Source organism: Arachis ipaensis, chromosome B2 (genome assembly GCF_059453495.1).
Source record: "Arachis ipaensis isolate K30076 ecotype BB chromosome B2, ASM5945349v1, whole genome shotgun sequence".
Taxonomy (NCBI): domain Eukaryota; kingdom Viridiplantae; phylum Streptophyta; class Magnoliopsida; order Fabales; family Fabaceae; genus Arachis; species Arachis ipaensis.
The window spans coordinates 13,804,775-13,876,863 of NC_142437.1; the positions used below are offsets into that span (position 1 = coordinate 13,804,775).

A 72,089-nucleotide genomic window follows, 5' to 3' on the forward strand; every position below is an offset into this window, starting at 1 on the left:
CTTTCAACGATGGAATTCTATTTTGTGAAAATCTAGACTAACAATAGTTCTCTTTGTTAGTCTTTTTCCTTCATTGTCACTGTTTTGATACTTTTTCATCTTACCGGTTAGTCTATCATTTTTATCTTGTATTTTTTAGTCCAATGAGCTAATAGTTGTGCTTCTTCCAATCGCATTTTGAGCTTGTTTCTGATGTTTTTATCCATCACAGATCGTATCATCGTCTCCACCGTGTCTTTTAGAGTGGAACGAGCAAAACTCCACCTTTTGTCGACGTCCACCACAACCTTCATCTCCACCCGCAACGTTTTCATCCTTCTTCAATAATCATATTTTCAGTGTCATCTTGTACAACTAACCATACCATGATGTTCGTCACTCTATTGTGAATGCAATGGACTAAACCCCACAACCGTAGGAGCCTCCACGCGTCACCACACGCCTCCCAAAGTGGCAGCCACAATCACTCAAACTCAGATCTCCAAATTCAATCTCCACCATTAGATCTGCTTCCATCTCAATGGTCAAGATCGTGCACCCGTTAGTGTGACATGTGCCTTTACCCGACCGGCCGCGCAACCTGCGCCTTTGCCCGACCTGTTATTGTGTTGATCACACGTTAACTAGGGAATAGTCAACTGTTGACATGGCTCACACATCCTCTCACATGTTGACACGTGATTTCCACACTGTTAACGTGGCAACTGATGTTGTGTCAGCTGATGTGGAACTTCTGTGTGGACCCTTTCTAAGATTGTTTTCGTGTCCTCTTTTTTATTTTGCCCTCTATTTTCACAATTTTTTTCCAATCTTGCTGTTTTTCATCTTTATAGGATATTTACTTATTCACATGGAGTAACCAGACAATTTTGTCACCTTTCGACAATTCGCCATCCTCCAGTAGTTTGCTATCTCTCTGCAGTTTGTCACCTATTTAGTAGTTTGTCATCTTTCTGATAGTTTTCTGTCTTTCTAATAGTTTTTTGACGGTTCGTCATTATTTCGGCTGTTTCGTCTGCGCTTCCTTCACTACAAGAAAATGGAGCATTTGTATCAAAAATTTTATGTCAAATTTGAAATTGTTACAAAAAATAAATTATTTTTTCATAACAAAAATTAGTTATTGTTATAGAATAACAATGTTTTGTAATAACAGGACAATTTGTTACAAAACGTTCTAATATTTTCTAACAACCTGGTTTCTTTTGCTACAAATTATATTGACTTTTGTAACGAACTGGTATTTTGTTGTAAAATGTTATAATATGTTGTAAAAAAAAAGATTAAGTTGTTGTTAAAGTTCAAAATATTTTATACCAAAATATCCATTTGTTTCAAAAACTCCAATTGTTTTATAACAAAAAATTAATTTGTCAAAAAAATTCAAGATTGTTTGTAACAAGTTATTTTTTTGTCACAAAAATCAAGGATTTTTTTGTAACAAAAAAAATTATTTCAAAATGTTAAAATCTTTAAGGGTGAAAAAATTGTTTATATAATTTTTGTAGAGTAATTTTATTTTGTTTCAAAAATTTAATTTTTTAAAATATGGTTGTATTAATTAAGTATTTTTTATAAAATGTTAAAGATTAAATTATTAATTTTAAAAATTATAGATATTATTCTATAATCTTTTAAAAAATTAATATATAAAATTCTTACTAATAATTAATTTTAAATATTGACTAAAAATTAATTTTTTAAATCAAAAAGTTTAATTGTTAAATATAACTAAAAATGGGTGTGAAAACCCTAATTTCTAACCCTCGTCAACTCTTAATTCCACTTTTCACCTCTAGTATCTTTTCTAACAGTGGAGCTCCCGGAAGAAGAAGAGTCAGCGCCGTCACCAATGACGTCCTCGTCGATTCCTTGGTAGGCTCTATTCTGCCTTGTCTCCGCTTCGTCTTCGCACTCGCATCTACCAACGCTGTCCTCTTCTGCGTCACCGTTCATTATCGTTTGCTACCGTTTTCCTCTCCTCTGCGTCGTCGCTAGTTCCTTCTCTGTCATCCACGGTAGAGCTCTTCTGCGTCGTTGTCGTTCATGCTCGTCTGCCACATCGTCTTCCTCTCCTCTTTTGCATCGTCGTTCCTGCTCGTGCTGCTCCTCTGCTTCTGTACTCTGGTCCCTAGTCCTTTGCTTATGCTGCTTTGGTTCATCTCGGTCATTCTCCTTCCTCCACGGTCGTGCTCGACATTGTTGTTCCCTAATTGTTACTCGTCCCTGGGTTGCTGGTTTCTGCTCTGCTGAAGGTAAATGTTATTTGAATATTATTGCCTATAATATTGTTCTTTGATATTTTTGTTGTCTATAAAAATGTTGTTCTATAATTTGTTTGATAATCTATTTTTTGGTTCTTTGAGAAGTTGATTTTGATTCTGTTTTTTGTTTTTTTTGTTCTATGATTTTGATTCTATTTTTTCTTATACTTTTTGTGTTTGTGAATCGACATTCTTTTTTCACTCTTTCTTTACATCCTTCTTGAAGGTTCCAAGTGAGTTGAAAATGGGGTTGAATTAAGAAATCACTTTTAGACTTGAATAAACAAGTTACGTAGAATTTTGGTTTTAGAAGATTATTTGCGATTTTGTCTCCTGATTATGCAGAACAAAAAACAGGGAAGGAGAAGAGTGACGACTCGATATATCTTGGTTCAGCCACGAAGTGCAATGTAACATACTTCCAATCTCCACCACAATAATGGTAGAATTTTTACTATAATCAAGATAGATTACAATCACCAATTCCAAGAGACTCACACTCTTGTAAACCACCTAAGCTATCCCAAGCTTAGTAAATTAACTAGGTGTTAACCCAACCTAGTTTAGAGGAACCAAGTGCACTCTAACCCAGCACACTTTCAAAATTAAAACTCTCAATCAAAGGTTAAATAGCTTTTGTAAAGCACTACTCTCTTTGCCTTTTGTATCTCTCAAAGTAAGTTTGAATCTAAACAAAAGAGAAGTAAGAACACACTCAAATAACAAGGAAAACAAAGACTGTTTAATTTCTATAATCTTCAATATGCATAAAAATAGTTACTTCTCTTTTGAAAGAAATCTTCTTTTATAGAGCTTGATATCTTCTCTTTAATATTGGAATGATTTTTCTTTTTCATCAACTAATCGTTGCACCATTTATGAGATGATTCCATTGACATTGAAGTGAAAATTTTTCCTTTTTGGTACATCTACCGAATGCAGCAGCTCTTTGTAATTGTGATATAATTTTGGAGAGCATTGCTTGCTGTCTTGATTGTGCAAAATCTTTGCAAACATGGATTGATATAATCTTTAATGATATTCTCATTAATATGTTTATATTGCACAATTTCAGCTTCCTTGTTTATTTATCCTTAAGATGAGTTCTATGGTGCCCAAGGTAGTAAACTCGAAGTTTTTATCTCGACTTGTTAACCTAGTTTAGAATGGTAATTCATTGAATCGTAAGACGGAACGTAAACGTGACTCGTAAAATATAAAAATTATAAAAAATTTGATAGCAAAAATAAATTTCACAAATAATAAAATAAATCTCAAATAAACCAAATTACCTAAAATACTATAACTAATATATACCATAACAAGTTAAAAGTCACAACTCATAACATTAATTCACAACTCAACGCACAAATCAAAACACAAATTCACAACTCACGAATTTATACGACACCAAAATATATTCAAATAGCAAATAAACTAACTAAACTAGTAGCAATGAACAACTAATTAACTAAAGTCTAAATAAGTCATTTAATAATCGTTCTATTCTTTATTAAACATAAACTCTTCACGAATTTCACAAGCTTCCACATTAACATATTCATTTTCAGGAGCAGGAAGAGGAGGTCCTTGAAGAAGTTCTTCAAACTCATCATCATCAAGATAAGGAATTGCTAAAGGATCCTTAGAAGCACCAACAACTTTATTACCATTTGCTCCATCATTCAAATCAAGATCTGGAATTAGAGCATCCAAATTTTCTTCTTCTCCATCTTCATCAGCAACAATCCACTCTTCATCAGAGTCTAACTCATCAAGACTATAGTCATAATCAAGACTTTTTCTAATTTATTGTTTCTTTGTCAATCTTGAGTTTGTCATCACAAACACAACATCATTCATGGTTTTAGCCTTCAAACGATTTCTCCTTTTTGTGTGTACCTTTCAAACGTATATAAAAGACATTAGTCAAACAATAAGATAGAAATTAAAGAACTAACAACCAAATTTATAGAAAAAAAATACAAATTATATTTAAATACTAACCATCTCGAAGGCGCTCCAATTGGGTTCACGTCCAGATGAACTACATGTCAAATTCAAGACACGAATTGCAAATTGTTGAAGTTCTGGATGCTGATCCCTATAAGAATCCCACCATAGAGCCTGAGTTTTAGTAGAAATTGTATTCTGAGCTACTTTACTACCAAAAAATTCTTTTCAGATCTTAAAATCTTCAAGTTGAACATTCATCTTAGTAATTAAATCTGGATTTTCTGTCATCCTTTCCATACAAGCATAAAACTGCTTCTTCAACACATAAGCAACTGTAAAACCAGAACTATAATAAATTTGAGGATTCAAATAATAGCCTGCAACATGCAATGGCCTATGAAATTGGTTGCCGCTACAAGGTTTTTGTTTATTTGTGGCAGCTTTTTCTCTTATTTGCGGGGGTTTCCAAAACCCCCAAAATTTGAGGTGCCACGAGATCTTTTGTGGGAGTTTTTAAAAACCTCCACAATATATTTAGTGGAGGTTTTGTGTGTGTTTAATGGGAGTTTTATATTGAATTTTTGTGACAGTTTTAAATTACTTTTGTGGCAGTGTAAAACTCCCACAAATTAATTTTTTAATTTAACAAAAATTAACTATTTTGTGAGATTTTCAAACCTCCACAAACTTATAATTATTTATTTATTTTTAATTTCAAATCATTCATTAATCTCATCTCATTTACATGCTCCTATCTCATTAATTAGCTACTTATCAATCACAGAATTTTCTATCAAAATTCAACACTAATGGTGAGTTTTGCACGTGGGTCAAAATACACATGGAGCTTCCATTCATAATTTTTTACCCCAATACAACCAAGAGGTATATATTATAAGAACAAACATGAATCTAGAATTAAATTGCACTATGTGAGAGTTACAACCTTATCCAGATTGGGAGTGCTCTTAAAAAATTGAGCAACTGAAGCAGGTTTGTTTTCCACTAGCTTATAATAATATCCACAAAAAACAAAGCAGTTTTATACCCAATATGGAAGTTAAATGAAACTACAGAGAATTTTAAAATAACTAAACCTCGAATGAACTACTTGCTTCCCATATAATTGAAGCTGTTTGAGAAACAGCAACAGGATTTGGATCAGTATTTTGAGTACTCTGAGCTATTTTTGATAGAGTTGTAATCTACATATTAAATTGGAAGACGATAGAGATTATTGTATTTACCAACATGCACATAAATACTAATTGTTATATCAAAAAAACAGAACTTAGTTGCATCACACTTTGGAAAATAAATCCAATTTTCAAAATGAAGCAAAAATGTAAATGAAACATAAATGTAGTGTAAATAAATACTAATATGATAAGATTCATACACAAAATACTAACCTTATATAGATTTAATTTGTTAAATTAAGCCAAATGTAAGTGAAAAAAAAATACATATACCTGCTTCCTATAGCTGCATGAAGGTTAATAATGAGCTCTTCTTGGGGAGTGAAATTGTCATGCTTGAGATCCGATCTGAGATAGTTAGTCCGTCTTAGCCGGCAGCTCTTTTCGTATTGGTTCAGTCCTAAAAACACATTCAAACACACAAAAATACAAAAGGGTAATCTCAAACCATTTGAAATTATGCACCATGATTCCAATTTCAACTATCTTCATAAAGAAAGTTATGAACAAATTAGAACCTACTTTCTTGGGAACCAAGGTTCAGTTTCCAATTCTGTGGTTGGAGACATAAGCAAGTATCTTAGCATCTTCCTTAGGAGTCCAAAGACCCCTCTTGAATAAACAAAAATTGAATAAATAGAGGAAAATGTGTAGACTCAATGCATAAATAGACTAAGTATAAATAATACATTTTGTTTAATTCGGGTAAGGTTAACAAGGATGCTTGATACCTTACAAGAGGTTTCTCCATTTTGGCAGTGCCAGCTTGTATAAGGGATACAGTCAACATATGGGCACCATGTGCAATAACTATTGATATTGATCCGGTGAAGAACTGCCACAAGACAACTGGCCAATCTGCAAACACAAGAAACTTCTAGTCTTAATATTTTGACTCATGCCAGAAGCAGTAATAATACTATAACACCCTAATATTCAAATCCTTATGCTCGAGTTATAAGTCCAAGATAATAAGGTGGTATGACTCTCAAGGTGGATTTTTAATACATAATTATAAATATAATTGAAAGGAGTATTAATCGAGAAGCCTGAAAAGAGTAAAAATAAAATCGCGAAGTCGTATCACTCACGCATCGACAACTAAAAGATAAAGCGTGAAGTCGAAAACGATATACAGATAAAGGTATGAAGGAGAGTAAGAGAAGGACATTATGTATATAACATAAGCAAATAGCCACTAGTCGCGACCCGCGAAGTTTAGGCCGGCTAGGGTACAGTATGAAAGTAGTTGACAACAGTATCTCCTAATCTCTCCCAAAAGAAACATAAGAGCCTCTATAGGCAAGTTCAAAAGAGTTCAATACATAATATAAGCTTTTCCAAATAAAGGTGGAGAGATTCTAAGCAAAATAATAAAGTAGAGAATATAAAGATCTTCGCGATTTCACATATGAACCACAGCTCACTTCTGAGCACCTGGACCTGTATCTGAAAAACAAGAGATATATACGGAATGAGAACCCCTGACCCATGGGTTCCCAGTACGGTAAAAGTGCCAAATAAATACAATACATTGTAATAAAAACTCACTAAGCATCCTAAACTTCCTTTCACCAAATATTCATCATATGTTCTCGCTAATCTATGAATAGACAACTGTCATAAGGGAATGCTAAATCTAGTTCCTCTTCCCATGCTTCCAAACTTATAACTCTCCAACAAATCAGAATCAAAATCATAAGCCAAACTATCACCAGTTATTTTATCTCAGCAATTCTATATCAATACTTCATATCCTCACCTGGAGCAAGTGAAATCACTTCACTGTGTCTACCCAGGGAGCTCAAAATATCTCATTCTCTACCTGGAGCAAGTGAAATCACTTCACTGCGTCTACCCAGGGAACTCAAATTATCTCATTTAATAATCATCATTTTAAATTAATCATATCATTATTCCATTTCAACAAGAACAGCCCTCAGCGTCAACCGACACAGCATGAGGGACCTCTCAGTTGTACAAACACAATCAATATAATACAGACAAGTAATACACAATTAAGGTACAAGTAGAACATATAGCATATAGTTAGGTAACATTGCATATATGATATAACAATCCAAACAAATAGGCAAACCCAAACAATTCAAATATATACAAATGATTTATGCATGCCCTATGGCTGATGAGTCTCATCTGTCGGTTATAAAGCCAACCCGACAAGTCCTGGTAGCTAACCATTGGACTATCCCTCTGTTGTGCATCCCCAACTTGAGTTATTCACAATCATAATCATAATCACACAACACCCACACTGGTGTTTATTCCCGGGGGCGAGCTCATCTGGAATTTTCACAGTGTCCGGCCACACTTACGACATAGGGTCAACAGAATCTCGAATCTCAACCTGGAGCAAGTGGAGCCGACCCACTGCATCTACCCAAGGAATTCTGAGACTTAGATAGTTTCAATCTCAAATCATACTCGACTGGGAGCAAGTGGGAGCTAACCACTGCATCTACCCTAGGAGTTTCAAAACCAAAAGCGGAGTAAGTGGAATCACTCTACTGCATCTACCCAGGCAGGTATATCTCACCACATCCCAGAGCAAGTGGATCAATGCCACTGCATCTACCCAAGCAGGTATATCTCACCACATCCTGGAGCAAGTGGGGCGCAACCACAACCCTTGCATCTACCCGGGGAGCCTCTATACTAGCCAACCTAGAGCAAGCGGGGCGCAACCACAACCCTTGCATCTACCCAGGAGGTACGTTCTCATATGCCCAGGAGGAACCAAGGAGGGGATCCTAACCTCCCACCAACTCGTTGGGGGCGATTTTACAACACCAAGAAGAACAGGAAAAGGGGATCCTCACCTTCCTTCATTTCTCTGGGGTCGCACTTTCGAGAAAGAGAGCTCAAGATAAAACAATCATTCAAAATCATATTTTCATTTTCAGCCCTAAATCAATATTCATCATAGCCATCCGGCTCATAATATAACCCATAACCAGCCAATAATCATTATTAAATACAGCCCTTCAGCTCATGGCATACACCGCACTTCCATCATCACCCTCAGTAACTCATACAATCATCATTACTCATCATTCATCATTGATTCTCACTTTACTTCATCAACAAGTTACCACATGTCCTAGCTTCTCTTTATTACTAGGCATACTATAAAGATTTAGGACTTAGAGGATGAAAATGGAGGCTTAGAAGTCTGAAATTCGGCTTAAAAAACTCAAAAATAAACTTTTGCTGAAAACAGGGTCACGCTTGCGCATCGCCCACGCGCACGCGTGGAAAGCAGAGAAAGGAAGTGACGCGTGAGCGTCGCCCATGCGTACGCATGGGAAGCGAAAGGTAGCGCGACGCGTGCGTGTCAGTCACGCGTACACGTGGTTGCGCTTTGTGCTCCTCGCACAAAACCAGCACAGTACCAGCGCAACTCTCTGGATTTTATATTGGGCACTTGCATCAATACAGTGACGCGTACGCGTCGGCCAGGCGCACGCGTGAGAGAGTAAAAATCGTAAGTGACGCGTGCGCGTCGGCCATGCGTGCGCGTCGAAGTACGCTTTCTTAAAAAAATTACTAAGTCTGAAAAAGTTGCAAAAGTTCATTTTCAAACCTCAAACTTCCGCCACACATAACTTCTTCTACAAAATTTCCTTTTCAACCATTTCTAAACCGTTGAAAAGATCGTTGAATAAACTTTCATAAAAATCCGGTTTTGAAGAATTCCTAAGTCCAAGGACCGAGTTACGGACCGCCGAAGTTGGTAAAAAATTAGTTTTTACCCAAAAATGGAAATTACCAATTTTTCCAATGTTCACAAGCCAAATTCATTTTCACTCATCCAAATGGCCACAACCCAACTACATCCACATAGTTACACTCAACCAAAACCAAACCTACCTCATCTACACAATTTCACCCAAAACTATCAAATTCCACACCTCAATTCCTCAAACCATATTATTCAATGACCAAACCAATTATTCACACATTCAATATCTAAAATCTAACCAATCTCTTATATCATCACACAATACACACATCAACTTACCTCCCTTACCTCTTTTCGGCCTCCGGCCCAAGATTCACGGCCTCCGGCCCAAATTCACAATTTAAATACATATTCCACAAACCAATATTCATTATCCAATTCATCAAATCCTCAACACACAAAACATACAAATTCACACAATTCTCAACCCAATCATTAATTTACATTATATATCAACTATGCATATTAGGACCAACTATTTACACAATCCAAACTTAATCCTAGGGGCATCTAGCCTAGGAATTCTCATCACACCACACGGTACTTAAATGAAACTTAAACCATATCTCTTGTAGCCAAAATAATTGAGCTTCTTCTTGAGAGTCTCCACCAACCCTTAGCTCCAAGCCTCACAAAGGCCTACAAGCAATATCAATCTTCCAATTGTGCACCAAAATTACCCAATACTCTAACATAATCAATTTTCACACTTATAATCAACCTAGGGTTCATGAAATTGATAAATCACAAGGGTTAGAGGGTTCCTTACCTTAACCCACGAAATTGGTTGATGGAACTCACCAATTGCTCATACTAGAGCACTCCTAAATAGCCAAAATCACAAAGGAGCTAGCTCATACTTACACCCTTGAGGAGCTAGCTCGGTTATACATAAAGGAGATTGTGAGACTCCATGGTGTACCTGCTACTATAATCTCTGATAGAGATCCTCGTTTCACTTCGAGATTCTGGGGTGCATTTCAGAAAGCTTTTGGAACCCGATTAAGCTTGAGTACAGCTTACCATCCTCAAACAGATGGTCAATCTGAGAGGACGATCCAAACACTAGAGGATATGTTGAGAGCTTGTGTTTTGGACCAACCGACGAGTTGGGATCGGTATATGCCGTTAGTGGAGTTTGCATACAATAATAGTTACCATGCGAGCATCGGAATGGCTCCGTATGAGGCATTGTATGGGAGGAAATGTCAATCTCCACTATGTTGGTATGAAGCTGGAGAGAAAGGCTTGTTGGGGCCAGAAATGATAGCTGAAACCACTGAACAAGTCAAGAAAATCCGAGACAGGATGCTTACGGCGCAGAGTCGCCAAAAGAGTTACGCCGATCAGAGGCGGAAGCCCTTGGAATTTGAGGAAGGAGATCATGTTTTCCTGAAGGTTACTCCGACCACAGGAGTAGGTAGAGCGATTAAAGCAAAGAAGTTGAATCCTCGATACATTGGTCCATTTCAGATCCTGGAGAGGATTGGGCCGGTGGCGTATCGGGTGGCTCTACCACCTCATCCTTCGAACCTGCACGACGTGTTTCACGTGTCGCAGCTTCGGAAGTACACCCCTGATGCTAGCCATGTGTTAGAACCCGAATCGGTTCAGTTAAGGGAAGATTTGATGCTTCCAGTGGCTCCAGTCAGAATTGATGATACTAGTATCAAACGACTGCGTGGAAAAGAGGTTTCATTAGTCAAAGTGGCTTGGAGTCGAGGCGGTGTTGAAGAACACACTTGGGAACTTGAGTCGGAGATACGAACGGATTACCCGCACTTATTCTCAGGTAATTGAATTTGAATTTTGTGGGCAAAATTCCCAATTAGGTGGGTAGAATGTAAGACCCGGTTAATTAATGGCTAATTAACCCATAAATGAGAATTTATTCTAGAAAGCCAAAAATATTATTTTTATGGCTAAATGTGATAGAGGAAATTGAGACGAGAATTTCGGTACCAATTTTATAGAAATCAGACCAAGATTGGACCGAACGGGCCAAACCGGACCAACCGGACCCAAAGTGGGCCCTTGGCCCAACATAACTAAACCAAAACCCTAGTTTTCAGCACTCTCTCTCCTCACACAACACCAAAACACGCTGAAAATTGAGATGGAAGGGGGAAGAACACTCTCTCAACTTCCTTCTCTCACTTGATCTTCAAACCACCATAACTTTTGATCTAGAGCTCCGATTGCCGCTCCGTTTGCGGCCACGCGTTCACCGCGGAGAGCTCTACAAAACCCATACAATCAATCTTGAGGTAAGCCACGTTTTACTGTTCGAAATTCCAGCCCTTGATTTCGAGTTTCATGAGCAAAAATGTTGAGATTTTGGGTTCTTTGATGTTATAGGACCCAACTCTCTTGAAGGAGAAGGTTAATCTTGTCTCCTTGGACCTTGGGTGTGGTAAGATTCTCAACCCTAGTATAATTTGTTGTTCTATGATGTTTGGGTATTGAGATGTTGTGTATGGGTATGATGATTGTGGCTTAGGTTGTGTATATGTGAATATTGGAGCTTGATTGGTGATTTTGGAAAGCTTGGAAGAGGGTTTTGTGTGATAAAATCTGTTCTTGGAGGTGTTGATACCTTGAGAGCTTGTGGACAAGTGGTTTGGAAGTGCTCCGGTTGAGCTTGGGAAATCGGCTAAGGTATGGTTTTAGTTTTCCGTATCTAATATGTAATGTGGTAGGAAATACTTAGGCTAGAGGCCCTAAGATAGGCATTGAATTGTTGGCGTTGTTGAATGGTTGAGATATATGATGTGTTCATATATGTGATTATGAATATTGATGCCTTGATTGTGTGATATATAAGAAATGCATGTTGTGATATATGCTTGATGGATGATTAAGGTTGAATTGGTGGGTGGTACCATGTTGATGGTGAGTATGATGTTGATTATGTATAGTGATTGTTGATTGGAAATGATATTGTTGGAAATTGGGATGAGGAAGGATGTATGACATGATATTGTGTTTGTCCTTTAGCCATTTGATAGAGAAGTGTTAAAATGGTTGGATGTGGTTTTGGGAATTTTGGTAAAATGTCAATGTGTGAGTTGAGGATGGCTTGTTGTTGATTTTGGTATATTTTGAATGATTTCAAAGAGAAGGGTTGAAATTGGCATGTTTTGATTGATTTTGAAAAGAGTTGAAAGTGGCTTGTTTTGAAAATGGCACCTTGTGGTTTTGTATGAAAACATGGTTTTTGGGCATACTTTGACGAGACATAACTTGGACTACGGATCTCTGATTTGTGCCAAATCTGTTTAGAAATGAAATTGGATCCGGGATGTCCATGCCGTTCGAAGAACGAGTGAAAAACGATTTAAAATGAGGAAGTTATGTCCGTCGGAAGATTGGGGTTTGAATCTGTAAATTCTGCAGCTTTTAACTTAGAAAATTTTTAGCAGAATGACCCCTCGCGCGTAGGCGCACTTGGTGCGTACGCGCCGTTCTTCGAGAAAGCGCCATCCACGCGTGCGCATGGAGTGCGCGTACGCGTGGACCTATTTTCATCCCAAAGTTGATTTTTGAGTTTTAAAAGCCAAATTTCATACTTCTAAGCCTCCGATCTCACCACTTATGTCTTAAATCATTATGATATGCCTAGCATGAGAAAAAGGGCTAGTGAATGTGGTAACTTGCGAGTGAAGCAAGGGAAAAATGAATGATCATTGAGGATCAAAGATGATTATGTGAGATGCGGAGAATGGTGGTGGAAGTGCTTGTTGTGCCATGGGCCGAAGGGCCGTAATTGTTAATGAATTGGCTGGTTATGGATTTAACCGTGAGCCGGATGGCTAGATTATTGCCGTGTTACGGCGGAGCCATGTTTATGGCCAAGTATAAATGCATATATGATGTTGATTGAATTGTGAAGGTTTGCACTTCCACCATTGGAGATGAGGGTTTCCCTGGGTAGTAGCAATGGCTAGCCACCATGTGCTCCAGGTTGAGACTCGAAGCTCTTTTGACCCTATGTCGTAAGTGTGGCCGGGCACTGTGAAAGGCCCGGATGAGCTCGCCCCCATAAATATTCACCAGTGATGGTGATGGATAAATATTCACCAGTGAGGGTGATGGATATGGATCATGATTATGATCAAGTTTATGATGAGTATAACTCGAGTTGGGGATGCACGACAGAGGGACAGTCCAATGGCTAGCTACCAGGACTTGTCGGGTTGGCTCTATAACCGACAGATGATATCATCAGCCACTAGGGACAGGCATGCATCATAAGCATACTACATGAATTGTTTGAGATTGCCTATTTGACTGCATATTACTTGCTAATTGCCTAAATGCCTTATCTGTTCCTATTTGTAAATCTCTTGTCTGATATAACTGTGTTTGCTATATTATACTCCTGCTGGTTGTTGGGAGGTCTGAAGGAAGTAGAAAGGGAAGTATTAGTTAGACTGAAGGATCTTTAGTTAGTTGCCGCTTACGGTTTAGCTTGTTTATAAGCTTTGATATTTCCTGGAGGAAGTTCTAGGATTGCCTTCGGCTTTCCTCTATTATTATGTATTATATATGTGGAAGCTGTTACCATACTGGGGACCTCTGGTTCTCACCCATGCGGATTTTGTGGTTTTCAGATGCAGGACGCGAGGCTTCTCGTTGAGGCATGCTGGAGACTTCTGGATTAGCGAAGATCCTTTGTTCTCGGGACTCTGTTTTGGGATATATATTTTGTTTAGCTACTTTTATCTCCATTAAATAATACAAACTGTGATGACTCCTTCTAGAGGGGATTTTGGAGATTAGGTTTTCGGTATTTATGTCCCTTTGGGTTTTCCTTGGGGTTTTCCTTATTTTATTATATGTATATATTGCTATGCTCGAACCGGTTACCTTCGCAGCCGGATTTTGAGTCTTGATATTCCTGTTTTTGATACTCTTTATATATATGATCTTGCGTTAGCTTATCCTTTGCTCGTTGTGTTAGTGATCGGAGTGTTGCGCTTTGAGTTGCGGTTTTTGTTTATCCTTTTTTTTCTACAAGGCTCCTAGTTATAATCAATCATTCATACTACTATACGTACTAAATTTTTGTTTTAGAGGTCGTAATACCTTGCCATCTCTGAATTATGACTTAAGCATAAGTCTCTGTATGGTAGGGTGTTACATTATGGTATCAGAGCAGTTCGTTCCTGTAGAGCCTGAGGAATGGACTGACTATGCTTCTGTGCATTCTCTGTATGTGTGTTATGTGCTGTTAGTATATCTACATGATATAGTTGGCATAAACGTTCATGAGCATGCATTTGGGACTTTGAAGCACTAAACTTCCGATATTGAGACTGATCAACTTAATATCGATTGTTTGGTGTGTATAGGAACTAGATGGCGCCTCGTGGACGCGGTAGAAGCCGTGAGAGAGGTCGTACTAATACTCGTGTATCGGAGACTAACCCTAATGACCCGGTGAACTTTATGACTGCGTTGGAGAATATGGCTGCTGCTATGCAAGCCACTGCTGAGGCTCTTGGTCAACAGATGAACAACCATGGTAATGACGGAGGTGGAGTTCAGGGCCCGATGACACTGGCAAACTTTTTGAAGGTTAATCCACCTAAGTTCAAGGGAACTACTAGCCCGACTGAGGCCGATACATGGTTTCAGGCTATAGAGCGAGCACTGCAAGCACAAGTGGTACCTGAAGGACAGCGTGTCGAGTTCGCTACCTATATGCTCACAGGTGAAGCGTCGCATTGGTGGCAAGGTATCCGTCGTCTTCTGCAGCAGGGTGATGATTATATCACCTGGGATGTCTTCCAAGAAGAGTTCTATAAGAAGTACTTTCCGACTTCTGCTAGGACGGCCAAGGAGCTTGAATTGTTGCAGCTGAAGCAGGGTACTATGTCCGTATCTGAGTATACTAACAAGTTTGAGGAGCTGTTCAGATTCTCTTGTATGTGTCAAGGGACTCCGGTGGAATATGAGGAATGGAAGTGTGTTAAGTACGAGGGAGGACTCCGGAGTGATATTTTCGGTTCGATGGGGCCAATGGAGATTAGGACTTTCTCCGAATTGGTGAACAAGTGTAGGGTTGCTGAAGAGTGTGTGAAGAGGGCAGCCGCTGAGAAAGAAAGTCACAAAGGATCATTTCCACAGAACCGAGGGAAGAGCTTTGCACCTAGAGGTCTGTCTTTCAAGAGGGGAGGTTCTTTTAGGAGGCCCAACAACAACTACTCCCAAGGGAAAAGGTTTGGGAAGCAGCCTCAGAATGATCAAGCTTGTACTAGGTGTGGGAGTCACCATCCGGGAGTACCATGCAAGGCTGGATGGGGTTTGTGCTACAATTGTGGAAAGGCGGGGCATAAAGCCGCAAGTTGTCCAGAGAAGCAAAAGCAAGGTGCTGGGAAAGCACAACAGACTGGTCGGGTGTTCACCACCTCAGCTGTGGGTGCAGAAGGATCTGAGACACTCATTCGAGGTAATTGTGAAATGGCTGGTCAAACTTTAAATGCTTTATTTGATTCGGGAGCATCGCATTCATTTATTGCATTTGAGAAAGCCCATGAGTTAGGATTGAAGATCGTAACCTTAGGTTATGACCTAAAGGTACATAATGCTACCCATGAAGCCATGGTAACTAGGCTAGGATGCCCGAAAGTTTTGTTCAGGTTCAAGCAGCGTGATTTTGTCCATAATTTAATCTGCTTGCCGATGATCGGTCTTGATCTTATCTTGGGATTGGACTGGTTATCTGAGAACCATGTCCTGCTTGATTGTTCTACAAAGTCGGTGTACTTTATGCCGGAAGATACAGAAGGGCCGGTCGTGGTGAATAATTATTACTTGAATTCGATGATGGTGAACTGTTCTGGAATCGAATGTCAGGGTATCCTGTTGTTAACCGCTGGTGTTTCGGGTGATGATCAAAGGTTGGATCAGATTCCGGTAGTGTGTGAGTTTCCAGAAGTGTTTCCCGATGATATTGAGGAATTTCCACCTAATCGAGAGGTCGAGTTTGCTATTGAATTGGTGCCTGGGGCGGGACCAATCTCAAGTGCTCCTTATAGAATGTCACCATTAGAGATGGCCGAGCTAAAGTCTCAGTTAGAGGAATTGTTGGGTAAGAACTTTATCCGACCAAGTGTTTCCCCGTGGGGTGCTCCAGTATTACTGGTAAAGAAGAAAGATGGAAGTATGCGGCTCTGTGTGGATTACAGGCAGCTGAACAAGGTCACCATAAAGAATAAATACCCATTGCCGAGGATTGATGATCTCATGGATCAATTACAAGGAGCTGGGGTTTTCTCCAAGATCGATTTGCGATCCGGTTATCACCAGATAAGGGTGAGGGGTGAGGATATCCCTAAGACTGCTTTCAGGACTCGTTATGGTCATTACGAGTATACTATGATGTCTTTTGGGTTGACGAATGCTCCTGCAGTGTTTATGGATTACATGAATAGAGTATTCCGTCCGTTTCTGGATAAATTCGTTGTTGTCTTCATTGACGACATACTGATTTACTCCAAGACCGAAGAAGAGCATGCGGAACACTTGCGGACCGTGTTGCAAATTTTAAAGGAGAAGAAACTCTATGCGAAATTGTCTAAGTGTGAGTTTTGGAAGGATGAGGTAAAGTTTTTGGGTCACGTGGTGAGTAAGATGGGAATAGCCGTAGATCCAACTAAGGTAGAAGCTGTGATGGATTGGAAGCAACCAACCACAGTAACTGAGATAAGGAGTTTTCTGGGTTTAGCTGGCTATTACCGAAGGTTCATCAAAGGCTTTTCGCAATTAGCTTTGCCGTTGACAAAGTTAACTCGCAAAGACACTATGTTTGTTTGGACTCCTGAGTGCGAGGAGAGCTTTCAGGCATTGAAGAAAAAGTTGACCACTGCACCTGTGTTAGTGTTACCTGAGCCGAACGAGTCTTTTGAGGTGTACTGTGATGCATCGTTGAAGGGTCTAGAGTGCGTGCTGATGCAGCATCATAATGTGGTGGCGTATGCCTCACGACAGTTGAGACCTCATGAAGTTAGTTACCCTACGCACGATCTGGAACTCGCTGCGGTCGTATTTGCCTTGAAGGTGTGGAGGCATTATCTCTGTGGGGTTAAGTTCCAAGTCTTTTCCGATCACAAGAGTTTGAAATACCTCTTTGATCAGAAAGAGCTTAATATGAGGCAAAGGAGGTGGATGGAATTATTGAAGGACTACGACTTTGAGTTGAATTACCATCCGGGAAAGGCAAATGTAGTGGCGGATGCGTTAAGTCGGAAGTCGTTATATGCGGCTTGGATGATGCTTCAAGAGGAGAAGTTGCTCAAGGGATTCGAGAGTCTAAAAATTGGTGCTCGAGAAGTATCTGGAACCTTGTGTTTGAGCCGATTAGAAATCTCAAGTGACTTTAAGTCCGAACTCCTAAAGGCTCATGAAAATGATGAAGCGTTATGGAAGGTGTTACCGGCTATCGAGCAAGGAAAACAGTGGAGAGTGTCGGAAGAAAAAGATGGGTTATGGAGATTCAAGGGTAGGATCATTGTGCCGGATATTGGCACTTTGAGGCAAGATATCTTAAAGGAGGCACACAAAAGCGGATTCTCCATTCACCCGGGAAGTACTAAGATGTACCATGATTTAAAGGTGATGTTTTGGTGGCCGGGTATGAAGAATGATGTGGCGGAATATGTTTCAAAGTGCTTAACTTGTCAAAAGGTAAAGATTGAACATCAAAGACCTTCCGGGATGTTGCAACCTTTAGAGATTCCGCAATGGAAGTGGGAAAGTATTGCAATGGACTTTGTGTCGGGATTGCCAAGGACTGGTTTTGATGCTATCTGGGTGATTGTGGACCGACTGACAAAGTCAGCTCACTTTTTGCCCATTCGGATGACTTACACCCTTGAGGAGCTAGCTCGGTTATACATAAAGGAGATTGTGAGACTCCATGGTGTACCTGCTACTATAATCTCTGATAGAGATCCTCGTTTCACTTCGAGATTCTGGGGTGCATTTCAGAAAGCTTTTGGAACCCGATTAAGCTTGAGTACAGCTTACCATCCTCAAACAGATGGTCAATCTGAGAGGATGATCCAAACACTAGAGGATATGTTGAGAGCTTGTGTTTTGGACCAACCGACGAGTTGGGATCGGTATATGCCGTTAGTGGAGTTTGCATACAATAATAGTTACCATGCGAGCATCGGAATGGCTCCGTATGAGGCATTGTATGGGAGGAAATGTCAATCTCCACTATGTTGGTATGAAGCTGGAGAGAAAGGCTTGTTGGGGCCAGAAATGATAGCTGAAACCACTGAACAAGTCAAGAAAATCCGAGACAGGATGCTTACGGCGCAGAGTCGCCAAAAGAGTTACGCCGATCAGAGGCGGAAGCCCTTGGAATTTGAGGAAGGAGATCATGTTTTCCTGAAGGTTACTCCGACCACAGGAGTAGGTAGAGCGATTAAAGCAAAGAAGTTGAATCCTCGATACATTGGTCCATTTCAGATCCTGGAGAGGATTGGGCCGGTGGCGTATCGGGTGGCTCTACCACCTCATCCTTCGAACCTGCACGACGTGTTTCACGTGTCGCAGCTTCGGAAGTACACCCCTGATGCTAGCCATGTGTTAGAACCCGAATCGGTTCAGTTAAGGGAAGATTTGATGCTTCCAGTGGCTCCAGTCAGAATTGATGATACTAGTATCAAACGACTGCGTGGAAAAGAGGTTTCATTAGTCAAAGTGGCTTGGAGTCGAGGCGGTGTTGAAGAACACACTTGGGAACTTGAGTCGGAGATACGAACGGATTACCCGCACTTATTCTCAGGTAATTGAATTTGAATTTTGTGGGCAAAATTCCCAATTAGGTGGGTAGAATGTAAGACCCGGTTAATTAATGGCTAATTAACCCATAAATGAGAATTTATTCTAGAAAGCCAAAAATATTATTTTTATGGCTAAATGTGATAGAGGAAATTGAGACGAGAATTTCGGTACCAATTTTATAGAAATCAGACCAAGATTGGACCGAACGGGCCAAACCGGACCAACCGGACCCAAAGTGGGCCCTTGGCCCAACATAACTAAACCAAAACCCTAGTTTTCAGCACTCTCTCTCCTCACACAACACCAAAACACGCTGAAAATTGAGATGGAAGGGGGAAGAACACTCTCTCAACTTCCTTCTCTCACTTGATCTTCAAACCACCATAACTTTTGATCTAGAGCTCCGATTGCCGCTCCGTTTGCGGCCACGCGTTCACCGCGGAGAGCTCTACAAAACCCATACAATCAATCTTGAGGTAAGCCACGTTTTACTGTTCGAAATTCCAGCCCTTGATTTCGAGTTTCATGAGCAAAAATGTTGAGATTTTGGGTTCTTTGATGTTATAGGACCCAACTCTCTTGAAGGAGAAGGTTAATCTTGTCTCCTTGGACCTTGGGTGTGGTAAGATTCTCAACCCTAGTATAATTTGTTGTTCTATGATGTTTGGGTATTGAGATGTTGTGTATGGGTATGATGATTGTGGCTTAGGTTGTGTATATGTGAATATTGGAGCTTGATTGGTGATTTTGGAAAGCTTGGAAGAGGGTTTTGTGTGATAAAATCTGTTCTTGGAGGTGTTGATACCTTGAGAGCTTGTGGACAAGTGGTTTGGAAGTGCTCCGGTTGAGCTTGGGAAATCGGCTAAGGTATGGTTTTAGTTTTCCGTATCTAATATGTAATGTGGTAGGAAATACTTAGGCTAGAGGCCCTAAGATAGGCATTGAATTGTTGGCGTTGTTGAATGGTTGAGATATATGATGTGTTCATATATGTGATTATGAATATTGATGCCTTGATTGTGTGATATATAAGAAATGCATGTTGTGATATATGCTTGATGGATGATTAAGGTTGAATTGGTGGGTGGTACCATGTTGATGGTGAGTATGATGTTGATTATGTATAGTGATTGTTGATTGGAAATGATATTGTTGGAAATTGGGATGAGGAAGGATGTATGACATGATATTGTGTTTGTCCTTTAGCCATTTGATAGAGAAGTGTTAAAATGGTTGGATGTGGTTTTGGGAATTTTGGTAAAATGTCAATGTGTGAGTTGAGGATGGCTTGTTGTTGATTTTGGTATATTTTGAATGATTTCAAAGAGAAGGGTTGAAATTGGCATGTTTTGATTGATTTTGAAAAGAGTTGAAAGTGGCTTGTTTTGAAAATGGCACCTTGTGGTTTTGTATGAAAACATGGTTTTTGGGCATACTTTGACGAGACATAACTTGGACTACGGATCTCTGATTTGTGCCAAATCTGTTTAGAAATGAAATTGGATCCGGGATGTCCATGCCGTTCGAAGAACGAGTGAAAAACGATTTAAAATGAGGAAGTTATGTCCGTCGGAAGATTGGGGTTTGAATCTGTAAATTCTGCAGCTTTTAACTTAGAAAATTTTTAGCAGAATGACCCCTCGCGCGTAGGCGCACTTGGTGCGTACGCGCCGTTCTTCGAGAAAGCGCCATCCACGCGTGCGCATGGAGTGCGCGTACGCGTGGACCTATTTTCATCCCAAAGTTGATTTTTGAGTTTTAAAAGCCAAATTTCATACTTCTAAGCCTCCGATCTCACCACTTATGTCTTAAATCATTATGATATGCCTAGCATGAGAAAAAGGGCTAGTGAATGTGGTAACTTGCGAGTGAAGCAAGGGAAAAATGAATGATCATTGAGGATCAAAGATGATTATGTGAGATGCGGAGAATGGTGGTGGAAGTGCTTGTTGTGCCATGGGCCGAAGGGCCGTAATTGTTAATGAATTGGCTGGTTATGGATTTAACCGTGAGCCGGATGGCTAGATTATTGCCGTGTTACGGCGGAGCCATGTTTATGGCCAAGTATAAATGCATATATGATGTTGATTGAATTGTGAAGGTTTGCACTTCCACCATTGGAGATGAGGGTTTCCCTGGGTAGTAGCAATGGCTAGCCACCATGTGCTCCAGGTTGAGACTCGAAGCTCTTTTGACCCTATGTCGTAAGTGTGGCCGGGCACTGTGAAAGGCCCGGATGAGCTCGCCCCCATAAATATTCACCAGTGATGGTGATGGATAAATATTCACCAGTGAGGGTGATGGATATGGATCATGATTATGATCAAGTTTATGATGAGTATAACTCGAGTTGGGGATGCACGACAGAGGGACAGTCCAATGGCTAGCTACCAGGACTTGTCGGGTTGGCTCTATAACCGACAGATGATATCATCAGCCACTAGGGACAGGCATGCATCATAAGCATACTACATGAATTGTTTGAGATTGCCTATTTGACTGCATATTACTTGCTAATTGCCTAAATGCCTTATCTGTTCCTATTTGTAAATCTCTTGTCTGATATAACTGTGTTTGCTATATTATACTCCTGCTGGTTGTTGGGAGGTCTGAAGGAAGTAGAAAGGGAAGTATTAGTTAGACTGAAGGATCTTTAGTTAGTTGCCGCTTACGGTTTAGCTTGTTTATAAGCTTTGATATTTCCTGGAGGAAGTTCTAGGATTGCCTTCGGCTTTCCTCTATTATTATGTATTATATATGTGGAAGCTGTTACCATACTGGGGACCTCTGGTTCTCACCCATGCGGATTTTGTGGTTTTCAGATGCAGGACGCGAGGCTTCTCGTTGAGGCATGCTGGAGACTTCTGGATTAGCGAAGATCCTTTGTTCTCGGGACTCTGTTTTGGGATATATATTTTGTTTAGCTACTTTTATCTCCATTAAATAATACAAACTGTGATGACTCCTTCTAGAGGGGATTTTGGAGATTAGGTTTTCGGTATTTATGTCCCTTTGGGTTTTCCTTGGGGTTTTCCTTATTTTATTATATGTATATATTGCTATGCTCGAACCGGTTACCTTCGCAGCCGGATTTTGAGTCTTGATATTCCTGTTTTTGATACTCTTTATATATATGATCTTGCGTTAGCTTATCCTTTGCTCGTTGTGTTAGTGATCGGAGTGTTGCGCTTTGAGTTGCGGTTTTTGTTTATCCTTTTTTTTTCTACAAGGCTCCTAGTTATAATCAATCATTCATACTACTATACGTACTAAATTTTTGTTTTAGAGGTCGTAATACCTTGCCATCTCTGAATTATGACTTAAGCATAAGTCTCTGTATGGTAGGGTGTTACAATTATTATTATTATTATTATTATTATTATTATTATTATTATTATTATTATTATTATTATTATTATGGTATGATAATGATATAAAGTTGGCCACGTTACTCTATTTAAGATAAAAAAAAAAAATAATGATTCTAATCATGATATGATATGATAAAATCATATAATTTTAACAAAACAAATATATGATGTATAACTAACGTAAATAAAAAAAATTACCTTAATAATAACTAATTTACATATTTTTTTAATAAAGTCTATATATAGAATTTTTTGTGGTACATGAGCCTAGATCTGAGAGTCAACTCATTTTCTTTAAATTTATTATTCTTCTTTCCCTACTTCATAGAATGTATTCTTCGTTTTTCATCGAAGTTAATCTTTTTAAGGTACAATTTATAATTTTGTATAGTATTTTTTATATACTCATTTTATTATATTATTCTTTTGATAATTTAATAATTATTCTTACTCCAACTTATTCTTTTCGTCTAATGTTCTAGTGCGATTGTCTTTTGCCGCAATCATTTACAATGCATCACATCCATGAAATACTTCATCGAATTGTATTCACTGATTCGAGTTCTAACTACATGGATGTAAGCGTCCAAAGAAGAGGCAGTAAACTCTATTTTACCGAAGGATGGTTGAATCTACTCACATGTTATGACCAACCTAATGGAATGTGGGTAAAATTAGATTTCTTGGGAGGAGCTCGATTTTTTATTGAGGAATTGTTTCCACGTAGCTTTGTAGGCCAAGTTCAAGTTCCATCCCTTCCATGCTTTCTACGTCTGCCCAGAAATCTTCGAAGTGGAGCACATAATAAGATTGAATTCCCTCAATTTAAGTCCAGTTATGCTAAATTTGTGTCAAATTTGGATATGCAATTTCAACGATTGGTAATATATTTAAATTTTTTTATTTTAAATTTTTCGTTATTAAAATAATTTTATAACATATTGTGATTTTTTTTAGAAATTATCAGCTTTCTTTTGCATCAATGCAATGCCATTGAGGGGAATAAGGGTCAGTTTAGTTTTTTGATGTGGCAATTCTATACCTTGCGGTATTGCATGGATAGCGGATGATGAAGTTTATTTAACAAGAAGATGGTCTGAATTTGCATGAATTTGCACGAATTCTAAATGTCCAAACTTATGATGTTTTAGTTAGTTGTCGTTACGAAAATGACTCTAATCTATACGTGTCTAAGGACTAGAATATATTAAATATTATTTAAGTAATTTAGTTCTAATATTGGTATTTGATTAAATTCGTTTACATTAATTTAAATTTAAATTGTTGTCTCAATTTATATATTACGACTATTTTTATTGGAGATGTTATTTTTAAATGTTTTAATATAAGATTTCTTTTTTCTGATATTTAAGTTTTTTTTTTGAATATATGTATCACCTTTTTTTCTCTTTTTGTATTTTAGATTAGTAATGCAATTCTTAATAAAAGTGTACTTAAAAAAATAAAAAAATTAAAATATTACTATTTAAAGGAAAAAAAATGTACGTGAAAGAAAATAAAATGAAAAATTAAAATTGCTCTATTAAAAAAATTGTATACAGTTTGCGTATGAATGAGGCTGGGCTTGGAGGCTATATATATGGATATCAAACATAAAAGCTTATTGCACACATTGTGGAATAATATATATAAATAATTATAACAAAAAATATTTAATATATGTGATTTAAATATTTTTATGTATAACTAATATATATGTATGTATAAATAAGGAAATATTTAGAATTATTTGACAAAATTAATATATACGTATACATAAATAAAGAAATTATTGTAAATTATAAAGATTACACATGAATTTTTTTTCTTTCAAATGAATTTATTCTAATTATATTACAATTAGCTCATAAATAATGTATAATTATATTATTTTAAGAAAATATCTTTAGTATAATTATATCAAATCAATATTCAATGTATTATTAAACTAATTATCAATCATCAATATTTTTATTCATTCTAATTATACTAATTGATATAGTTCTAATTCTCATTTATGTGCAATAATTTTATTAGTAGATAGTTGTATCTACAATAATTAATTCTATCCACAATTTTATTAGTAAATAATTGTATTCACAATAATTCATGCTATAATTCTCACCCATCCTAATAATGGTTCGTTAATTATATGATTCTTTATCTTCTACTTTAATTAGTGGATAATAATAATAATAATAATAATAATAATAATAATAATAATAATAATAATAATAATAATAATAATATTGTATAGACACAAGATTAATTAGTTAACAAATTAAATTTTAATTATTATATTTTATTTTCTACTCATATTTTTATTCATTAGTTATTTTACTTTTTATATTTACAGTAAATATTGAATGTAAAAAAGAAAAAAATAATATTGATTGTTATCTATTTTATTTATTTAGATTTATAATTAAATTTGATATAATTGTAGCAAGTATCTATAATTAATAGTAACATGATACTATAACTTTAAGTTGTACAATATAATAAAAAAGAATGTAGCAATTTATATCCGCTTCCTATAAAACAACAATATTATATATATTTATATATCTCTTCTTTTAGTTCTTTCCTAAAAATATTAGCACATAATTAATGTAGATAATATATATATTGAGCAAGTATCTCTATTGAATTAATCATAAAGGTTAATAAAAGATAATGGCATAATTTTTACCTAATTGTAGCAAATATCTCCATTAAAAATATTGGCTAATTATTACTGTGTACAATGAGTGTGTGTGTGTGTGTAGATATATATAAGGAGTAATAGTGAATTGTAACAATTATTTATCATCTAGAAAATTCGTACCTCAGACATAATTCTTTTTCTGTTTATTATTTTTCATACCTAACGGCCTACGATTCTATCAATAGTATTACCTATGGTAAATTATGTAATGAAAAAGTTTGGAAAATAAAAGCAAGAGTAACGAGTAAAGATGGTCTGCGAGTGCTGTTGCAAGATCACGGACACTTGGAAGATAACTACACGATGAATGTGGTATATAGAGAAGTTTTTAAGAGCTTATAATGAAAAGGTAATAACGAAATCTCTTAATTAAATTTATTAAGTTATTAAATTTTATTACTATCAATTTAAAAAATTGACAAATTCTAGGTGCTAATGAGTAATGCATTCTTATTATACATTTACCGCTTGAGAATATTAGAATTATCATAAAAATCCGTATTATTTTATTTGCCTGATAAAAAATTTTATAATTACATTAATCATATAATTTTGTATACTAACAATGATATAGTATTGTTTCAGGTATATATTTTGCAGGCATCAAAGGATAGTATTGAGTTGTTATTTAGTGGGTGATAAACCACTATTTTATGGTTTATCTTGTGCTCAATTAGGTGGTTTTTATCAACTCTTTACCCACTTATTCATACTATTCGCATGGTTTTACATTAGTCTTCCTAATTATGTGCTTTGATTGAAAACATGCTTCTTTGGCCTTAAGTTCCCTATGTTTGATCCTCTCTTATTAATATTAGATGCCTTGATATGTGTGTTAAGTATTTTCAGAGATTATAGGGCAGGAATGACTCAGAGGATGGAAAGGAAGCATGCAAAAGTGGAAGGAATACAAGAAGTTGGAGAAATTGCTAAGCTGTCCAGCCTGACCTCTTTGCACTCAAACGACTATAACGTTAGCTACAGAGGTTCAAATGAAGCGGTTCCAGTTGCACTGGAAAGCTAACATCCGGGGCTTCGATTTGATATATAATATGTCATAGTTGCCCTGAAGCTAGGTGACGCGAACGCGTGCTCCACGCGGATGGGTCGCAGTTTCGAAAATCAGCGTGGCAGATTTCTTCTCCAGCGATTTCTGGGCTGTTTTCGACCCAGTTTTCGGCCCAGAAAACACAGATTAGAGGCTATAAAGTGGGGGAATCCATTTATTCATAAGAATAAGTTCATAATACACAATTTTAGGATTTAGATGTAGTTTTTAGAGAGAGAGGTTCTCTCCTCTCTCTTAGGATTTAGTTTTAGGATTTAGGATTATTTCTTCTTCATCACAGGTTCAATGTTCCTCTTATTTATTTTCTACTTTTATTATATACTTTTAATTATTATTTATCTTTTCAATTTGACTTATGCTACATTCATGTTATGATTTTCTTAATTAATATTATTGGAGGTATTTCAGATTTAAGATTGGTTTGCTTTATTTTATATTGATGCTTTTAATTTAATTTAGATATTTTCTCCCTTTTGGCTTTGGTTAAGTAATTGGTAACGCTTAAGCTGTCAAATAAAATAGTGGTTGAAATTGGGAGTTGCTCCAATAACTCTAGTCTTTCCATAGGAATTGACTAGGACCTGAGGATTAAGCTAATTAATCCACTTGATTTACCTTCATAGTTAGAGGTTAACAAAGTGGGATTAAAATCAAATTCTCATCATAATTGATAAGGATAGGACTTTCAATTCTAATACCTTGCCAAGAGTTTATTTTATTATTATTATTTTATTTTTCTTATCATTTAACATACTGGTTCCTTACTTTCAAAACCCCCAATTTACAAGACTCATAACCAATAATAAGAACATACTTTCCTGCAATTCCTTGAGAAGACGACCCGATGTTTAAATACTCGGTTATCAATTTTAAAGAGATTTGTTACTTGTGACAACCAAAACTTTTGTAAGAAAGGTTGATTGCTTGGTTTAGTAACTATACTTGCAACGAGAGTTTACTATAACTTCTAAACCATCAATCTTCTGTTCTTTCAAAACGGCGCCGTTGCCGGGGAATTACAAACGTGTGCCTTATTATTGGTTATTGTAAATATTTGCTTTTTGCTTGTTTATTTATTTTTATTTTTGTTTTTATTTTTACTTTTTCATAAATTAAGAGGTTATTGGTTTTATTTAATTATTAAAATTTTTTCAAAAATTTGTTCTTCATGTTCATCTTGACCTTCAAGTTGTTCTTAGTTGTTTTCTTCGTTTTGATCTAAAAATTTTAAGTTTGGTATCATTTTATTGTTTTTCTCTTTCCTCATTTAATTCAAAAATATCTTTTCTCTTTATTTTTATTGAATTTTTGAATTTTTCATAAAAAAAAAATTCAGATTTTGATTTTAAAATTTTTATCTTATCTTATCTTAGTTTTAAATTTTAAAATTCAAATATTTTTCAAAAATCATATCTTTTTCAAAATCTTATCTTATTGGTGCACGAAATTGTGATACATATCCATGGCTTCAAAGGCCTGGTGCTCTGATCTAGTTTTATTGTCTGTCACAACTTCGATACAACTAACCAGCAAGTGCACTGGGTCGTCCAAGTAATACCTTACGTGAGTAAGGGTCGAATCCCACGGAGATTGTTGGTATGAAGCAAGCTATGGTCACCTTGCAAATCTCAGTCAGGCAGATATAAAGTGATAATGGTGTTTTTGAATAATAAATAATAGACTAGGGATAGAGATACTTATGTAAATCATTGGTAGGAATTTCAGATAAGCGAATGGAGATGCTTTTCGTTCCTCTGAACCTCTGCTTTCCTGCTATCTTCATCCAATCAGTCTCATTCCTTTCCATGGCTGGCTTTATGTGATACATCACCACTGTCAATGGCTACTTTCGGTCATCTCACGGGAAAATGATCCAATGCCCTGTCACGGCACGGCTAGTCGTCTGGAGGCATCACCCTTGTCAATGGCTTCATCTTTTCCTCTCAGTGAATAATATGCTCACGCACCCTGTCACGGCACGGCTATTCATCTGTCGGTTCTCGATCATGCTGGAATAGGATTTACTATCCTTTTGCGTCTGTCACTAACGCCCTGCAATCGCGAGTTAGGAGCTCGTCACAGTCATTCAATCATTGAATCCTAATCGGAATACCACAGACAAGGTTTAGGCTTTCCGGATTCTCTTGAATGCCGCCATCATTCTAGCTTACGCCACGAAGATTCTGGTTAGGAGATCTAAGAGATATTCATTCTAGCTTATTTCATGTAGAACAGAAGTGTTTGTCAGGCACGCGTTCATAAGGGAGAAGGATGATGAACGTCACACATAATCATCACCTTCATCACGTTCTTGGGTGCGAATGGATATCTTAGAAGCGAAATAAGAAGAATTGAATAGAAAACAGTAGTACTTTGCATTAATCTTTGAGGAACAGCAGAGCTCCACACCTTAATCTATGGAGTGTAGAAACTCTACCGTTGAAAATACATAAGTGGAAGGTCCAGGCATGGCCGAGATGGCCAGCCCCCTAAACGAGATCACAGGATCAAAATACAATCCAGGATGTCAAATACAATAGTAAGAGGTCCTATTTATAATAAACTAGCTACTAGGGTTTACATGAGTAAGTAATTGATGCATAAATCCACTTCTGAGGCTCACTTGGTGTGTGCTTGGGCTGAGCCTGAGTGTTGCACGTGCAGAGGCCATTTGTGGAGTTGAACGCCAGTTTCTGTGCCAGTTTGGGCGTTCAACTCTGGTTTTGGATCCTTTTCTGGCGCTGGACGCCAGATTTGGGTAGAAAGCTGGCGTTGAACGCCAGTTTATGTCGTCAATTCTTGGCCAAAGTATGGACTATTATATATTGCTGGAAAGCCCTGGATGTCTACTTTCCAACGCAATTGGAAGCGCGCCATTTCGAGTTCTGTATCTCCAGAAAATTCACTTTGAGTGCAGGGAGGTCAGAATCCAACAGCATCAGTAGTCCTTCTTCAACCTCTGAATCTGATTTCTGCTCAAGTCCCTCAATTTCAGCCAGAAAATACCTGAAATCACAGAAAAACACACAAACTCATAGTAAAGTCCAGAAATATGAATTTAACACAAAATCTATTAAAAACATCCCTAAAAGTAACTAGATCCTACTAAAAACATACTAAAAACAATGTCAAAAAGCGTATAAATTATCCGCTCATCACAACACCAAACTTAAATTGTTGCTTGTCCCCAAGCAACTGAAAATCAAAATAGGATAAAAAGAATAGAATATACTATAAATTCCAAACTATCAATGAAACAGAGCTTCAATCATATGAGCGGGACTTATAGCTTTTTGCCTCTTGAATAGTTTTGGCATCTCACTTTATCCATTGAGGTTCAGAATGATTGGCATCTATAGGAACTTCAGATTTCGAATAGTGTTATTGACTCTCTTAGTTCAGTATGATGATTCTTGAACACAGCTTCTTTATGAGTCTTGGCCGTGGCCCTAAGCACTTTGTTTTCCAGTATTACCACCGGATACATAAATGCCACAGACGCATAATTGGGTGAACCTTTTCAGATTGTGACTCAGCTTTGCTAAAGTCCCCAATTAGAGGTGTCCAGGGTTCTTAAGCACACTCTCTTTTTTTTTTTTTGCTTTGGACCTTGACTTTAACCGCTCAGTCTCAAGTTTTCACTTGACACCTACACGCCACAAGCACATGGTTAGGGACAGCTTGGTTTAGCCGCTTAGACCAGAATTTTATTCCTTTAGGCCCTCCTATCCACTGATGCTCAAAGCCTTGGGATCCTTTTTAATTGCCCTTGCCTTTTGGTTTTAAGGGTTATTGGCTTTTTGCTCTTGCCTCTTGGTTTTAAGAGCTTTGGCTTTTTCTGCTTGCTTTTTCTTTTTCTTTCTATTTTTTTCGCCTATTTTTTTTTTCTGCAAGCTTTGTTCTTTGCTGCTTTTTCTTGCTTCAAGAATCATTTTTATGATTTTTCAGATTATCAAATAACATGTTTCCTAGTCATCATTCTTTCAAGAGCCAACATATTTAACATTCTCAAACAACAACTTCAAAAGACATATGCACTGTTCAAGCATACATTTAGAAAACAAGAAGCATTGTCACCACATCAATATAATTAAACTAAGTTCAAGGATAAATTCAAAACTTATGTACTTCTTGTTCTTTTGAATTAAAACATTTTTCATTTAAGAGAGGTGATGGATTCATAGGACATTCATAACTTTAAGACATAGTTACTAACTACTAATGATCATGTAATGAAGACACAAACATAGATAAGCACATAACATAGAAAACGAAAAACAGAAGAATTAAGAACAAGGAATGAATCCACCTTTTTGATGGTGGTGTTTCCTTCTTGAGGAACCAATGATGTCCTTGAGCTCTTCTATGTCTCTTCCTTGTCTTTGTTGCTCCTCCCTCATTGCTTTTAGATCTTCTCTGATTTCATGAAGGATGATGGAGTGCTCTTGATGTTCCACCCTTAGTTGCTTCCAATAATTGTGTGGAAGAAAATGTATCCCCTGAGGTATCTCAGGGATATCTTGATTTGCAGTCAAATGTTCTACCACTGAGCTATAGACCCTTGATGGAAGCTTTTGTCTTCCCTTTCCTCTTTCTAGAGGTTTCTCTGGCCTTAGGTGCCATCAATGGTTATGGAAAAAACAAAAAAGCTATGCTTTTACCACACCAAACTTAGAATGTTGCTCGCCCTCGAGCAAAAGAAGAAAGAATAGAAGAATAAGAAGAAGATATGGAGGAGATGGATGGGAGTGTGTATTCGGCCATATGGGTGGGATTGGGTGGGAGAGAGATGTTGAATTTTTGAAGGTAGTGGGTGTATGGATGTGAGTGGTAAATGGAAAAAAAGAAGGGATGATCATGAATGGAAAGAGAGATGTTGAGGTAGGTGGGGATCCTGTGGGGTCCACAGATCCTGAGATGATCCTGTGGGGTCCACAGATCCTGAGGTGTCAAGGCATTTACATCCCTGCACCAATTTAGGCATGTAAAATGCCCTTGCACACAACTCTGGGCGTTCAGCGCCAGGTTGGTGCCCATTTTGGGCGTTCAACGCCCCTTTGCTGCCATTTCTGGCGTTGAACGCCAGGACCATGCTTGTTCTGGGCGTTCAGCGCCAGGATGCTCCCATTCTGGGCGTTCAGCGCCAGAACTATGCTCTGTTCTGGCGTTTGAACGCCGGACAGATGATCCTCCAGGGTGTGATTTTTCTTCTGCTGTTTTTGATTCCGTTTTCAATTTTTATATTTTTTTTGTGACTCCTCATGATCATGAACCTATAAAGACACATAACTAAGAAAAATATAGTTAGATAAATAAACATTGGGTTGCCTCCCAACAAGCGCTTCTTTAATGTCAATAGCTTGACAGTGGGCTCTCATGGAGCCTCACAGATGTGCAGAGCTTTGTTGAGACTCTCCAACACCAAACTTAGAGTTTGGATAAGGGAGTTCAACACCAAACTTAGAGTTTGGTTGTGGCCTCCCAACACCAAACTTAGAGTTTGACTGTGGGGGCTCTGGTTGACTCTGCTTGGAGAGAAGCTTTTTCTGCTTCCTCTCCATGGTTGCAGAGGGAGATCCTTGAGTTTTAAACACAAGGGAGTTCTCATTCCATTGAAGGAATATTTCACCTCTGTCAACATCAATCACAGCTCTTGCTGTGGCCAGGAAAGGTCTTCCTAGGATGATGGATTCATCCTCTTCCTTTCCAGTATCCAGGACTATGAAATCAGCAGAGATGTAAAGGCCTTCAACCTTTACTAACACGTCCTCTACTTGTCCATAAGCCTGTTTTCTTGAGCTGTCTGCTATCTCTAATGAGATTTTAGCAGCTTGTACCCCATAGATTCCCAGTTTCTCTATTACAGAGAGGGGCATGAGGTTTATTCCTGAACCAAGGTCACACAGAGCCTTAAAGATCATGGTGCCTATGGTACAGGGTATTATGAACTTTCCAGGATCCTGTCTCTTCTGAGGCAATGTCAGTTGATCCAGATCACTTAGTTCATTGATGAACAAGGGAGGTTCAACTTCCCAAGTATCAATGCCAAATAATTTGGCATTTAGCTTCATGATTGCACCAAGAAACTTGGCAGTTTGCTCTTCAGTAACATCCTCATTCTCTTCAGAAGAGGAATACTCATCAGAGCTCATGAAGGGCATAAGGAGGTTCAATGGGATCTCTATGGTCTCTAGATGGGCCTCAGAGTCCTTTGATTCCTCAGAGGGAAGCTCCTTATTGACCACTGGACGTCCCAGGAGGTCTTCCTCCTTGGGATTCTCGTCCTCTCCTCTCCTCACAGGTTCGGCCATGGCGCTTATGTCAATGGCCTTGCACTCTCCTTTTGGATTCTCTTCTGTATTGCTTGGGAGAGTACTAGGAGGGATTTCAGTGATCCTTTTACTCAGCTGGCCCACTTGTGCTTCCAGATTTCTAATGGAAGACCTTGTTTCATTCATGAAACTTACAGTGGCCTTAGATAGATCAGAGACTAGATTTGCTAAATTAGAAGCATTTTGTTCAGAGTTCTCTGTCTGTTGCTGAGTTGATGATGGAAAAGGCTTGCTATTGCTAAACCTGTTTCTTCCACCATTATTAAAGCCTTGTTGGGGCTTTTGATCCTTCCATGAGAAATTTGGATGATTTCTCCATGTTGAGTTATAGGTGTTTCCATAAGGTTCACCTAAGTAATTTACCTCTGCTATTGCAGGGTTCTCAGGATCATAAGCTTCTTCTTCAGGAGAAGCCTCTTGAGTACTGTTGGATGCAGCTTGCATTCCATGCAGACTCTGAGAGATCATATTGACTTGCTGAGTCAATATTTTATTTTGAGCCAATATGGCATTCAGAGTATCAACTTCAAGAACTCCCTTCTTCATAGGCGTCCCATTACTCACAGGATTCCTTTCAGAAGTGTACATGAACTGGTTATTAGCAACCATGTCAATGAGTTCTTGAGCTTCTGCAGGCGTTTTCTTTAGGTGAATGGATCCACCTGCAGAAGTGTCCAGTGACATCTTTGATAGCTCAGATAAACCATCATAGAATATATCCAGGATGGTCCATTCTGAAAGCATGTCAGAAGGACACTTTTTGGTCAACTGTTTGTATCTTTCCCAAGCTTCATAGAGGGATTCACCTTCTTTCTGTCTGAAGGTTTGAACATCAGCTCTAAGCTTGCTCAGCTTTTGAGGAGGAAAGTACTTGGCTAAGAAAGCCGTGACCAGCTTATCCCAAGAGTTCAGGCTGTCTTTGGGTTGAGAATTCAACCATAATCTAGCTCTGTCTCTTACAGCAAAAGGGAAAAGCATGAGCCTGTAGACTTCAGGATCTACTCCATTAGTCTTAACAGTATCACATATCTGCAAGAATTCAGTTAAGAACTGAAAAGGATCTTCAGATGGAAGTCCATGAAACTTGCAGTTCTGCTGCATCAGAGAAACTAATTGAGGTTTCAGCTCAAAGTTGTTTGCTCCAATGGCAGGAATGGAGATGCTTCTTCCATGTAAATTGGAATTAGGTGCAGTAAAGTCACCAAGCATCTTCCTTACATTATTATTATTTTCGGCTGCCATCTCCTTTTCCTGTTCGAAAATTTCTGAAAGGTTATCTCTGGATTGTTGTATTTTAGCTTCCCTTAATTTTCTCTTCAGAGTCCTTTCAGGTTCTGGATCTGCTTCCACAAGAATGTTCTTATCCTTGCTCCTGCTCATATGACAAAGAAGAAGGCACAGAAAAATAATAATAATAATAGAGATCCTTTATTCCACAGTATAGGGATCCCTGTGTGAGTAGAAGAAGAGGGGGAGACAAAGAATGTAATATAATGGAAGAAACACAACTGTGAGGAGGCTAGAGATGTGAGATGAGATGTTAGGATATGAATGAATAAATAGAATAAGATGGGAGAGGGGGAATTTTCGAAAATATTTTTTGAAAAGGAGTTAGTGATTTTTGAAAAATGGTTTTTTGAAAAATGTTAGTGATTTTTTTTTTCGAAATTTTTTTTTTAAATTAAAAAGAAAAATAAGAATAATTAGTTAATTAAAAAGAAATTTTTGAAAAAGAGGGAAGATATTTTCGAAAATTAGAGAGAGAGAGTTAGTTAGGTAGTTTTGAAAAAGTTAAGAAACAAACAAAAAGTTAGTTAGTTAGTTGAAGCAAATTTTTGAAAAGATAAGAAGTTAGGAAGTTAGAAAAGATATTTTGAAAAGATATTTTTGAAAAAGATAAGATAAGAAGATATTTTAAAAACTAATTTTGAAAAAGATTTGATTTTTAAAATCTCAATTAATGACTTGACTCACAAGAAATCACAAGATATGATTCTAGAACTCAAAGTTTGAATCTTTCTTAACAAGCAAGTAACAAACTTCAAATTTTTGAATCAAAACATTAATTGATTATGTTATTTTCGAAAATTTGGTATAAAAATAAGAAAAAGATTTTTGAAAAATATTTTTGAAATTTTCGAAAATAACTAAGAATTTTGAAAAAGATTTGATTTTTGAAAAAGATTTTGAAAAAGATAAGATTTTCAAATTGAAAATTTGATTTGACTCATAAGAAACAACTTGATTTTAAAAATTTTTGAAAAGGTCAACTCAAATTTTCGAATTTGATGAGAGAAAAATGGAAAGATATTTTTTTTTATTTTTGAATTTTTATGATGAGAGAGAAAAACACTAAAAATGATGCAATGCATGAAATTTTTAGATCAAAACAATGAATGCATGCATGAATGATATGAGTGTCAAGATGAACACCAAGAACACTTTGAATGTCAAGATGAACATCAAGAACATAATTTTGAAAAATTTTTAATGCAAAGAAAACATGCAAGACACCAAACTTAGAATTCTTTAATGCTTAGACACTAAGAATTCAAGAATGCATATGAAAAACATGAAAAGACACAAAACAAAAAATCATCAAGATCAAACAAGAAGACTTACCAAGAACAACTTGAAGATCATGAAGAACACCATGAATGCATGAGAATTTTCGAAAAATGCAAGATGCATATGCAAGTGACACCAAACTTATGATATGACTCAAGACTCAAACAAGAAACACAAAAATATTTTTGATTTTTATGATTTTCTAATTTTTTGGATTTTTATTTTATATTTTTCGAAAAATTCTTTTGAAAAAGAAAATAAAGATTCCAAAATTTTTAATATTAATTCCAAGAATCTTGCCATGTTAGTCTTAAAGCTCCAATCAAAGGGTCAGGCATGGCTTAATAGCCAGCCAAGCTTTAATCAAAATATGAGTGTAATTCAGACATGACAAGCCTAACATGCTCTATCCAAAAGAATTAGACATGGCTTTACAGCCAGCCATGCTTCACATGCTTCATGAAACACTGGAATTCATTCTTAAAAATTCTGAATAAAAAAAAAATTTTTTTTTTTGAAAACATTTTTATTTTTTTCGAAAACAGATGAGAAAATTTTAGAAATATTTTTGAAAAATTTTTGAAAATAAAATAAAAAGAAAATTACCTAATCTGAGCAACAAGATGAACCGTCAGTTGTCCAAACTCGAACAACCCCCGGCAACGGCGCCAAAAACTTGGTGCACGAAATTGTGATACATATCCATGGCTTCAAAGGCCTGGTGCTCTGATCTAGTTTTATTGTCTGTCACAACTTCGATACAACTAACCAGCAAGTGCACTGGGTCGTCCAAGTAATACCTTACGTGAGTAAGGGTCGAATCCCACGGAGATTGTTGGTATGAAGCAAGCTATGGTCACCTTGCAAATCTCAGTCAGGCAGATATAAAGTGATAATGGTGTTTTCGAATAATAAATAATAGACTAGGGATAGAGATACTTATGTAAATCATTGGTAGGAATTTCAGATAAGCGAATGGAGATGCTTTTCGTTCCTCTGAACCTCTGCTTTCCTGCTATCTTCATCCAATCAGTCTCATTCCTTTCCATGGCTGGCTTTATGTGATACATCACCACTGTCAATGGCTACTTTCGGTCATCTCACGGGAAAATGATCCAATGCCCTGTCACGGCACGGCTAATCGTCTGGAGGCATCACCCTTGTCAATGGCTTCATCTTTTCCTCTCAGTGAATAATATGCTCACGCACCCTGTCACGGCACGGCTATTCATCTGTCGGTTCTCGATCATGCTGGAATAGGATTTACTATCCTTTTGCGTCTGTCACTAACGCCCTGCAATCGCGAGTTAGGAGCTCATCACAGTCATTCAATCATTGAATCCTACTCGGAATACCACAGACAAGGTTTAGACTTTCCGGATTCTCTTGAATGCCGCCATCATTCTAGCTTACGCCACGAAGATTCTGGTTAGGAGATCTAAGAGATATTCATTCTAGCTTATTTCATGTAGAACAGAAGTGTTTGTCAGGCACGCGTTCATAAGGGAGAAGGATGATGAGCGTCACACATAATCATCACCTTCATCACGTTCTTGGGTGCGAATGGATATCTTAGAAGCGAAATAAGAAGAATTGAATAGAAAACAGTAGTACTTTGCATTAATCTTTGAGGAACAGCAGAGCTCCACACCTTAATCTATGGAGTGTAGAAACTCTACCGTTGAAAATACATAAGTGGAAGGTCCAGGCATGGCCGAGATGGCCAGCCCCCTAAACGAGATCACAGGATCAAAATACAATCCAGGATGTCAAATACAATAGTAAGAGGTCCTATTTATAATAAACTAGCTACTAGGGTTTACATGAGTAAGTAATTGATGCATAAATCCACTTCTGGGGCCCACTTGGTGTGTGCTTGGGCTGAGCCTGAGTGTTGCACGTGCAGAGGCCATTTGTGGAGTTGAACGCCAGTTTCTGTGCCAGTTTGGGCGTTCAACTCTGGTTTTGGATCCTTTTCTGGCGCTGGACGCCAGATTTGGGTAGAAAGCTGGCGTTGAACGCCAGTTTACATCGTCAATTCTTGGCCAAAGTATGGACTATTATATATTGTTGGAAAGCCCTGGATGTCTACTTTCCAACGCAATTGGAAGCGCGCCATTTCGAGTTCTGTAGCTCCAGAAAATCCACTTTGAGTGCAGGGAGGTCAGAATCCAACAGCATCAGTAGTCCTTCTTCAACCTCTGAATCTGATTTCTGCTCAAGTCCCTCAATTTCAGCCAGAAAATACCTGAAATCACAGAAAAACACACAAACTCATAGTAAAGTCCAGAAATGTGAATTTAACACAAAATCTATTAAAAACATCCCTAAAAGTAACTAGATCCTACTAAAAACATACTAAAAACAATGTCAAAAAGCGTATAAATTATCCGCTCATCACTTATCTTATTTCAAAAATCAAATTTCAAAATTTTAAAATTGAAAAATCAAAATTCAAAATTTAAAAATTCAAATTTCAAATTTCAAAATTTTAAATTTCAAAATTCGAATTTCAAAATTTAAAAACTCAAAATTCAAAATTTAATTTTTCAAATTCAAAAATTTTAATTTCAATAACCTTTTAATTTGAATTTTTTTTATTTTCGTTTTTAATTTTTATTAGCTACCATGAATTCTTACCCCTCTCGCTTTGAGTTTGGTTCCAATGTTGTTGCAATGAATGGAAATTATAACAGGAACATGCATCAATATTTTCCATCTCCATATCCATCAATCCAAGAGCACTATGATCCTACTTATGATAGCCGAGCGCAACAAGAATCAAGGGATCGTCTCACGAAAACATGTGCAAAACTTCAAGCAACCCTTCACCAACTGGATCAAGCGATAAATCGATTACCTTCACGATGTTCGGACACTCAAGGAACCCCCATGGCCTCATGTGGGCAATCTAATGAAGAACGTAGTATGAAGGAGATATTAGAAACTCCGGTGGACAGTGAGCAGCACGATTTTATATTGAAACAATTGGAAGAAGCTACGCCTGCCATTGAGGAGGAAGAAGTGGTTGAAGACTTAGGAGATGCAGAACTTCCATGGGAAACTCCAGCCATAGAACCTCCTTCAAAGACGTTTGATATTGATGTTGAGGAGGGTGTACAACCTCCAAGGCATATCATGGCTAAAGACTTTGAAGAGGTTGATCAAGAGATGGAAATTCAAGAAGAAAAAGCACTACCTCCCATGCCCTTGGTAAGTAATGAAGAAGAGATTGAATTGGAAGAAAGCTACCAAGAGGAAGAGGTTGAAATTAAAGAAGTTTGCAAAGAGGTGGAAGTTGTCAAAGAGCACAAGGGAGTAGAGCTTGAAATCACCTTGCCAAAGTTATTGGAGACTCCTCCCCCTAAGTTGCCATCATCCTTCACAACATTCAAGTGGGTAAAATGCATATCCCTTAGCTTTCTAATCCCACTTGAATATGGGCTACTGGAGACGGATGGTCAACTTAGAGCTCTTTGTGGCATTAAGAGTAAGAGGAAGATGGCCAGTGGTAAGAATTGTCCTGCAAGGTTCATTATGGTTGGAAGCTTTAAGTTTAAACGCAAAGGTTGGTGTAAAGCTCAACTGAATGGGTCTAGGAAGTTGTTTGGCCACTTTAGTGAGAATTCAGATTGCTTGCTACCCAGATGGAATCATAATGATCAACACAAAGACGGGTGTAAAAGCAAAGTTTGGGACCCCGGAATTCATTCCAGCAATCAACACTCATGGGGTCTTGTCACTTGCTTCAACTTGCTTGAAGACTTTCTACGCTTAATTTGGGACCCCGGAGGTTACTGGAAGTACAAACATTGGTGGAGATTCCTGGATGAGTTCAAGCACAAGCCACCATAACAAAGGACTCACCAAATGTCCAACTTAAGGACTCTAACTAAAAGTGTTAGGTGGGAGACAACCCACCATGGTATGATCGGTCTTTTTTTCATTTTTATTTAGTTTTATTTGTTTTCAAGTTTTATTTTATTTTATTATATTGAACCTGGAGTTTTGCATAACATTCATATTAGCATTGCATTTTGCATTTTCATGCATAAAAAAAAAAAACACACGCACGCACGCGACACAGCAGCGTCGCTGACGTGTCCGTGTCACCAGTGCGTTTTGAAGAAAAGAATTGAACAGAGAGTCACGCAAGAGCATGGCTGGAGGCGTGCCTTTGGCACAAATCACCCCACGCGACCGCGTCGCTGACGCGTCCGTGTCACATGGGAAACATGCCCTCCACGCGTCCGCGTCACTCACGCGGCCGCGTGACCTGGAAATCGACGTAAGAAAGGATGCACGACCGAAAGTTGTGCTAGAGTGGTGTTGGACTGGTGCTGTACGCACAATTCTTACCACGCGGACGCATGCCTCACGCGCCCGCGTCATATCCCAATGATGGCCACTCACGCGATCGCGTCAACCACGCGAACGCGTCACCTTGAATTTTGGCAATACTAAGTTTTGAACAGAGAGTTGTGCGAGCGCGAGGCTGCCCTCGCGCCAGTAGCACAAAACGCGTCACGCGTCCGCGTGACCGACCCGACCACGTCGATTAATTTAAGCGCAAGTCACGCGACCGCGTCACTCACGCGTCCGCGTCGCTTGCGCCGCACAGCTTATCCTAATTTGCCAAATATCTTATCTTTTCTTCCCCAATCCTAATTTCTCCTCCCTCCTTTCTCACTTACTTCTTCTTCCCTTCTTTTCCTTCTTATTCTTCTTATCTCTCATTTTATTTTACTTAATTTTTTTGCATATTTCATTCATTGCATCTTAATTTTGTGCACATTTTTATTTCTTTTCTAAATTCATTATTTTTCCTTTGGTGTTAAAATTTTCTTATTTAACTGTTGCATCTTCTCTTGAATTATTTTGGGTGCTTAGTGACTTGTTTTATTCTGGATAGGTAATATTATTTTTATCAATGTCAATCTTTTATACCTGTATTACTTTTACATTGACATGAATTTATATTATCTCTCCTTACCTACACTCTCTTCCCTATTTTTGCAAATTTTTGCACTCTTGATTTGCCATGTACTTCTACTATTTTCTCATTTGCATGTTGTAGCTACCATGTAATTGAGACCCTCATTATCTGGCATTAACCCAACCATATTTTATTTTATCTTTATTTTTGAGTTACTGTTCTTCTTTTTCTCTTCTTTCAGGCTGGCCACCGAAGATGGAAAAAGGGAGAAACTTCTACAAGGGGAGACAACCAAGTCCATCTGCACAATCCTTGAAGAAAAGCATCAGTTGGAACAACCCGTCCACCTGCACATCTCAGCATGCACCGAGGACGGTGCAATCTTTAAGTGTGGGGAGGTCGATACCGATCTCCATGGGTTAGTTATTTTCTTCTCAACACCAATATTTTATTTTCCTTGTTAGTTGTTGCATTTGCATGTTTGATTGCATGCTTATTTGATTTTGTTCATCTTTTACCACTTGGTTGAAGTAATATTTTCTCTTTCAAGAAACCTTTTAAGAGTATTTCACTAATTTGAATAAAATTTAATGTTACACTTGTTTGAAGAAATATTATACTGGAACATGGTTCAGAGCTCGAACACACAAAACCTGTGAGATTTTTGAGCCTATTTGAATTGGTTGCATTTTACCAACCAATATTTTATTTTTGGTGTGTATTTTTTCTCTCTAAAATTGTGATCTTTGTCTTGCTTAATTCTATATTTCCATGGTTTGATGTATGCATACACTTACATGATTGAGGCCTTTGTTTCACTGAGCTTACATACCCATATGGCCTTACCCTTTCATTATTCTTTGCAAACCAATGTTGAGCCTATTATACCCATTTGTTCTTTACTTTAGCACATCATTAACTCTAAGCGAAAAACAATAATGTCCTTAATTTGAATCCTTGGTTAGCTTAGACTAGTGAGAGTGCTTATGAATTAAGTATGGGAAAAGTTGAATTTGGAAACATTTGGTTTGAGAATTGAGTATGTTAGAATTTTCTAAAAATGTGAAAAAAAATGTTTAGGACATGATTCATGCATCCAATAATTTAATCATATGCATTGAGAAAAATAAAAGAAAAAAAAAAAATATATATATATATATATATAAAGTGAAAAAAAAAGCGCAATTAAGCAAAAAGGGGACAAAATGCCCCAAAGTAAGTGGTGAAAGCAATGCATATGTACTGTACTTGAAATTAGAATGTATGAATATGTGGAAAACATGGTTAATGGATAGTTAGATGTGGTATTATGATTACATGGATTGTCTAAAGTTAGGTGGAAAGTTTAAGTTAATTAAGGATTCAGATTTTAGTCCACTTGGCCAAATACAATCCCACCTTGACCCTAACCCCATTACAACCCTTAAAAGACCTCTTGATATGTGTATCTGTGCATTAAATTTATGTTGATTGTTAGATGAAGAGCAAGCCTTAGAAAGCAAGGTTAGTAGAGAATTGAGAGAATCAAACCTAAAACACTTGAGTGATTAGAGTGTATACACTACCAGTGAGGGTTCGATGCTCAATTCCTTGTTCCCTGCTTCCATGAGCTATTTTCTTCCTGCAAGTCTATTTGTACTTCATTTTCATGATTTAAATTAGTGAAATCCAATTCATATTTCTTCTTGAAGGATTTGTTTACTTTTAACTAAGTAGGTAGAAACATTTTGCATGTAGTTGCATTCATATAGATAGGTTGCATTTCATACATTCTACCATTCCTCTTCACCCCTTTATAGTTTCTCTTGAGCTTAGCATGAGGACATGCTAATGTTTAAGTGTGGGGAGGTTGATAAACCACTATTTTATGGTTTATCTTGTGCTCAATTAGGTAGTTTTTATCAACTCTTTACCCACTTATTCATATTATTCGCATGGTTTTACATTAGCCTTCCTAATTATGTGCTTTGATTGAAAACATGCTTCTTTGGCCTTAAGTTTCCTATGTTTGATCCTCTCTTATTACCATTATATGCCTTGATATGTGTGTTAAGTGTTTTCAGATATTACAGGGCAGGAATGGCTCAGAGGATGGAAAGGAAGCATGCAAAAGTGGAAGGAATACAAGAAGTTGGAGAAATTGCTAAGCTGTCCAGCCTGACCTCTTTGCACTCAAACGGCTATAACTTTAGCTACAGAGGTCCAAATGACGCGGTTTCAGTTGCACTGAAAACCTAACGTCCGGGGCTTCGATTTGATATATAATATGCTATGGTTGCCTTGACGCTAAGTGACGCGAATGCGTGCTTCACGCGGACGCGTCGTAGTTCCGAAAATCAGCGTGGCAGATTTCTTCTCCAACAATTTCTGGGCTGTTTTCGACCCAGTTTTCGACCCAGAAAACACAGATTAGAGGCTATAAAGTGGGGGAATCCATTCATTCATAAGAATAAGTTCATAATACACAATTTTAGGATTTAGATGTAGTTTTTAGAGAGAGAGGTTCTCTCCTCTCTCTTAGGATTTAGTTTTAGGATTTAGGATTATTTCTTCTTCATCACAGGTTCAATGTTCCTCTTATTTATTTTCTACTTTTATTATATACTTTTAATTATTATTTATCTTTTCAATTTGACTTATGCTACATTCATGTTATGATTTTCTTAATTAATATTATTTGAGGTATTTCAGATTTAAGATTGCTTTGCTTTATTTATATTGATGCTTTTAATTTAATTTAGATATTTTCTCCCTTTTGGCTTTGCTTAAGTAATTGGTAACGCTTGAGCTGTCAAATAAAGCAGTGGTTGAAATTGGGAGTTGCTCCAATAACTCTAGTCTTTCCATAGGAATTGACTAGGACCTGAGGATTAAGCTAATTAATCCACTTGATTTACCTTCATAGTTAGAGGTTAACAAAGTGGGATTAAAATCCAATTCTCATCACAATTGATAAGGATAGGACTTCCAATTCTAATACCTTGCCAAGAGTTTATTTTATTATTATTATTTTATTTTTCTTATCATTTAACATACTGGTTCCTTACTTTCAAAACCCCCAATTTACAAGACTCATAACCAATAATAAGAACATACTTCCCTGCAATTCCTTGAGAAGACGACCCGAGGTTTAAATACTCGGTTATCAATTTTAAAGGGGTTTGTTACTTGTGACAACCAAAACTTTTGTAAGAAAGGTTGATTGCTTGGTTTAGTAACTATACTTGCAACGAGAATTTACTATAACTTCTAAACCATCAATATTCGGTTCTTTCAGTGGGTTTAAATTATTTATTATTTATTGGAGAACTTTTTGCATTAGAATTCTCTAATAATTTGTTGTTATTTTCATCTGATTTTGATATGTTCTTACACATATAACAATGATGGTTTCAGTGGCTAAGAGAAGGGGGGTTGAATCTTAGCCCCCTTTTTACGTTGCTAACACTTGCTGAACTCAGAGGAGACTTTTCTGTTTTTGCTCGTCACTGGACACGAGCAACTTTGTTTTGTCTCGTCCCTAGCCACGAGATAATATTAGTTTTTGCTCCTGTGCAGTAGAAATAGAAATGTAGGAGAGAAGAGTTGAAGATTACATCCAGATATATCCTGGTTCAGCTGCTAAGTGCAGTGCAGCCTACATCCAGTCTCCATCACAAACATGATGGAATTTCACTATAATCAATCTGATTACAACTTGTAAAGTGCTAACCCAACTTACAAGGGGATTCCCACAAAATCATGAAACACAACATAGATGAACAAAGGAACTCTAAGACATCTATGGCTTTTTCTTTTAATTTTGCACTCTCTGCCTTTTTCCGCTCTATGGCTTTTTCATTACAAACCTCACTGTTTGCCTTTTACCATGAGACTCAAGACATGATAAAATTAAACAGAAAAATACTAAACAGAATACATTGAAGGAGAAGAGAAAACTGTTAGCTCAGGTAGCTCTGAGAACTCTGTGCCTTGCACTCTCAATTTTTCTCCTTGCTTCAAACAGTGGTTGTTCCCCCTTTTTAAAGAAGAGGAAAGCCTCCACACTTGAAGCCAAAACCGAACCAACTTCTTCCTCCTTCAACAAAACCGGTTCGGCCACAAAGAGAGAGAAGAGATAACCATGCATTAACCAACATGCAATTACCTCTAGTCCTTTCTTGATCATCACCCTTCATCAATCCGAGCTCTCCATCCTTGGCTTGCTCTCCAAGATGGAATTCTGGCCCTTGATGCTTCATGATGATGATGACTTCATCTGCTTCAATCTCTGCCTTCAACCATCACTTCGCCACTCTAGCTACTCCCTGTGGTGGTTGAACAGAATCAAAGACAAGCCATGCTTCAAGAATCTCCCTTGCTGGCCGAGATCTTCTTCTTCCTTTTTGAGCATGCAAAGCTCAAGATAACCTCACCAAATCTGACCATATTTGGTAAGTATCTTAGCCACGACTCATTTTTATTTTAGTATGTTTTCTTGCCATCATTAGCTTGATGGTCTTGATGCATGCAACTTCATTTCGGTAGCTCCATGTAGCTTCCATGGCTTTCTTTGTTTTCTGGATATTGACCGAAAAGAAGAGAGAGATGAGAGAAAATAAACAGCTTGAAGCAAAAGCAATTCAAATGTAATAAACCAATTAGTTGGTGAAAGTTGCTTTTACTTCCCTAGCTTAGAGTGGCGTGTAGTCATTACACCCATCAATCAATTCAGATGAACTTTTCTCTCTCATGTTCCCCATGCATTAATTAACAATGTAATAGATTTTGAAATCCATCACATGGTTAAGGCTTGGTTCCGTTGGAAGCACTTTGCTTTCACTTTTCTTTGGTTTTGGACCAAGGTAGGAACAATTCATTACTTAATAGAATTTGGGCTTGTAATATTGAAATTAAAACTGGCCCATTTGGTTAACATTTGCTTTCCTGATGAGTTGTGTAGCGGATCAAGCATAGGAAGCTCTCATAGAAAATTAACCATGGGCTTGGTTGTAAGCAACATTAAGCTTGGCCCAACAATATAAAATTTCAGCCACTTAGTATATACTCATGCAACAAGGCTGGTTATTGGGCTTAAGCCAGAAATTCATTTTTCGGCCCAATATAAAAACCTGCAACAAAAATTATTTATTCAAATCAGATTATTAATTTTTGCAGTTAATTATTTTTAATAATGTTTAGCCATCATAAATATTAATCAAGAGTTTTCCAAACTCATCAATCTCCCCCTTGATGACAAACATTATTAAAATTGAAATGGGAAAAATTTAGAGAATGAGTAAAGAATACTCCCTTTGATTTGAATTTCTCCCCCTTTCAAAATGTCACAATGCTCCCCCTTGATGTATGCTTATGTTACCAAGGGAAGCACTCAACCTGTAACATTTTTAAATCAAGCTTCAAGTAGTAATGTTATTTAGCATATTTTATGATGCTAAATGCTTGATTTATGAGCAGTTTTAATTGATAATCAAAAACTTATTTGATATCATAAACTGATTTACTGCTCAAACTATTTTCATACAAAAATTATCAAAATGTTTTTCAAATCCTTTCCTGTTAAAAATATCAGAGCAAAACAACATGATGGAAAAGTATTTGAGCAAACAAACAGGGCAGTTTTATTACATAGTTTAAAGGAACTGCCAAAAATAAGTTTTTAATCCAAAAAGTTTATCAATGATGAATCAGTAATCAGGCATAATTCAACCATCATTATAAACCAAATGCCAAATGATCATTAATTAATCCTGATAAACTAAGCAGCGACCATAATGAATGCATTATGATAAACTAAGCAGCAACCATAGTGAATGCAATAACAACATGCATTCTTTGAACAAGGGTGATCATGAATTTTCAATTTTGAAAATTTCATCCCCTGTTCCCCTGTTTTTCTCCAGCCCCTGTTTCGTTCCAATTTCAATTTTGGAACCTTAAATTCCTCCCCCTTTTGTCATCATGGGGGCACCTGCACAAAACATTGATATAGAAAACAGAATATGCCATATAACAGTCCAAAACATAACCAAATGGTGTCATCAAAGTATCACCTAGGTAGCTAGTGTCAATTGCAATCCTAACAAAAAAACAAAAGAGCTAATTGAGCCAAATTGTGCCAATATCAAATAGTAACCAGAGAGTTAATCATCAAAGAGATTAAAGTAAGGCTCCTCCTCGGCGCCATCACTGCCAGCTTCTTTTTCAAGGCTTTCCAACATTAGGCTGACCCTCTCTTGACATTTCTTCCATGCCAATTCATTCTCATAAGCAAGCTTGCGGGCAGACTTGTGAAATTGAACCATGAGATCGGACATATTGGTGAATTCTGTGAGAATCTCTCTGAGGGAACCAATTGTCTTTGAGGATTCTGGGCGGCCTTCAAAGTCATCATCAGATTTCTTTCCTCTTTTTGCAGCTCCGCCTGCTCTAATCATGGAAACACGGTTCTCTACATCCTCATTGGTTAAATCTACCTTAAAGTACTCAAAAATGCACGTAAGAAACATTCCATAAGGTAGATTGGCCTTTTTTGTACTTTTCACAGACTCCCACATGTGACGAATCATAATATAGCTAAATGAAATAGGAGTTGAAGTAACTAAAGCAAATATTATGAGACAATCAGATACAGTTACCCTGTTGTGAGAACCACTTTGAGGAGTGAGAATGTGAGTTATGATGCGATGCAGCAGAGAGTTAGTTGGACCCAAAGCCTTATGGGTCGGAATAGTTCCATCTAGGCCAGACAGATTTTCACAGATTTGATGAATCACTTGCTTGTATGTAATTCCTACATGTGAGTCCCATTTATCACTCATATAAACCTTTGGCCCTTCATCAATGTATCCAAGGGCAGAAGAGATTGTTTCAGAATCCAGTATGATCTGAACCCGTTTCACATAAGAGTGAAGGCTGCCATCAATAAACCTTAGATTCGCATAGAACTGCCTAACCAGCCCTGGGTACACCATTTTATGAATATGAAGCAGAGGTGACCATTTAAGACCTTCAAACATGGGCTGTAAATCGAGTCCTTTGGATGCCAGAGATTTTAGATTCACTAGATAAGAGAGACACAAATGCCGTTTCACTAGGACGTCATTGTGGAATTCAAAAGCAGCACACGTAGAGAACCTGGAAGGATCGAAATGTGAGTGTTGTTTGTGAAACTTGTTCTTGAACTCCAAGGTTCGCGGGTTCTCTGGTCTCATGGAACTCGAAACCCTTCGTCTTCTTGGAACTCTTTCCGGATGCATGTGGAGAAGGTCTTTTCGGCGATGATGGAGAAGGTGAGGTATGAGACTCCTCTACTTCCTCTTCAATGCTGGGCTCCTTCGCCTTCTCGCTCTTCCTTCTTCCAGAAGATTTTTGAGCAATAACTTTGCGCCTCATAGTCTCGGTTCTCTTGGAGGGGGGTGAAAGAGAAGAGGAGGAAGTGGAATGGATGTGAATGTGGGTGTGTGATTGGGGTGTAGAGGGTTTTTGAGATTGGCGAATTCTCTCACTCTTTCTTGGGGCTGTTTTCTTTTTCATAATGAAAGAGATCAATGGAGATGGAAGTTGGAGATGAAAGGGTGGCCGAATAGTGAGGTGAGTGATGGGAGGTTAGAGAAGCATTAAATGCTTAATTGGAGAGAGAATGAGAGAAGTTATTACCCATTAAGAGAGCGGTTATTATCCATGGGGGTTTCAAAAACTGAAAAGAGGTTTCCCTAAATCAAGGGATTAGTTGGAGGGAAAGATTTGATTTGACAACATGCTTCTTCCAACAAGATTTGATGAGACAACCAAGGGATTTTGTTGATTTAATTTTTCAAAAGAAATGAAACTAACAAAACTGTCATGGTGGGGTCAAAGAATTTTTGGTGGGGCCCATAAAATTCGAATTCTGCGTTGCCTCCCCCTTGACCACAGCTTTTCCATTCTGCCATTTATTGTTTCTCGTCCAAACCTACGAGCAAAAACTTATCAGAATCAAATATTCACAAATTTTCAATGAAACTTAAATCAAACATTCCCAAACTTTTTCTCAAGGTACAGAATCTGTCTTCACAGAGGGGTTTTGTAAAAATATCAGCAATTTGATCTTCTGATTTTACAAATTGAATATCAATAGTACCCTTTTGCACATGTTCCCTAATAAAATGATACTTTATCTCAATGTGCTTGGTTCTTGAGTGCAAAACAGGATTTTTTGAAATATTTATTGCACTCATATTATCACAAAATAGGGGTATACTATTGATTTTTAATTTGTAATCTTCCAATTGTATTTTTAACCAAATTAATTGGGTGCAACATGCAGATGCGGAAATATATTCTGCTTCAGCGGTGGATAAAGCCACTGTGGCTTGTTTCTTGCTTGACCACATGTTGAGTGAGCTTCCAAGGAAGCAACACATGCCGGACGTGCTTCTTCTATCCACTCTATCTCCCGCATAATCTGCATCATAAAACCCTACTGCACAAAATTCATCAGATTTAGGATACCACAAGCCATAATCACAAGTTCCCTTAATGTATCTAATGATGCGTTTAACAGCCGTAAGATGGGATTCTTTTGGGTGAGATTGAAATCTTGAACATACACCCACACTTTGAACAATATCCGGTCTAGAGGAGGTAAGGTACATGAGTGAACCTATCATTCCTCTATACCTTGTTTCATCCACATCTTGGCCATCGTCATCTTTTTCAAGTTTTGTATTAGGATGCATTGGAGTGCCCATTGCTTTGAAATTTTCTAGGCCAAACTTTTTAATAAGTTCTTTTGCATATTTTCCTTGGTAAATAAAAGTGCCACTAGGAGTTTGTTTAATTTGGAGGCCAAGAAAGAAAGTAAGCTCTCCCATTAAACTCATTTCAAACTCACTAGTCATGAGTTTTCCAAACTCTTCACACAAGGAAATGTTGGCCGAACCAAATACAATGTCATCAACATAAACTTGAACAAGAAGTATATCATCATTAGATGCTTTAATGAATAAAGTAGTGTCGGTGGTACCCCTTTGAAATTCATTTTCCAACAAGAAGGCACTAAGCCTTTCATACCAAGCTCTTGGAGCTTGTCTAAGCCCATAAAGAGCCTTAGATAATTTAAAAACATGATTTGGAAACTCTTTATGTTCAAAACCGGGGGGTTGTGCCACATACACTTCTCTATCAATAAAGCCATTAAGGAAAGCACACTTAACATCCATTTGAAACATTTTGAAACCTTTATGGGCGGCATAGGCAAGAAGCAACCGAATTGCTTCCATTCTAGCTACCGGAGCAAAAGACTCATCAAAATCTATACCCTCTTCTTGATCGTAACCTTGGGCCACTAATCTAGCCTTGTTACGAACAACTTGTCCATCCTCACCAAGTTTATTTTTAAAGACCCACTTAGTACCCGTTACCTTCATACCATCTGAATAAGGTACTAATGTTCAAACCTCATTCTTGTCGAATTGAGCTAGCTCCTCTTGCATGGCCTTGACCCATGATGGATCTTCAAGGGCTTGTTTGACATTGTTGGGCTCCATTTGTGACAAGAGAGCAAAGTTGCTAGGTTTGGTTTGCCTTTTGGTGGAGGATCTTGTTGTTACACCATGAGAGGGATCACCAATGATGAAGTCATGAGGATAACCCCTCATAGACTTCCATTCTCTAGGTTTTCGGCCGGGTGTTGAACTTTGATGAACTTCTGGTGGTCTCACTGTTTCAGTTTCTCGTGTCTGCTCTGGAGATAAAATGGAAGTTTCTCCTATAATCTGACGAGATAAAACTGGGCTGACAGATTCTTCATTTTGCACAGATTTGGGATTTTCATTACTTGTTGCAGCCTCTTCACAATCTGAATCAATATCCTTCACAATACTGGGAATTAAGTTAGAATCACAAAAAGTAACATGTATGGATTCCTCTATTGTCCTATGCTCCTTGAGATAAACCCTATAGGCCTTACTTGTGGTGGAATATCCAACAAACATTCCTTCATATGATTTTGGATCAAATTTTCCAAGGTTTTCCTTATTATTAAGCACAAAACATTTGCATCCAAAAATATGAAAGTATTTAAGATTTGGAGGGGTTCCTTTCCATAGCTCATAAGGTGTTTTCTTTAACCCTTTTCTAATGATTGTTCTATTCAAAATATAACATGCTGTGTTCACAGCCTCAGCCCATAAGAATTTAGGAATTTCACTCTCACATAACATAGCCCTAGTCATTTCTTGAAGGCTTCTATTCCTTCTTTCAACCACCCCATTTTGTTGGCGGGTTCTAGGACATGAAAAATTATGAGAAATCCCTAAGTCATCACAAAATTTTTCAAAATCTTGATTTTCAAATTCTCTTCCATGATCACTTCTTAAATGGGCAATTTTCAAATCCTTTTCATTTTGAATTTTCTTACAAAGGGTGGAAAAATCATGAAAAGCATCATTCTTATGAGCAAGGAAAAGTACCCAACCAAATCTAGAGTAATCATCTACCACCACAAGACCATAATGTTTACCTCCTAAACTTTGAGTTCTAGTAGGACCAAAAAGATCAATATGTAACATTTCTAATGGCCTTTTGGTTGAGATTCCATCTTTTGATTTAAAAGAGGATTTTACTTGTTTGCCTAATTGACAAGCGTCACAAGTAAGATCCTTATCAAACTTGATGTTTGGGATCCCTCTAACCAAATTTCTTTTGACTAGCTTAGAAATTTGATACATGCTAGCATGTCCCAACTTTCTATGCCAAAGCCATTTTTCAGATTCAAAAGATGTGAAGCATGTTACATTTTGTTCCTTTAAATCCTCAAGAGTTAATCCATACACATTGTTGCATCTTTTAGCTTCAAGAAGAACATTCCCAGTCTTTTCACACACAACTAAACAAACAGATTTCTTAAAGATAACTTCAAAACCCAAATCACAAAGTTGACTAACACTAAGCAAATTATGTTTCAAGCCATGTACAAGGAGAACATCATTTATACAAGAAGAAAAATTTTTACCAACTTTCCCAACAGCCACAATTTTTCCTTTTGCATCATCACCGAAAGTGACAAGTCCTCCATCATAGTCATCAAGCTTTATGAAGAAGGTTGCCTTTCCGGTCATATGCCTAGAGCATCCGCTGTCCATATACCACACATTTTCCTTCCTTTTGGATGCTAGGCACACCTACAAAACAATGCTTAAGTAACCTTAGGTATCCAAATCTTTTTGGATCCTTTTACGTTAAACCATCTTCTATGTCCTAAGCCATTGTAATCAAAAACAATTTTATAAACTTTGTCACCAACCATTCTTTCACCGAAAAAGCATTGAATGGGAAAGTGTCCATTCCGATTGCATAGTCTACAAAATCTTGGAGTTGCCTTTTTGTTAAAGTAGGTGGGATCTTGAAATCTTGTGTCATTAGAAGATGAAGCAATATTTTCAAAATGTGAATTTTCAGATTTATGAAACCCCAACCCAGCCTTATCATAAAGAGGTTTTTGACTAGCCAAGATGTGATTTAAACTTTCAGAACTTTGTGTAAATTTGGCCAAGTCTTCCTCAAGTCTTTTAACCTTTTTAAGCAACTCTTCATTTTGTTTAAAACAGTCCACATATGCAAGAACACAATGGTTACTTTCACAGCTCCTAACTTGGGCTCTTAACTGCTTATTTTCTTCAACAAGATCACAAGCAGTTTCGGCCTCTCTCACTTTTTCTTTTAGAAAACTGTTTTCGGCCTTAAGAATGGTAATTTGCTGTTCAAGTTCTTGATTTTCAAGCAGAAAACATCTTATTTTTTTAGAAAGGTGGTCTATCATAAGATGGAGATCTTCAGTATTAGGGTTATGAAAGACTACCTGATCTATGTGGTCTGCCATGAGACATGTTTGTGACTTGGTCTCGGTTTCTTCATCATCATCATCAGAGTCATTCTCCAAGTCTTCCCATGTGGCCATCAGTCCTTTCTTCTTTCTTTTTTTCGCCTTTTCCTCCTTCTTCAGCTTGGGACAATCAGATTTGAAATGCCCCATTTCCTTGCAATTGTAACAAATTACTTTGCTCAAGTCTTTCTTCATCCTCCTTGAGCTGCTGCCTTTGCCTTTGAGCTTTGCCATTTTCCTGAATTTTTTTGCAAATAAAACAAACTCATTTTCAGAAGAGTTATCACTGGATTCATCATCCAGAGGGTTAGTCACAGAAGAAAATGCAATTCCTTTCTTTTTTGTATCTTTTTTCAAATAGGTATTTTCAAAAGCAAGAAGATTTCCTCTCAAACCATCAAGTGTCATGGAGTCTAAGCTACTGCTCTCAGAAATAATTAAAGCTTTAGTTTCCCACTCTTTTGTGAGACATCTTAACACTCTTCTCACTAGCACAGAATCAGAATGTGTAATTCCCAGAGCATCTAAGCCAACAATGATAGCATTGAACCGTTCGAACAGTTCATCAATGGACTCTCCTTCCTTCATTGCAAACATTTCATATTCTCTATTTAGCATATCTGTCCGAGTCTTCTTGACAATGGTGGTTCCTTCATGGGTGATTTGCAATTTGTCCCAGATTTCCTTTGCCGTTGTGCATCTTGATACCCGTCGGTACTCCTCGAAGCTGATAGCACAATTGAGCAGATTTATTGCCTTGGCATTTAACTCCACCTTCTTCCTATCTTCCTCGGTCCATCTTGCTTCTGGTTTGAGAGAAACAACTCCTTCTGCACTCGTGGTAGTTGAAAATTGAGGTCCTTCGAGAATAATCTTCCAAAGTCTGTAATCCACTGCTTGTACGAATATCTTCATCCTCTCCTTCCAATAGGTATAATTTTTTCCATTGAAAAGAGGGGGTCTGTTGCTTGATTGTCCTTCAGTTAGATTATAAGACACCACATTTGTGCCACTGTTTTCTGCCATGAGGATCTTTACTCCAAGCTGCAAAGCTTGATCTCTTTGAGACCAAGCTCTGATACCAATTGATGGTTTCAGTGGCTAAGAGAAGGGGGGGTTGAATCTTAGCCCCCTTTTTACGTTGCTAACACTTGCTGAACTCAGAGGAGACTTTTCTGTTTTTGCTCGTCACTGGACACGAGCAACTTTGTTTTGTCTCGTCCCTAGCCACAAGATAATATTAGTTTTTGCTCCTGTGCAGTAGAAATAGAAATGTAGGAGAGAAGAGTTGAAGATTACACCCAGATATATCCTGGTTCAGCTGCTAAGTGCAGTGCAGCCTACATCCAGTCTCCATCACAAACATGATGGAATTTCACTATAATCAATCTGATTACAACTTGTAAAGTGCTAACCCAACTTACAAGGGGATTCCCACAGAATCATGAAACACAACATAGATGAACAAAGGAACTCTAAGACATCTATGGCTTTTTCTTTTAATTTTGCACTCTCTGCCTTTTTCCGCTCTATGGCTTTTTCATTACAAACCTCACTGTTTGCCTTTTACCATGAGACTCAAGACATGACAAAATTAAACAGAAAAATACTAAACAGAATACATTGAAGGAGAAGAGAAAACTGTTAGCTCAGGTAGCTCTGAGAACTCTGTGCCTTGCACTCTCAATTTTTCTCCTTGCTTCAAACAGTGGTTGTTCCCCCTTTTTAAAGAAGAGGAAAGCCTCCACACTTGAAGCCAAAACCGAACCAACTTCTTCCTCCTTCAACAAAACCGGTTCGGCCACAAAGAGAGAGAAGAGATAACCATGCATTAACCAACATGCAATTACCTCTAGTCCTTTCTTGATCATCACCCTTCATCAATCCGAGCTCTCCATCCTTGGCTTGCTCTCCAAGATGGAATTCTGGCCCTTGATGCTTCATGATGATGATGACTTCATCTGCTTCAATCTCTGCCTTCAACCATCACTTCGCCACTCTAGCTACTCCCTGTGGTGGTTGAACAGAATCAAAGACAAGCCATGCTTCAAGAATCTCCCTTGCTGGCCGAGATCTTCTTCTTCCTTTTTGAGCATGCAAAGCTCAAGATAACCTCACCAAATCTGACCATATTTGGTAAGTATCTTAGCCATGGCTCATTTTTATTTTAGTATGTTTTCTTGCCATCATTAGCTTGATGGTCTTGATGCATGCAACTTCATTTCAGTAGCTCCATGTAGCTTCCATGGCTTTCTTTGTTTTCTGGATATTGACCGAAAAGAAGAGAGAGATGAGAGAAAATAAACAGCTTGAAGCAAAAGCAATTCAAATGTAATAAACCAATTAGTTGGTGAAAGTTGCTTTTACTTCCCTAGCTTAGAGTGGCGTGTAGTCATTACACCCATCAATCAATTCAGATGAACTTTTCTCTCTCATGTTCCCCATGCATTAATTAACAATGTAATAGATTTTGAAATCCATCACATGGTTAAGGCTTGGTTCCGTTGGAAGCACTTTGCTTTCACTTTTCTTTGGTTTCGGACCAAGGTAGGAACAATTCATTACTTAATAGAATTTGGGCTTGTAATATTGAAATTAAAACTGGCCCATTTGGTTAACATTTGCTTTCCTGATGAGTTGTGTAGCGGATCAAGCATAGGAAGCTCTCATAGAAAATTAACCATGGGCTTGGTTGTAAGCAACATTAAGCTTGGCCCAACAATATAAAATTTCAGCCACTTAGTATATACTCATGCAACAAGGCTGGTTATTGGGCTTAAGCCAAAAATTCATTTTTCGGCCCAATATAAAAACCTGCAACAAAAATTATTTATTCAAATCAGATTATTAATTTTTGCAGTTAATTATTTTTAATTATGTTTAGCCATCATAAATATTAATCAAGAGTTTTCCAAACTCATCAAACAATTTATTGGTGGATTTAGGTATTACTAGATTATTTATGGTCACATTCAGTATATATGTCTGATTTATTGAAGAAACTAGATTACTAAAACCGGTTAATAACTATTTTAGAGTTAATACAATTAATACTAAATTAAGAAAAAACAAACAATGCATAATTCATTACTTTTTTATTAGTCAAATTATTATAATTCAAATTAATTTTAACAAAACAACTTAAAATTTTAATTTTAATTTTATCACGTGCATGGCACGGGTAATTACACTTGTCTTGCATCAATAATATCCCAAATAGGTATGTAACTAAAACATAGAAAAATTAATAAATTAGTTACAAAATAAAGAATATTATTCATGCATTAATAAAATAAAAAAAAAATAGTTAGGCAATTTACCTTGTCTCAACTCCTTAAAATGCACCTCGTATTTTCTCCTTCGCATTTTTTATTTCTTCATAAATAAACTCCATTACCGGCTTTTCTTTTGAATCCACCATACGAAGCACATGAAGAAGATGGTAGGTATCCCTCAAGCAAATCACCACCTCTTTCCAAAACATCTTATCCAACGCCACACTTGCAATTATTTTTCCATCTTTTGTCTTTGCAAACTTACTAGAAGTCCATTGATCGGGAAAAAAAAATATTCTTATTAAGGAACCTTTGTTGTCATTGAGGCATCCCAAAGTAAGGTAGGAAGTTGCAAAACGGGTCATACCAGGCCTCATCAAATCTTTTCCTTTGGTGTGGATGTGTAGTAGTGAAATGAGAGCAGTCCTAGCATATATGTAAGTAGTAATCTTTCTACCTCTATAAATCGTGTCTTTGTGAAGTGTTGCTTTTTTCTCCAAGTCTTCTAACATTAAGTCAGTGCAATGTGCTGCGCAAGGCGTCCAAAATAACTTTTTCCTCTTTTTCATTAGCATTTCTCCTACAGCTTTGTAATTAGCCGCATTGTCGGTGACAACTTGAATGACATTTTCTTCACCAACCTCTTCAACCACATCGTCTATCATTTTAAAAATTTTGTCAGCTGTCTTAGTAATATGAGAGGCATCAATAGATTTCAAAAACACAGTCCATTTAGGACTATTAACCAAAAAATTTAGGATGGTCCGTCTTCTCTTATCTGTCCAACCGTCAGTCATTATTGTACAACCAACTTGCTTCCAATATGTTCTATGTTCTTCTAGTGATTGTTGAACAAGTTCCATGTGTTTCTTCAAAAGAGGAAGCCTTAATTCATGGTAGGAGGGTGGCTTGAATCCTATTCTATATCTTACAGCTTTCTTAAATATTCTGGTGTATTCCTCGCTCCTTGATACGTTGAAGGGGATACCATTATTATAGAAAGAAACAATAATCTCTAAACATACTTCCTCCCTCAAATTCTTCTTAAATATATTGTTGATTGTTGATTGAGTACTAATGCACGTTTTCTTGAATATGTTTTCCTCCAATTCTTTTCCCTTTCTTTTTTCAGCAGCAGTGTCACCTTCTGCAACAGCTCCAGCTGGGCTTGCTCCACCCATATTTGTTTTCTTAATCAAATTCACTTGTAACCCACTCACAACATCTCACATTTGCTTTTTAACTTCATCAGTAATAGCTGTACAAGCTCCAACATCTTTTTGAGCTTCCACTAAGTGGTGTTTCAATCTATAAACTCCTGAAAAAATCTTATGACAATATTTGCATTGTATTTTTTTCCCATCTTCTCCAACAGATATCCCATGCTCCCATCCTACATCAGTTCTACTTCCAAGAGCATTCTTAACAAATTTTCTTTTACAAGCAATTCCAGTTGTACTTCTTAATTGAGAAGTTGGATTGTTAGTCAGATTTTCACTTACATTAGCTTGATTCGCCGCCATTTCTATTAAAAAAAATAAACAACAAATATTTAACAAGTCAGTTCAATATCACATAAAAAATTTAACAGTTTAACAAAAATTACAAAATTATGTTTAATGCCAATTACAACCATCTAAGTTCAATAACAAAGTTCAACAATCCAATCTAAACAAAAAAATATTAGCATAACAAAAATTCAAGAATTGTCTTCAATGCCACAACAAAAATTCAACCATTCAGTTAAAAGAAATTTAACAAAAAAAAAATTCAATAAAGCATTTTAAGTAATTCAGAACAAAATAGAGCAAAACAAATTTTTTTTCTAAAAGATTCAATTATTTATTTTAGTTCAGTTCAACTCATAATTCATCAATTCTTAGTATTAGTAATATTATACATACAACAGGAAAAGTATTCAAATAAAAGAGTAACAATTTACAAATTTTTAGCATGTACAGCAATATTCACATAGTACCCTTTAAATTTGACACCTCATGTCTTTTATGTGTTGATCGAAAACTCTATCCTGACAGCAGAATTTCTGTTAATGGAATTGTACCTTTGTTTAAAAGAAATACTAATTTGAACTTCATTCTTTAATGCAAAATAAAGATGATTGAACTATCCTTAACTAAAAACTAACCGAGGCATATCAAGTGGTAACTGTTAAAATAGGCTAAGAGGTGAAATCAAGAGAAAATGAGCCTTGAATTTTACAATAGGAGTTTCATGTTCCATATCTAAAATGAACCAACTAAACAAAAAGGAATTCAAAGATTATTTAATAGATAAAGCAAAAACAGCATACAATAATAGTATCTTTAGATTACTAAATCATTAAGATTGCAGATCTCAAAGAAGAAAAATCAATATACAATGCAAAAGCTATATAATATACATACTGATATGCTTAGGATATCAGATTGCATTAGATTTAGAAATCCATACCATAAATTGTGATTGTTGGAACTTGGAAGTCAAATGTATTGAGTTGTTTGAAATTATGGACAAAATAAATTCGAACAAACTAAAATTAATTAAATTATTTTCATAGAAATTGAAAGAAGTTTATCTTTAAAAATTTCGCCATCACCAATTTGGTCCAGAACAAAACTTCATCAATATGATGACATAAAATTAACCAATTTGTAATTCACATTTGTAATGCCTTACAAAAAATTCAAGTAAAGAATGAAAGGTCGTTTGTACGGTGGTATGAAATATATGCTTGCAATAAACATGAACAGATAAGTTAACTTCAATTTGAAAATCTACTATAATTCGCATAAAACCATATTTCTAATTGAACAATATAATCAATCTGTAATATAATCAGTAAGCCAACAAAGATAAGCAATCGCAATTCAACCTGCAACATAATCAATAATAAACAAGCACAACAACAGATTGAACATTAAAGAGGATAAAAATTAAAAAAGAGGCCTTAACATACCTGAACTACCAGTGAAGGGGAGGAAAAGAGTAGCAGCAATTCAGATTCCAGAGCTAGAGAGGTAGAGCCAGAGAACTAGAGACAAAGAGGCAGAACCAGAGAGTCTCGCAAATTGCAATCGCAAATTGACGCTCACACAGTCCAACCACCACCAGTCTGATTCGACAACAATGGCAGCAAACCTTACGGCGACTCGGTGACACACCAAATTGGAGATTTTAGTCACAAAATTCATAGTTCAGAGGGATAGAGAGATAGAGTCAGTTTGAGTCAGAGATTGAGAGACTTGAGAAAAGTGAAATTTTGAAATTTTGGCCATAGAAATAAATTGTAAAGTGAGGTTAAGAGATTAGGGAATTTACTGCTAGTATACTAGGGCTCCTCCATCTTCCATGGTCTTCTATTTAGATTGGGCCATTGGGTTGGATTGGGCTGCAATCAGGTTCAAGAAAAGAGCCTCTATAATCTTGAACGCAACCTTGCTGCAGAAACGGCAATTCCGGCAGCTCTGCGTTTCTGTGCGGCGATTCCACACGATGTAGGTTGGTTCTGGACGAGAAGCAAAACTGACACGGAGAAAGGATGCAGAAACGTGAAATCGTGTGTTTTCACAAGTTGAAACGCGATTTTGACTACCTTGATGGTGCCTATAACTTAGTGCCTAACTTTTGCCTAACTTACTTTGTTTTGCAAATTTTGAATATTTAATAATTATTTACTTTTATACTTTAAAAATTAAATATTGATTTTTAATCATTTTTAGTAAGTTAGACAAACACTTTTAGACACCATAGTAATCACCTATCCTTAATTGATTCCTACATTACTCATCATAGTGGTTAGTTATAATAGAAAATAATTAATTATATTTGTCATCATAAAGTACGAAATCAAATATTGACTCAACAATTCTCTCATTCGTTCTCATCTTCTACAGAAATTAGTCCGATTGTCAACTACCAAAAATATTGGATTAATTTTGATAGGCATACCCCTGAGTTTAGGAAGTGCCTCGATGAATTATTTCAGGGTATTGCCTTTTCTCAACCCAGTGTGAAAAATTAAATACGTTATCCTTGTCCCAAATACAATAATGTTTTGTTTAAACTTAGAAATGAAGTTCATCATCATATGCGCCAATGAGGGATAGTGAATTCATATAAAATATGGGTGCATCATGGTGAGAGTCTTCAAGATACCTCAACTATAGATGTGTTTGATTTAAATGAGATTGATTGTGAAAGGGAGAATGGTTTCGTCACTTATGACATGTTGTATAACATTTTTAGAGGGGAGACACTAGGAGAGATGTCGAGAGATTTCACTATCAATGTAGATGACAATAGTTCAGAAAAACCTCATTAGGAGGCAAAAACATTTCAAAGTTTAATGAGGGATACTAAGCAAAACTTGTATCTGGATAGTGAGATTTCGAGATTATCTTTCATTGTTAAGTTGTTTTAAATGAAATGTCACTACCGATGGAGCAACAATTCAGTTGATGCTTTGTTGCTCTTTCTAAAATTCATACTTCCAAAGAAAAATATATGTCTTACTTCATTTTATGATGCTCGAAAAGTGATTTGATATTTGGGATTATATTACGAGAAGATAGATGTTTGTGTGAATGATTGCATTTTGTCCTGGGGCAAGCATATGCTGATCTTGATGAATGTCCAAAGTGCAAGCATTCTAGATAGGTGAAAGGGAAGGAGAATGAAAAGGATGACTCTCATAAGAAGAAGGTGCCTTAGAAGATACTAAGATACGTTTCGTTAAAATCTAGACTCTAGAAGATCTTTATGTGTGAATAAACAACACTAGCAATAAGGTGGCATAAAGAGAAGCGGCTTGATGATGGAGTTCTAAAACACCCAGCAGATTCTATAGCATGGAAGAACTTTGATGAGGAAAACGACCGGTTTGCTTGTGATGCTAGAAATATCAGGCTCGGAGTTGCTAGTGATGGATTCAATCCATTTGGCAATATGAACATTTCATATAGTACTTGGCCAGTTGTTCTTATTCCATATAACTATCCTCCATGGATGGTTTTGAAACATTCAAATTGAATATTATCCTTACTTATTCCAGTTGATGTGATTAAGAAATCGAATTTTCAGTTGTTTGATGCAATTATATGGACAATAAACGATTATCCAACTTAAGCCATGTTATCTGGTTGGAGCACTAAAAGTGCATGTTGCCATAGAGAATAGTTTTAAAAGGCTGAAACATGGGCACAAGCATTGCTATATGGGCCATCGTCACTATTTTCCGCGTGATCATCGATGGCAAAAAAATAAGAGTTCTTTTGACAATACCAAGGAACTTGGTGAAGCGCCTAAGCCACTTCTGATTATGATGTCTTAGAAGAATACAAGAATTTTTAACAAACAGAGTTTGGGAACCATACTAAGAAGAGAAAGAAGTCTAATCATGACAAGGTAACTGGAAACTGAAAAAAAAAACATTTTCTTTGAGTTGCCTTATTGGAAGACGTTATTGTTGCGCCATGATGACACATCATCTTAACCGATTTTTAAGGTTCTTTTTCATTTATTTTTCTTAATTTTTAATCAAATTCTATATGTTGTCTCATATAATTTAATAATTAATCAAATATTTAAAGTTGGGATAGTGTTTTTATGTTTATAAGAGTTTTTTGGCTAAAAATACACAAGAATCAAAGAAAAACTCAAAGAAAACACATAAGGTAGCCTAAGGAAAGCGTGCCCTAAGGAAAATGAAGCCACACTAGCAGAGAAAGCAGGCACGCAAGGCTCACTCCCGGAAGACCAGGCCCATGCCCAGCGGCCCCTCAGCACTCCCAGCAGCCCCTTTTTGGTTCTCCAGCACGCCCGGTGGCTCCCATTCCACGCCCGGCGTGTGTCATCACTGCAAGCGGAATTTTGGGCTTTTTGCTCAAATTCTTTGAATACAAGTCCATCTTAAATACAATTACAACTCTCAAGATAAACAAATTAAGGCCCAAGCTTAATTATCTACATCATTAGAAGTCTTAATTATAGCCAAAGCATTAAAGACTCTAGAAGATTAGTTATTAATTCTCTCTAGAAGCATAAGAGATTTGGTCATTTCATATTTAATTCAAATTGTTGCCTTGAATTTAAAATTAAAGTCAGTAAGTAGTTACCTTATCTTTCTCTCTGAAAGATAAGATTAGGATAGTTTTGAATTTGAATTCTAGAATTTAGGCTATAAATAAGTGAACCTTGTTCACAGAGAGGATCATCCAATTCCTCTGTAATCTCTTTTCGTTGTTTTCTTTCCTATTCTATGGGTAACTAATTCTCTGTCAAAGGGATAGGAGTTCTATTTATATTTTTCACGGGTTATTAATCTAAGTTTACTTTTATTTTGGAGTCTTGCATTGATCTATTTCATGATTGAGTTATTCGTTCTTCATTCAAATTAGTAGATCTAAAGGTATGCTAACCTCTTTTGAATTCATTTATTATAATTGAGAAATTTGATATTTGAATTAAAGTTTGAAAACTCTTTCACATGACTTTTTGAATTCGGCTAGGGATAGTGGTTCAATCAGTATGTGACACATACATGATTTTCAATCACTCTAATTTTGAAAAAGTGACATATAATTTGGATTAGAACAACTTTTGAAAATTGTGTTTTTCTTTTAAAGATTTAATCGGATATGACTAGCTTGAATATATGACATGTAATTCAACCTAAGGACTACTTTTAAATCTTATTAAAAAACTAAATCAGATTTTGTGCTTAATCTCTTGATTAATTAATTGACGACTAATTAATGCTTGAGAAACCGAGGAACCAAGGGATTGTAAATCAGTTACTAAAGATTTTTATCGTGAAAGATCTTTGCAAACTTAAGATAAGTAAACAAGGTTTGATTTCCCTAAGAGCATAAACATCTCCGAAGCTCTTGACTCTTAACATCGTTGTCTTTTCTCAATCAACATCCAAGCTTGCTGCCTCTCAAGCACTCAAGCACTCAAGATTCCAAGCAAGATACAAGTTTTACCCTCATCAATCTAGGTTATTTTAATCTAATTAGGTATTTAATCTGATAGTTTCTTGCTCAATCCTCGTGGGAACGATATCCACTCACCGCTGTATTACTTGAATGTTCCAGTGCACTTGCCGGTATTTGTGAGCTTTAATTTTCGCTCATCATGCCACAATTTAGATGTAATGCATATAGGAAAAAATTCTTTGATAATATTCTTTATTTATTATTTCTTTGAATAAATTTAGTGATTTCCTTGTTATAACTGAGATCTTTGTTCTTTAATCGATGTTTCTTAGAGTTCCTTTGTGCTTTGATATGTTTAGAAAATTGTTAAAAGATTTTAGGCAAGAACAAAAGAGGAGAAGGACAACCAAAGAAGCCCCTGGGAGAACCAAGGAAGGTGACATACAAAAGGAAGTAACCTCCCAAGGAACCAAGAATTGGAAACTACTTCAAAGTGAATTTGTGGATGTTATCACCCTAACCTCTTCATACTCCAGCGAGCATAACTTGAGCTACAGAAGCCCAAATGATACAGTTCTAGTGGCATTAGAAATATAACATACAGAGCATTCCAACGATATATAATAGTATATGGTGGATGTTCAGTTTGGGCCGTGAACGACCCTCAACTATGAGCTCGAAAATTCAGCGCAATGCACCCGATGTGGTATGCAGGAAAGCCAACGCGGGACGTCCAACTACTCTTCTCATGCCCAAAACATGTCCAAAACACTCCCAAACACACTCCAAACTCCACCCATGCATAGTGTGACCCTTTCCCCACACCCACCAAACCTCCATGCTCCAACATCCCACGTTGCCTTCCTCACATCCCACGTCCAGCCATGCTCCCTCCTTCTTCAAGCTTCCCACATCGCATTTGGAGCAGCCAAGTGCCATGTTCAGCTTGCAGCCAGTGGCCTCTATCTCCACCAAGCCTCTCATATTGCATTTGCACTAGCAACGTTGCATGTCACCTTCTTAAATCCACGACCCTTCCTTCTCTACATCGAAGACGTCCAACATGGGGAGTCACGTCCCACATTGGGCCTAGCTCCAGGAGCCCCCTTTCCACCACAATCGAGGACGTCGCACGTCCATATCACACATCCCACGATGGTTCCATGCATGTGAGGACGTGGGACGTCCAACCATCTCCCCCTTTCAAAGACGTCCAACGTGGGGAGTCATATCCCACGTTGGGCTTGTGCCCAGAGACTCTTCTTCCTCCCCAGCTCGCAAATATTGCACATGCATTTTTCACATCACACGTTCACTTGATCCATCCCTCAGGAGTCGAGCACGTCGCATGTGGGGAGACCACATCCCATGTTGGGCCTCCCTGCTTCATGGACGTCCCACGTGAGGCTTTCATGTCCTACGTCTAGCATTCTCCTCTCAAGAAAGTCGTACGAGGTCACTGCCCACATCCCACGTTGAGAAATCCAAGCCCTTAGGAGGTGCACTTCAAGTCCGAAACTTAATTCAAACCCACAAATAAGGAAACAATCAAGCACCAAAGATTGGGCCTCAATCTCAAGGGATCATTCTTAATTTATGAAATATAATTAGAAAAAGATATTATGTGACTTTGTTTAATTATTTTTTATTATTAGGTTTTGTTTTGGGAGTATTTAAGATTTGAGGAAAACCCTGAGAAAGATACCTATTTACGGCCACACACTTGAACCCGGATTTTGTGTTTTTGCATCATGAGCAACTAATCTCCCCTGTTAAGGTTAGGAGCTCTGTTGATTACTGATGAATTGATGTTATTGCTTTTCTATATTTGATTATTGCATTGATGTTTTCTAAGAATTAAGGTTTCCGTTCTTCATTATAAGGATAACTCAATTCTGATTCAATTTTGTTTTCAACTTGGAGAAGCTGATTAATTGAAATTGTGTTGAAACCTTTTCTCACAATTCTATAAATTTTTGAAACTGGTTTTGATAAGTGACATCTAATCAAACCGAAATTGAGCTTTAAGAATTGTGCGGTGCTAAATCGGATATTGTGCTTAACCTCTTATCACAATAAATTGTTTAAGGAATTGAGAGTTTGTTAAGTTAAGAGAAACTGAATTTTCAAGGAATTGAGATTTGATTAACTATGGTTTTCCGTGGAAATATCTCTGCATGATTGAATTAGAAAGTGAGAAGCATCGGTTTTGAAGTTTCAACATCTCCAAAACCTTAACATTTCAATTCGTATTACTTTCCCCTGATTATTATTGCTCATTGTTTTTGTTATATAAGTTTCTGCTTAAGCTCCTGTTTAAGTTTCTGTTTGAATCTCTCAAATCAAGTTTTGATTGTTTAACTAGAATAATTAATTGATAATTGTTGCTTAGTTTGTTAATCCTCGTGGGAACGATAACTCACTCACTGTGATATTACTTGATACGATTTGGTGCACTTGCTGATAGTTTGTGGTTTTGCAAAATTTTGCATCAAGTTTTTGGCGCTGTTACCGACAATTAATTAAGATTAACAATAAACCAGTTAATTGATTACCTATATTAGACCTTTATTTTTCTGTCTTTTTTATTTTTCATATCACCCAGAATTTTCTTCACTGTGACGTTGGAAATTCCAGTTTTCTTTGTTGTCCCTGTGTTTATGCAAGGCAATAAGGACAAAAAACTACTCTACTTTGATAAAAAAATTGCAAGAACACTCTTTTGGATAAGGAAGAAATCTAGAGATCAAAGAGAAGTTGAGGCAGTGGAAGAGATCGAAGAATTTGAGGAGTTAGATACAATGGCTGACAATAACAACAACCCAGTCATTGCTAGAAGAACTCTTAGCTCTTTCATAGAACCCACTGCTGGGAATTGTGGGAGTAGCATAGTAGCACCTGCTATGGAGGCAAACAACTTTAAATTGAAGCCTTAACTCATCACCTTGGTGCAATAAAATTGCCACTTCAATGGGAACCCTCAAGAAGATCCTAATTTGTTCATCCCCAGCTTCTTGCAGATTTGTGACACAGTCAAATTTAATGGTGCCTTTGCTGAGGCTTATCGATTGAGGTTATTCCCGTTCACTGTAAGGGACCAAGTCAAGAAGTGGCTTGAAACTCAATCAAAAGAGAGCATAGCAACATGGGATGATTTGGTCAATAAGTTCTGAACCAAATTTTTTTCCACCATAGAGGTTGGCAATGCTGAGACATGGTATCCAAACTTTCATGTAGAGAGATGGAGAATCCCTTTATGAAGCTTGGGAGAGGTACAAAGGTATATTGAGAAAGTATCCCCCATATATGTTTGCTGACTGGGTGCAACTTCAGATTTTTTATGATGGGATCACTCCTACTTCAAGGAATTCATTAGACTCCTCAGCTGGAGAATCTTTGCACATTGTGGCCAATAATCAATATTTTTATTCCTCTGAAAGAGTCATGAAGAGAGGAGTGATGGAACTAAACATATTGGACACTATTTTAGCACAAAATAAGGCTATGTCTCAACAAATTAGTGCAATCACTAAGCAACATGGACACATGCAAGTCTCCTCCGTGGGAACACAAGGCATCACTTATGACATGGGAGGAGAAGTTCCTCACAGTGAAGTTTCTGATTCATTTCGTCATGATCAACTCCCTGTTGAGCAAGTCAATTACATGAAAAACTCCTCTAGGCCACACAATGACTCATTCTCTAAAACCTACAATTTTGGATGGAAGAACCACCCTAACTTTGGATGGAGAAATTAAAATTAAAGAATCAGCAACTTCAACAACTTCAATAACCCTCACCAACCACAAGCACCTCCCACACAACCATCTCAAAACCCACAAAAGACCACCCCTTTAGAGAATGCCTTAGAAAAAATCACCCAACACACCTCCATATTCATCCAACAAACCACCAATTTTATGCAAGAGACTAGATTCCCCATCCAAAACTTATAAGTGCAAGTGGGTCAACTTGACAAACAATTTACGGAGAAACCCACAAATGCTTTCCTAGTGACACCATTCCAAATCCAAGATAAGAATGCAAAACCATTAGTATGAGAAGTGGAAGGGTGGCTAAAAAAAGGATGGAGATCCCACTAAAGCACACAATGAGGACGTTAAAGAGGAAAAGCAAGAAAAATAGATCATTATTCATGAACCAAGAATTGAAGCTCTAAAGGAGAAAAAAATAGTGGCTCCTTACCAACCAAAAATTTCTTTTTCTCAAAGACTCAAGAAACAGCACCTTGATGGACAATTCTCCAACTTCTTAGAGGTGTTCAAGAAGTTCACATTAACATTCCATTTATAGAAGCTTTGGAACAAATACCTCTTTATGCTAAATTCATGAAAAGGTTACTATCCAAGAAGAGGACTTTGAAAAGAGATGAAACAGTAGTAATGATCAAAGAATATAGTGTCATAATTCAAAGAAATGTCAAAGAAGATGCAAGATCTAGGGAGCTTCCAAATTCCATGCACCATTGGAAACACACTATTTGAGAAAGCGTTATGTGACTTGGGAGAAATCATCAATTTATGCCTTTATCTGTGATAAAAAAAAACTTTAAATTTAAGAGGTAAACCCAACAAGGACAGCTCTACAAATGACGAACAAATCAATAAAATTTGCACATGGAGTAATTGAGAATGTCTTGGTCAAAGTGGAGAAGTTTTTTCTCCCAGCAGATTTTATGATTCTTGACAAAAGAGGATGAGAATGTCTCCATCATTCTAGGGAGACCATTCCTAACCACTGGGAGAGTTCTAATAGATGTGAAAAAAGGTGAGTTAATATTGATGGTGCATGATGAGCATTTAGTTTTTCATGTCTTGAAAATCATGCATCATTCAAGTGAGAAAGAGAATTGCATGAAGGTTGAATCAATTTATCCAAGCCTCCAAGAATCCCCTGATGAAGCATCTCTGAAGGCTCCACATTATTGCTTGAAGGAAAAAGAAGAAATAGAGGTGATGCAACAAATTGAAGACACAAAAGAGGCTAACAAGAGTTTGCAACCCAAGCCTCCCTTTGAACTCAACAAAACACTCTCTGACATCAAACCTATGTTTGGTGTTAGGAGTACATCATCAAATGAAAAAAGGAAATTATCCAGGAAGAAGACCAAAGGTTATAAGAACAAGAAGATACCCACAAGTGATTTCTCACCTAGACAGAGAGTGCTACAAGTCCATCTACTAGGGATATGGTCAACAAGATCTTCCACATGGTCAGGGTCTTACACAGTAAACAAGATTCTCTTCTTTGAACACATTGAGCTCATAAATGAAGACAATGAGAGAATATTCACAGTGAGAGGGGAGGAGTTGAAGCATCATGATAAACCTCTACCATAGCCAGAACCAACCGTCAAGCTAGTGACGTTAAAAAAAGTACTTATTGGAAGGCAACCCAACCATTGGTAGCCTTTTGTTTTGTCTTTAATTTCATTTGTTTCCATTTTTATTTGAATAAGCGTCTGCATCACTTATTTACTTTTACTAGATAATCATAATTATTCATAATTCCATCACCATTGTTTTTGTTTGTTGCTTGAAGACAAGCTACCACTCTAAGTTTGGTGTTGGAGACTATTCCCTACATAGCCCAGAAGATGATGAAAAGGGAGGTAACTCTATCTTTTAGCTTTGTTTTCTTATATCTTACATATATTTTGATAATCATGATTCATTCTTCTTCATTTCACCTTACCTTTGAAATTGCTTGTACCCAATATCTTTAAGCATGCAACAAAGAGCATTTGAATGAAAAAAGTTGAAGAAAATTTTAAAAATTTGGGGTAAGTAAGATTAAGAGAAGTGGAGATTTTGATAGTGTGCGTATGTCATGTGATTACATGTTTGTGAAACATGCATGGAATATCTAAGACATGGAATAAAGTTTAGAGAAGTATATTTTCAAAAATCTTTAAAACCAAAAAACAGCAAGAAAAGAAAAGAAAAGAAAAACAAAAAGTAAGACCCAAGGCTCTGAGCACCAATGGCTAGGAAGTTTAAAAAGAAACAAAGCTCAAAGAGTTATTTTCCTAGTTAAGTTTTTATGATGTTTCTGTGTCAAAAAAATCTTTAGATAGAATATTTATTGTCAAAGCCAAGTATAAATAACCCCCATATAAGAGAAGCCCAAAGCTCTGAGTACCACTGACTGGGAAGAATAAAAAAAAGCATGGACTCAAAGAGTTTCCCAGTTAAGTGCTTGTGGTGTTTCTGTGTCGGAAAAATCTTGAAATAAAACATTTAGAGTCAAAGCTAAGCTCAAGGTGCAAAGCACCCAATGAAAGAAAAGGGAAAGCTGTCTTCAAAGTGAAAATAAATAAAGAGACCTCCATAATATCATCCAAATTGAACTCCTACATTCTAAGATTTTCAATTATAAGCCTACTAAGCACTGAAATCCATACATGATCACACAATTTGGACTTTACCCCACTGTCACTTGATCACTTCACTCACTGAAATGTCAAATAATTCTTCAAATCACTCCCATTTAGAGGACTATTTTATGCATAGTTCTTTTCTTGCTTAGGGACAAGCAAGATCTTAAGTTTAGTATTGTGATGCATGAGCATCTTTAGTAGTTTTCTTTATTATTTTTTTAAATAAAGTTAGTGATTTTCTTGTTATAATTGAGATCTTTGTGCTTTAATCAATATTTCTTGTAGTTGCTTTGTGCTTTGATATGTTTAGAAAATTCTTGAAAGATTTTAGGCAAGGACAAGGGAGGAGAAGGACAACCAAAGAAGTCCTTGGGAAAATTAAGAAAGGTGCCATGCAAAAGGAAGCAACCTCCCACGGAACCAAATATTGGAAACTACTTCAAAGTGAATTTGTACATGATGTCACCCTGACCTCTTCATACTCCAGCAAATATAACTTGAACTATAGAAGTCCAAATGATATAGGTTCAGCGGCGTTAGAAAGCTAATATTCAGGGCTTTCCAATGAAATATAATAATCTATGGTGGAAGTTCAGTTTAGACCACAAACAACCCTCAACTTTGAGCTCAAAAATTCAGCGCAATGCACCCAACGTGGAGACATGGGAAAGCCAACGTGGGACGTCCAAATCACCTTGGAAGTGCACCACAAAGACGTGAGGCATCCCCACATGTCTAGCCACTCTTTCCATGCCCAAAACACATCCAAAACACCCCCAAACACACTCCAAACTCCACCCATGCATAGTGTGACACTTCCCCCACACCTACCAAGCCTCCATACTCCAACATCCCACGTTGCTTTCCTCACATCCCACGTCCATCCATGCTCCCTCTTTCTTCAAGATTTCCACGTCACACTTGGAGCAGCCAAGTGCCACATTGGGCTTGCAGCCAGTGGCCTCCATCTCCATCAAGCCTCTCACATTACATTTGGGCCAGCAACATTACACGTCACCTTCTTGAAGCCATGCCCCCTCCTTCTTTACGTCGAAGACGTCCAACATGGGGAGTCACGTTTCACATTGGGCCTAGCTCTAAGAGCCCCCTTCCACCACAATCGAGGATGTTGCATGTCCAGTCTCATGTCCCATATTGATTCAATGCATGCGAGGACGTGGGACGTCTAGCCTTCTCCCCCTTTCGAAGACGTCCAACGTGGGGAGTCATGTCCCACATTGGGCTTGTGCCCAGAGACTCTTCTTCTTCTCCAGCTCATGGACATTGCACGTGAATTGTTCACGTCACACGTCCACTTGATCCAGCCTCCAGGAGTCGAGCATGTCGCACATGGGAAGGCCATGTCCCACATTGGGCCTCCCTGCTTCATGGACGTCCCACTTGAGGCTTTCATGTCCCACATCCAGCCTTTTTCTCTCAAGAACGTCACACGTGGTTACTATCCACATCCCACATTGAGCAATCCAAGCCCTTGGGAGGTGCGCTTCAAGTCTGAAACTTAATTCAAGCCCATAAAGCTTAAGGAAACAATCAAGCACCAAAGACTGGGCCTCAATCTGAAGGAATTATTATTAATTTATGAAAGATAATTAGGAAAATATATTGTGTGACTTTGTTTAATTAATTTTTATTATTAGGTTTTATTTCAGGAGTATTTAAGATTTGAGAAAAACCCTGAGAAAGATACGTGATTACGACCACTCACTTTGAACCCGGATTTTGTGTTTTTGTATCATGAGCAACTAATCTCCCCTATTAAGGTTAGGAGCTCTATTGATTACTGATGAATTTATGTTATTGCTTTTCTATATTTGATTATTGCATTGATGTTTTCTAAAAATTAAGATTTTCATTTTTCATTATAAGGAAAAAGGAATTGAGTATATCGTAAGATAACTTAATTCTAATTCAATTTGTTTTTAACTTGGAGAAGCTGATTAATTGAAATTGCGTTGAAATTTTTTCTCATAATTCTATTAAGTTTTTGAAACTAATTTTGATAAGTGACATCTAATCAAACTAGAATTGAGCTTTAAGAATTGTACGGTGCTAAATCGGATATTGTGCTTAACCTCTTTTCGCAACAAATTGTTTAAGGAATTGAGAGTTTGTTAAGTTAAGAGAAATTGAATTTTCAAGTAATTGAGATTTGATTAACTATGGTTTGCAGTGGAAATATCTTTGCATGATTGAATTAGAAAGTGAAAAGCATTAGTTCTGAAGTTTCAACATCTCTGAAACCTTAATGTTTCAATTCATATTACTGTCCTTTGATTATTATTGCTCACTGTTTTTGTTATACAAGTTTCTATTTAAGCTCCTATTTAATTTTCTGTTTGAATCTCTCAAATCAAGTTTTGATTGTCTAACTAGAATAATCAATTGATCATTGTTACTTAGTCCGTTAATCATCGTGAAAACGATAACCCACTCATTGTGTATTACTTGATACGATTTGGTGTACTTGCCGATAGTTTGTGGTTTTGCAAAATTATGCATCAGGCACACTGTTAAATTTAGATAGAAAGACGAAGGACAATCTTAATGCACGACTTGATCTTCAATTTATGGGTGTCAAGAAATACCTTCATCCTTATAGAGTGGAAAATAAATTTGTGATGCCGATAGCCAAATATACCTTGTCAAAGATCAAGAAGGAGAATGAAAAGTAACAACTTTATCAGTTATTGAGTTCAATCACTTAAGATGCTTGATTTATATTCATCAAATATTGGTCGGTGTGTGCATGTTAAAGATTGAAAAATTTATGGCTTGAAGAGTAATGATTGCCATGTTTTATTAGAACTATTGCTACCATTTGCAACATGAGCTTTTACCCAAAGAAGTTTGTGAACCATTAATACATCTAAGTATTTTTTTTTTTAGAGAGCTTTGTTCCAAGGAATTGAAGGTGGATGTTCTAGACAATCTTGATACTCAAATTGCAATAACACTATGTAAATTGGAAATGACTTTTTCTTCCGAATTTTTTTTATGTGATGGTTCACCTAACCATTCATCTTGCCCATGAAGTTAAGTTAGTTGGACCAGTTCAATATCGCTAGATATACTCTGTGGAGAGGTTAGACTTTTGGGTTTAACAATAACATAGAATCTACATTATACTATTCATTATGTAGATTTCTAATCTTTCTTGAACATTCATTTTTAGATATTTGCGCACACTAAAGAGTTATGTGAGAAATAAAACCCGTCCTGAGGGTTCAATAGGGCTGCATTTATTTGATGAGACATGGATACTAATACATAGACACGGTGGTACACGTCTACTGTTTGTTTGCTGAGACACAAATTTTTAAAGGACACAATGACACACAAACATACATAAAATACATGTATTTGGTGTCCTTAAAAAAAGATGAGACACTGAGACACATTGAATAAGACACACATATTTACTCTTTTATCCTTAGTAATTTTTTTTTAAAATTGCACTCTTCTCCCTAACCTTAATCCCTCTTTCTTCTTCTTCTTTCCCATTTTCTATTCAGATTCTACCCTCTTTCTTTTCATTCCTCCTTCACCCCCCTCCTATTCTCTTTGTTGTTGTCCTTTCTTTCTACCATTGCCACCGCCATCGCCACCGCCAGCGCCACTACTACTG

General features: G+C 37.1%; 1 non-coding gene and 1 pseudogene across 1 annotated transcript; one reads left to right on the top strand and one right to left on the bottom strand.

Annotated features, from left to right (window-relative positions):
* Positions 1-4,073: 4,073 nt before the first annotated feature.
* LOC148573085 (uncharacterized) lies at positions 4,074-56,630 on the bottom strand (annotated as a pseudogene).
* Positions 33,201-33,308, top strand: LOC148573086 (small nucleolar RNA R71). Its single transcript, XR_015905647.1, has one exon. It is a non-coding gene; the product is annotated as a small nucleolar RNA R71 (small nucleolar RNA).
* Positions 56,631-72,089: the final 15,459 nt, after the last annotated feature.